The sequence below is a fragment of the Phyllobates terribilis genome, unplaced genomic scaffold (genome assembly GCF_046119375.1).
Source record: "Phyllobates terribilis strain yellow unplaced genomic scaffold, ASM4611937v1 Scaffold_11__3_contigs__length_659146591, whole genome shotgun sequence".
Lineage (NCBI taxonomy): Eukaryota > Metazoa > Chordata > Amphibia > Anura > Dendrobatidae > Phyllobates > Phyllobates terribilis.
The window spans coordinates 209,394,277-209,466,365 of record NW_027362771.1 but is presented as its reverse complement, the minus strand read 5'-3'; the positions used below and the strand labels follow the sequence as shown (position 1 = coordinate 209,466,365).

The 72,089-nt window shown below is 43.3% G+C and overlaps 1 pseudogene; it reads right to left on the bottom strand.

The window, feature by feature from the left end:
- Positions 1–12,449: 12,449 nt before the first annotated feature.
- Positions 12,450–64,800, bottom strand: LOC141167245 (uncharacterized; annotated as a pseudogene).
- Between the last annotated feature and the right edge of the window lie 7,289 nt (positions 64,801–72,089).

Genomic DNA, 72,089 nt, shown 5'->3' with positions numbered 1-72,089 from the left:
CTGCAGAATTTGACCCCTTTTATGATTTGGAATGTAAGAGGTAGCTAATATTTCTTGATATTTTAGGCTATTGATATTGCCTTCCACCTTGCAAATGTTTCGCACACCCCCATACTGAATGTAACCCCAGACCATGATCTTTCCACCACCAAATTTAACTGTTTTCTTGGTGTATTTTGGATCCATACAGGCTCCAGTAGGTCTGCTGCATGATTTGCAGTGGCTGTGGTGTAATTCTACTGAAGATTCATCAGAGACATCCACCTTCTGCCACTTTTCCAGTGTCCATCTGTTTAGCAGGCTGTGGGACTTTGCAAATGCCACACGGTTTTTTATTTGCCTTTTATTTAGTGCTGGCTTCTGGGCACTGATTCGACCATGGAGGCCATTTCGAGACAGAATCCTACAAACTCTTCTAGTTGACACAGGGACTTGAGGTGACCAGGCCTGTTGGCGCTCTGCTGCAGTGGAAGAGTGGCTTGCTTTGGATTTTCTAACCAACAAACGTTTCTCCTGAGCAGTTGTCTTGTGGGGTCTGCTGGACCTGGGCTTGTAAAACACATCTCCAGTTTCTTCAAATCTGTTTTTTAATTCTTTGTACTTGACGCTGAGATACATTAAAGGTGCCAGCCACCTCTGCAGTGGATCTGGTCTTCAGCCTCTTGATAATCAACGCTTTGGTCGCAGGATGGATTTTTGGCATGTTGTCAGAGCTCAAGTTGCAGTTCAAGTGAAGGTCTAGGGTGCTGAATTTCTTTTTATACACACCCACTAATTAACCGATCATTTACTGAGCACTGGTGAGGATGCAAACTAGGATTGGGTGCATTATATGACCAGGCAACAAGACTTTTGTCTTGCCAAAATCTGACCATTCTGTGTTCATTAAATGATCAATATTTCAGCATTGATGCCAATTTATTTTCTTAACCTAAACCAAGTTTGGGAGGGGTTCAGCTTTCAAAAGAGTAATTTATAAAACCAATGGATGAATTTAACATCAGGTTATAAGCTTTTATTTACATAACATGGATAAGCAACATAACTTCTGTCAGGGAGTTTATGCTCACTTTACATTACTTGAGGTATAGTGCGTACTGATTGATCTTTATAGTGACAAAGGTGTTGTTTTATTGTTTGCCACTCTATTATTTGACTCCATTGTGAATGATCCTCCTTTGCACATGAATGTTTTTTGCTATACCACTTTTTGGTAATACTTTTACTAATTCTGGCTTGCACATAAAAGCATTTAGTAAACAATCATCTGCCCAATCTTTGCACATTGTGTTAAGCTACCTACTGGGACTGGTGGCTTTTTTATCTCTTGGTCCCACTGTATCCCTTATTTTTATCTTTCAATTTTAAATTATTCAATTAAATATATATATTTTTTATCTACTTAGTCTCTATTGCATTTTTTTTCTATATGATCCTTTAACTAGTCTATAGTGCATGACCTATTTAATAGTTCTATTTTTGTAAAGTACAATACACCCTAAATAATTTACACTTAATGTACTCTATATATATCCAGACAAAGTGTTCGTATTTGCTCATTACCCCCTATATGAATTAATTGAGAGGTTTGTAAAATGGGGTAACTTATTGGTTGGGTTGTGCTGTTCTGGCACCTCAGGGGCTCATCCAGAGGGTTATGGCATCTGCAATCCATAACAGTAAAATCTGCACTCCTTACCCTCTGAGCTTTGCACTGTGCCTGACAAGTAGTTCTCGTGTTCATGTAGGGTATTGGCATATGCAGAATAAATTGCACAACAAACTGAGAGGTCCATTTTTTCCTATTACCCCTTATAACAATTAAAAACTTGGGGCTAAAACAACATTGCAGTGGTAAAAATGTAATTGTTCTTTCTTCACTGCGCAATGGTAACAAATTCTGTGAGGCACATGTGGTACCAACATGCCCACTACACACCTAGATAAATTCATTGGGGAGTTTAGTTTGTAAAATAAGGTCACTTATGGGGGGTTTCTGCTGTTCTCACCTCAGGGACTCTGCCAATGTGACATGGCACCTTCACATGGGTTCACGGTGCTCACCACACATCTAGATAAATTCCTTAAGGGGTCTAATTTCTAGAATGGGGTCACTTGTTGGGGGCTTCCACTGTTTAGGCACACCAGGAGCTCTCCAAACAAAACATGGCTCCAGCTCTCAATTTTGCATTCAAAAAGTCAAACAGTGCTCCTTTCCTTCTGAGCCCTGCAATTCGCCCAAACAGTAGTTTTCCCCCACATATCGACATACTTAGGAGAAATTGTACAACAAATATTCGTGTCCATTTTCTTCTGCTACCCTTGTGAAAATAAAAAAAATTGCAGCAAAATCAACATATTTGTGAAAAAAGTAAAATGTTCATTTTTTCCTTCCACTTTGCTTTAATTCCTGTGATGCACCTGAAGGGTTAATAAACTTGTTGAATGTGGTGAGTACCTTGAGGGGTGCAGTTTTTAAAATGGTGTCACTTTTGGATATTTTCTGTAAAATAGGCCCCCCAAAGTCACTTCAAATGTGATGTGGTCCCTAAAAAAATGTTTTTGTAAATTTTGTTGGAAAAATTATAAAATGCTGATCAAGGGCATAAGAATTAAATTGCTAAATTTTCCACATTTTTGAAAATTTCACAAATAAACACAATTCATATTGAACAAATTTTACCATTATCATGAAGTACAATATGTAATGAAAAAACAATCTCAGAATCACTGGGATCCGTTGAAGCGTTCCAAAGCTATTACCATATAATGTGACATGGTCAGAATTATGACATTTGGTCTGGTCATGAAGGTGAAAACAGGTCTGGGGGGTGAAGGGGTTAAAGGCAGCAGTGTGAGTGTGCACCTACACATTGCACTTATACTAACAGGAATGGTGGTTCATGGTTTTAGTTTAGCTTTATTTTCTTGTACTTGGTACATTTGGGGGAAGGACCACTCCCCTTTGGGCTGTGCAAGCTGTCTAATAAGCTTTCAACAGGCAGGTGCTAAACAGTCAGGTCCATGTCCGCTCTGTTCCTCGTCTGTTTTGAGGCCTGATGGCACATAGTGAGGTGAATAACTAAAGTTAGCTGCAATCATAATAGGTCACAATATGTTGCATTGGGATGGCTTTTATGATCTTTGATCAAAACAGTGTTAAACAATTGCCCTTTGCTTTTTACATGGAGTACTACTATTTATTTACTTACTGCAGGGTATTTAGTCATTGTTTTATTCTAGATTTGAGTGGACAGGGTAGTTTTAAATAACTAAAATCCCATACCATGGCTATAATTGTGGGAGCCAGTAGCAACATCAGAAACATCATCACTTGCACCAGCCATCTGGGCAGTCAGTAGTACTATCCAACAAAAGCTACAATTAGCCTCCTTTGCCTCCTGTAAGTGCATTAGTGGAGAGGAAGCAGAGGACATTATGGAACATATAGCACATTACTTGTCTCAGTCACAGCAGGATGATGTTACCTCTGACAGTGATATCATCAGCTTAAAGGGAATCTGACAGATCCTCCATATCCCCCAAATTTCCAGCATTTGTAAATTACTGTATAAATTCCTTGCCTAACAGTGTAGTTCTAGTGTTTGACACATTAACAGTTCTATAAGAAAAGTATTTCTAAAGTCTGTTTTAAATATATGCTAATCACGTTTTGACTAGTCGATGGGGCATTTGTTTCCCTAGAGAAGTCGTCCCACTCAGCATGTTGTGGCATGTTAGCATGATTTGCAAGAGCCGGCATCATTGCAAACTCTCCACAAAACTCACGCAAGCACGCAAATTTCTTTCCTGCATGTCATGGCGCCTCTGAAGCCGGGTGTACACTTCTCGGCTTCAGCAGCACACTATGCATGTCCGGTAGCACAGAAGAAACTTGATTTTCTGCTCCTCCATTGACAACAGGCTTCCCTGCTTCCAGACACGCGCAGTGAGCCTCTGAAGCCAAGAAGCATATTCCCAGCTTCAGTGGCGCAATGACATGTGGGGGAAAAGTGGCATATAAAAAATGGTCTTTAGAAATACTTTTTCTAAAAATCTATAAATGTGTCATACTATAAAGGGACTGTTATTCATTCAATTTATACAGGGATATACAGATACTGGTGATTTGAAGGGCAAGGGAGATCTGGCAGGTTCCCTTTAAGTCAGTTTTCTGCACATAAGGTCTGCCTGATCACAAATGACTAGGAGAAATCATTTTTGGACCATTTTTTGTTTGTTTAAAGAAAACATGAAAAATCTGTTTGTGTACTCTTATTAAATGTGCTTTTGGTTGCTACCAGCTTACCATCTGTTTCTAGGGTGAGGCTTCATTAACATTACTAAGACTGCATTTGCATTAAAGAGATTCAAAAAGGTCGGATGAATTCCTAGGAGACCTCAGAGTATTTGTGGCTAATTTGATCACTTCAAATCAAATTTCAAAAGTTTTGATCATCTCTAATTATGATGCTCCTTAATCCTGATGTGCAATCAGGCTTGGACTGGCCTGGCGGGGTGCCGGGAAATTTCCTGGTGGGCCCCGGGCCCCCTGCAGAGAAGACAGAGGAGAATTAAAAAAAAAAAAAAAAAAAAGTGGTCGCGGGCCCTTTAAGGGCACGCGCGCGCACTCTCACCGCCGCGATGCCCAGGACAGTAGCGGGAGGGGCCTGGGAGCAGGAGAGCCGAAAAGCAGAGCAGAAGCCGCACTGCAGCGTCACACTCAGCAGACAGGGCCGCACGTCTGCTAAAAGTGACGTCACAGCGCGCCCTGCACTGCAGTCTCCCACCTTAGGAGCGCGTCTGTACTGTACAGGTAGTGTAATATTTGTGGGTGTTTGTATGAATTTGATGAATTTGTGGGTATATGCTGCCTGCATGTGTGTGTGTGTGTATATATGCCTGTGTGTGTGTATATGCCTGTTTGTGTGTGTACTGTATATGCCTGTGTGTGTGTATATGCCTGTGTGTATATGCTGCCTGCATATGTGTGTGTGTGTATATGCCTGTGTGTATATATATGCCTGTGAATATATATGCCTGTGTGTGTGTATATATATACCTGTGTGTGTGTATATGCCTGCATATGTGTGTGTATATACTGTGGTGGCCAAAAGTTTTGGCACCCCTGCAATTCTGTCAGATAATACTCAGTTTTTTCCTGAAAATGATTGCAATCACAATTTCTTTGGTCTTATTATCTTCATTTAATTTGCTTGCAAGGAAAAAACACAAAAGAGAATGAAGCAAAAATCAAATCATTGATCATTTCACACAAAACTCCAAAAATGGGCAAGACAAAAGTATTGGCACCCTCAGCCTAATACTTGGTTGCACAACCTTTAGCCAAAATAACTGCGAACAACCGCTTCCGGTAACCATCAATGAGTTTCTTACAATGCTCTGCTGGAATTGTAGACCATTCTTCTTTGGCAAACTGCTCCAGGTCCCTGATATTTGAAGGGTGCCTTCTCCAAACTGCCATTTTTGAGATCTCTCCCCAGGTGTTCTATGGGATTCAGGTCTAGACTCATTGCTGGCCACCTTAGAAGTCTCCAGTGCTTTCTCTCAAACCATTTTATAGTGCTTTTGGAAGTGTGTTTTGGGTCATTGTCCTGCTGGAAGACCCATGACCTCTGAGGGAGACCCTGCTTTCTCACACTGGGCCCTACATTATGCTGCAAAATTTGTTGGTAGTCTTCAGACTTCATAATGCCATGCACACGGTCAAGCAGTCCAGTGCCAGAGGCAGCAAAGCAACCCCAAAACATCAGGGAACCTCCGCCATGTTTGACTGTAGGGACCGTGTTCTTTTCTTTGAATGCCTCTTTTTTTTCCCTATACACTCTATGTTGATGCTTTTTCCCAAAAAGCTCTACTTTTGTCTCCTCTGACCAGAGAACATTCTTCATAAACATTTTAGGCTTTCTCAGGTAAGTTTTGACAAACTCCAGCCTGGCTTTTTTAGGTCTTGGGGTAAGAAGTGGGGTCTTCCTGGGTATCCTACCATACAGTCCCTTTTCATTCAGATGCCGACGGATAGTATGGGCTGACACTGTTGTACCCTCGGACTGCAGGGCAGATTGAACTTGTTTGGATGTTAGTCGAGGTTCTTTATCCACCATCCGCACAATCTTGCGTTGAAATCTCTCGTCAATTTTTCTTTTCCGTCCACATCTAGGGAGGTTAGCCACAGTGCCATGGGTTTTAAACGTCTTGATGACACTGCGCACGGAAGACACAGGAGCATTCAGGCCTTTGGAGATGGACCTCGTAGCCTTGAGATTGCTCATGCTTCCTCACAATTTGGTTTCTCATGTCCTCAGACAGTTCTTTGGTCTTCTTTCTTTTCTCCATGCTCAATGTGGTACACACAAGGACACAGGACAGAGGTTGAGTCAACTTTAATCTATGTTAACTGGCTGCAAGTGTGATTTAGTTATTGCCAACACCTGTTAGGTGCCACAGGTAAGTTACAGGTGCTGTTAATTACACGAATTAGAGAAGCATCACATGATTTTTCATACAGTGCCAATACTTTTGTCCACCCCCTTTTTTAGGTTTGGTGTGGAACTATATCCAATTTGGCTTTAGGACAATTCTTTTTGTGTTTTTTCATTGAAGACAAATTAAATGAAGATAATAATACCAAAGAATTTGTGATTGCAATCATTTTCAGAAAGAAACTGAGTATTATCTGACAGAATTGCAGGGGTGCCAATACTTTTGGCCACCACTGTATATACCTGCATATGTGTGTGTGTGTGGTGTGTTTATGCCTGCATGCGTGTGTGTGTGTATATGCCTGCATGCATGCGTGTGTGTGTGTAGTGTGTATATGCCTGCATGTGTTTGTGTGTATGTATTTAAGTGCCTGCATGTCTACATGTGTATATGTGTCTTCACACATGTGTGCATGCTTCCCTGCGTGTCTGCATTTTTGTGTGTGATTGTCTGAGTGTGTCTGTGCATAACTGTGTGTGCATTTCTGTGTGTGCTTGCCTGTATGTGTACGTGTCCCCATTTCTGTGAGTATCTGTATCTGCGTGTGTATATTAGGGCTCTTTCACATGTCCTGATATTTACGGGACTGGAGATATCCGTGTCCACCTGTGTGTCATCCATGTGACACATACCGGTGCTTAGGAATCAGTGTACAGTTAGCGCTGTTCCCAAGAACCGGGTGCTGAGCACTGCCCTCATCATAGATCCCTGCCGGTGCTGCAATCAGCAGCAGCAGGGTCAATAATGAGAGTAGTAGTCTACTCCCGCCGTGTCCAACTGTAAAAATAGGAATAAAATAAAAAAATCCTTATACTCACCTCTCCTAAGTGTCACCCGCTGTAATCCGTGCAAGTGCTCACGCCGAGGGGAATGACTCCTGCAGCGAGCGGGCCCCAGAGCTGCGCTCAGTGATTTGACAGGGCACCGCTTGTTGAGCGCAGGACACGGCAGGAGTAGACTACTACGCTCATCATTGACTCTGCTGCTGCTGATTGCAGCGCCGGCAGGGATCTATGATGAGGGCAGCGCTCAGCACCCGGTGCTTGGGAACAGCGCTAACTGTCATCAGTGTGCGGGACGTTTTGCGGGAGGTGCAGCAGGTAAAAAACAGACATGTCAGCGTGTTTTGCCCACGGACACCACATGGTCTGTCTGTGGAAAGTGGACATACACTGACATGTGCACATTCATTTAAATGGGTCTGCGTGTACCAATGTCTCTGGTATGTGTGGAAACTGTCACCGCACGTACTGATGTGTGAGAGAGCCCTTAGTATGTGTCTGTGTGCACTTGTTTTCATGTGTGTAAGCGCGCTTCTGCATGTCTGTGTGCTCTTCCGAATATTTATTATATTTGGGGAGAGATGGGAGAGAAATTTTAGGAGACATAATGGGGAGATGTGTGAAGAAACAGTATGGTGAACTAGGGGAGGGGTGGGAATGGGTGCGGGAACAGAATGGGGATGTATGAGGAAACAGTATGGAGATTAGGGGAATAGTGTGAGGAGACAGTATGGAGGGAGAAAAGTGTGAGGTGACACAGCACAGAGACTAGATAGTGTGGTGGAAGGTATAGAGATGCGGCAGTATGGGGGGAACAGTCTGAGGGCACAGCAAGGAGGGAACAGTATGCTGAAGAGGGGGAGTGTGATGAAGGGGCACAGTATAGAGACTGGGCAGTATAGGGGGGACACATTATGAGAGGACAGTGTGAAGAGGGGGCCCAGTATGGTAAGGAGAGGACAGTGTGGAGAGCAGGTACCTTAAGAGGGGTAGAGTGTATGTCATGTTTTTTGTGCAGGGAGCATTGTAAGAGTTAGGTTTATTCAGGGGCTCAGTGTAGATATTTTTATTCAGGAGCATCATAATGACTCTGCTATCTTTAAGGGCATCGTGTTGGGATGTGCTGCAGAATACCGGAGAATATGGAAGTCTGCAGAGACGAGCTGTGGATGAGAAAAGTCATCAAGGGGTCTGGACAAGATGGAGAAGAAAAGAAAGCGAACGACTCTAATCAGAGATGACGTCTCAGGTAAGATACCTGGATGTTAATGTTCATTTGTGATCCTGCCTGTGTCTCATCAGTACTGTGGTTCCTGTATGGTCCGCAGTCTGATGATGACTGATAACAACTCCCAGTATCTCTATTGTTAATTACATACTGGGAGTCGTAGATTTATGCGATACAAAGATATATGGGTCTGACCTAACATTACAATTGATGGTGGTTCAGATGATGTATTCATGTACTGATGTGTTTGTGCGCGTCTGGAATAATATGTATTTTTGTAAGATGCGTGTATGTAACTGTACATTGTGGTGTGTAATAACATTCATATGCTTGAGGCACCTTTACTAAATCTATTAGGTATCTTTCACATGTGTTAGGGAATTCCATTTGTCTTTCCACATTTAGGAACAGACAAGTGAAAATTGCTAACCTTGTCATAACTGTCACCATTGGGATGTGCTTGTATGAAGCGGGTTCAGGAGCTGAGCCTGCTCCATACCGGGCAGATGTCGGCTGTGTTACATAGCCGGCGTCTGCATGTAACAGCAGTGATCAGAGCTCGCCTTGATTTCTGCTGTTTTGAGTATTTAAGTGTCCTTGTCAATCACTGACAGCGGCATTTAGATAGCACAATGGCCGGTGTATGCAGTCACCTGTTCCCTTCAGCCCCCTGTGACGCAGTTACAGGTTGCTGCTCGGTTGCCAGTAGTGCTGAGTGAGCATGGTCGGATAAGAGACATTACAGTCACCGCGAACTACAAAGTGAGCGTGCTGCAATAACGTCTGGCACCTTGATTGTGACATCTTCCATGGAGGCCAACCTCAGGCTGAGCTTCATTGAATGACTAACATGGCAGCAACACCTGGCAACTAGTGCTGAGCGAGCGTGGTCGGATAAGGTGTGATCCCAGCATGCTCGGGTGTTATCTGAGTATCTTGTAGTGCTCTGCTAATATGCTCGAGTCCCCGGGGTAGCATGTTTTGCGGCGGTAGACAGAAGCAACACATGCAGGGATTACCTAACAAACAGGCAATTCCTGCATGTGTCGCGTCTGTTTGGATTTGTATACTCAATCTCTGAGTTAAAGGGTGGCTAGGGGCATTAATAAATCATGCAGTCTAGTTTAGAAGTTGTGTTCTCTAGATGAATAAATGAAAAGACATTGAAGCATGTCTAATTGTAATATATCACAAGATAATCTGTCAAATCCCAAGTTCTCAGACCTTAGCACCCTCTGTCATCTATTATATATACTTCAGTCAATGCCAATTGAAGAGAGTATTATAAAATAAGGCTTGTACTGAATGGCATTTTATCCTGTGACATTTGCACAGGTGATATATTCTGACATTAACATGTTTGACTTAGAAAGAAAGAAAAATATAACAGACAATTCCTGATGAAATGACTTGGCATGGATATCATAAATCAACATATACATTAATAGCTAACATTTAATATTTCGCGAAAATAAATCAAAGTAGCATCACAATGTCGTAGTGAAACCACAGGATATAATATATCTTGCAGCCTAATTTATAGGACATTCATTTAACAGCCTAGTCCAGTATATATATTTTTAATGAATATGGTTCTGTGGCTCTTACTCATGCTAAATTAACTAGATTGGCAAAGCAAAGGATACATCAGACAGAATATCCAAGCCCAAGTTAGGTTATTTCTTTGCTTTTACCTTCCAGTCTCTCTCTTAAAAATAATCTGTCAGCAGGATTTTGTACTGTAAAGTAAAGAAGTTGCTGTAATGAAGCTGTAATACTAATTAACTTGATAACTTTGGTGAACAATCTGCTTTGTGGTTCTTCTTTAATCACCATTTGATGTTTTCTGATAATTAGATTCGGTGCACAAGGGCTGGACTATACTGGGTCTTTTCCTCACTATGAACAATTCCTCAACCCCTCTGTCTGCTACCGAACTTTGATTTATGGGTGGTGAAGAATGGCACCAGAGAGATCCCGCAGAATCCCACCGCTGCCACCACTCGTGAAGGATCCACACCACGTCACAATTAAGTCAGACGGATCACGTGATACGGATCTGCCCTTTGCACCAATGTGATGCTCCACACCCCCTCAGGGATGCGTAAAATCAGATTGGTACAGTTCTACACAGGCACCCCCTGTACACACAGGTAGATGAAGGCACCGGGAGTGAGAAGAGGTGGCCCACTCAGTCACTGACGTGGCACCACACTTGCTCACACCCCTGCCAGGCTGAGAGGTCCCTTCACTAGCCACAGAACCTTGAAGCAGAACCTTGTCGGCCTGGTAGAGCTGTCACCAGTTCCTATTAAATATAATTCCCGCTCAGACCGGGTGATTATATCGGGACAGAAACCAGTTTGTTGGACAGAACAACGGATGTGAGAGTTCGTGGATTGAGAAAATAGACCAGTCCAAGGTTAAATTATATATTTAATTGCCTTAAAGGTACACTAGACAATACACTATATACATAAGGGTGATACATACATAATGGTCAGAGATACAAACACAATAGTAGTAGTAGAGAAGATATAAGCAGTTATTGAGAGTCAATTACCAGTCGAATGGAAGGCCTGGCTTGCAGGTAAGGGGCTGCCACATGAAAGGCTGGTGGTCCCCTTTGTTGCAGGACTTCTCCCACACAGTGTGTCATCGCGACCTCCCAGGGAAAAAGACACTGAGCTAGGGCTGCTGGAGCTCTTAACCCCCCTTGGTAACTCCCCTTCTTGCCCCCTGACTGGACCTAAATCTCCACCCCTGGTCTCTCTCACCTAAAAACTCCAAAAACTAAAATGGGCTATACTTCCTTACTGGACGGTCCTAGGGAGCCGGGCCCCTGCAATGTGGGGAGACCAAACACAGTGGCCCAAGAGGTTTCTGATAGGCTGTGCCGTGTATCTCCTCATCCCTATGCGCTAGACTGTGCTAGAAGCTAGAGTGACATTCCTCCTGTTCGTGTGATTCCAAAAATCTATTTGGTGTATCGCTGGGATGTATCGTATTCTCATAACTTCATGTTGAATTATAATTGTCTGACACAAAGGACATGCTGCATGGCTGAGGTCCACAGGGGGTCTTCCTGTGGCAGCTCTACAGCAGAAGGTGGGGGTTTTGTCACTCACTGTCCCTCAGACCCCTCCCTTCTTCTTTTAGCTGCAGAAGCATCTGATTACAGCTGTACATTGTAGACCTCTATGACCCCCCTCCAAACAGGGCACAATGATCGACACGGGATTATATTTCTAATATTCTTCACATGGGTCACTACTTGAATGACTGTGTGCCGGTGTTGCCATTGTCATGAGCGGCACATGTGTAGATTAAGGTCCCAGCTGGTCTTCAATAAAATGGTGCTGTCATTACCATGGGCAAATTGAATTCTTGGCTCAATAACTTCTTTTAGAGACTACTGCACATGCAACGCCCAAGTCAAAGACTGCTCTGCTCCATTTTATTGAAGACAATTCTGGAACTCAATCTGCGCATGCACCAACCTTTGAAATTATGGTGCTGTCATGACATTTCAAACACAGGTAACTGAATGAGGAGGCAGGTAACTGAGGAAGAAGGGACTTGCCATTCAAAGACTGAAGGCAGGTGGAGGGACCAAGAAATCACAGACCGGGAGGAGAAGACCCAGAGTACAGTCCGGCCTCTGTGCACTGAAATCTAATTAGCATGGAACTTCAAATGGTGATTAAAGAAAAACCACAAAATGGATTTCTTCACCAAAAGTATCGATGTAATCAGTATTACAGCTATGTATTTACTTTATATTACAAAATCATGCCGACAGGTTATCTTTAATTTGACCATAGGCTTCTAATACTGTAGCTGCTAGCTAAACACTTGTTTGACTGGCACCTATTTTACACTACTCAATCATAAATATGGTGGAAAGGGGATAACTCACTGTCAGAGGACTTTATCTATTCTGGAAAGAAAAAGAATAAATATGTTAATGCTTGAGTGGCTCCTATACACGTCAAATGATTGACTGACAATGTATATCATCAGCTGTATGGGTATTCCTGTAGTAAGAAAAACATTTGGCTGCCACAGAGATATCTTGGCTGTGGTCCATTGTTTTTTAATATATTTCTCTTACCAGTAATTGAGACACCATGTTGGTTTCTCTAAACAACCTTTATTGAGTTTTGTATTTTAATTGTACAAATATTTAGATACCAACACTTCTGTAACTTGGTCATCAGCCAATATCTGTATGGATTTCTTAGCTGTAGAATATATTTTATTTTGATTCTTTTAAATGTGAATGAGCTTGATTCTACCATTACCATGTTCTGCAATTTCTCTACACCATAAACTTATTTCACAAATAATACTTCAAAGTTATGTATCCTCCAATGTTATTCATCTATTTGAATACTCTCTGCGTTAGGTACTAATGTAATTATTAATTAGATTCTAGGAATATGCAAGAAAATCAGATTCAATTGTATAGCCAATTTGTTTAGTGGCACTTATCTTTATTGTTGACAGACAATAATGACAGCAAACAAGAAACCAGCCGCAGCCACTGATGGAAGGAAAGCAGGGTAATACAATATAAATATTATTGTAAACACTTACAAAAAATTAACTATCGGTCATCAGTTACAGCTCCTAGCATCCTTCGTTCATTCTTTTACTCTTATACTATATACATTTTGACAGAAAATAAAAATTAAAAGTATTGCATGAAGAAAATAAATAGACCATAAGAAAATGATAAACACTGGTGGTCACATAGAAGTAAAATAACTAGTATATTCTGACTTTACCAATCTGCACATTTAAGTTCATAAGGGTTACTAATAGATATACACTAAAGGCCCCTAATGTACAATGTTTAATTATAGTTAATACCATCTAGAGAGCACCATTGGTATTATTTATATCAGGGACCAGAAATTTCTATGACTTTTATTGATTTTTTATGATAAAGTAGAACAACAGGTATGCATATGCAAAGCATATGCAAAACGGGTGTTAGATAAGGGATAATGATATCCTTAAATTTGTGAAAACATTAAAACAGACACGTAAAGTGAATAATGCTTATTATTTTGTGACTCTGGCACATATCAAGAAATGGGATATATTGGGCAGTAAACAGCAGTTCTTCAAGTTGATGTTGTAGGCATGAAAAATAAACAAGATTAAGAATGTGACACTGAAAAGTGTCAAATTGTACTGACTAGTTGACTGGGTCAGAGCATCTCCAAAATAACAATACTTATGATATGCTCCCAGTATTCAGAATTTATTACCTAACAAAAATTGTTCCAGGAAGTGCTACCAGTGAACCAGCATCAAGGCTGCGAGTGCAAAAAGTTAAATATGTATTCTTATGTTCTAAAATTTCTTTAGTTGGTAAAAATGAAACGCATGAAAGCAAGTTTTGAATTTGCTTGCTTTTTTATCTATAGTCATTTTTCCGCAATGAGAGCTGCCAGGAAAGCTTGCCGGCCGGTGGGTGCCGCTCTCTGGCGCCCCCTTACCTCTAAGGTCAGTCAAGGTACTGCACCTAGAGTAAGTAGTGCCAGGAAGCTGCCACCAGTGGGGGAAGACACTGTGGGGTGTGTGTTGTCCCTTACACGTCACCAATCCGTGACGCCACGAAACAGGCACAGCTCTCTGGCGCCCCCTCGCCTCTCAGGTCAGTCAAGGTACTGCACCTAGAGCGAGTGGTCGCCGGAGAGGCCGTCCTGTAGCCCACTGGGTATTTGAGGCCCTCTGCAGTGAGGGCGGTATATATATATTTCCCTGGCCTCGCCAGTAATATATATCCACACCCCCGACCGTCACTGCCAGCCTTCCTCAAATCCCCCCAGATGGTATGCTGCCACCAGTTCTCGTTTGATACAAGTCCGTTAAAAGACTGATATAGGGTCAGGAACCAACCCGGTAGCGTTTATGGCTTCAGGGAGGAGAACAATTACAGAACAAAAGAAACAGAACTATTACATTTTATATTTAATCAAAAAAGGGAGGCAGTGTTTAGGAAAAATATATACAAGGATGTTACAAAGGGGACATTAAAATACATAGGCAGTTACATAAAATAAACAGGAGGAAAGAGAAGATAAATTACTTACACTATACGATCGTGGAGACGATTCGATATAGGTGGAGGAAGGGCTCTCCAGATTATGCTGTTATTGAACAGGACCCGTTGCTTATAATTCTTATTCCCCCTGGCAATGAGTGCTTCTGTCTTCCCCCTAGATTACTTTATACCTAAGGAGAGACCTGGCCACACGCCCCTTCCGGTGACATCATGTGGGCCGGTCTTCAGCCTGTAGATTTTTATTAGAAATGCTGACTTTTGCGATAACTCATCGCTCGTTAATCGCAGAAGTTCGCAAACTACGCCATATTTTCCCTCATGATTTTATCTTTATTTTGACATCATGCATCACTTCGCTGCAGTCTGCTATTCCGGGGTTCTTGCACTACGGCCCCCCGATTGTTGGTTGCGGCCCTGGAAAGTGACCTTCATAAGCCGGGGCTGATTTGGTCACTACACATATGGGTCCCGTTACTGTCGGACCTATAGAACTCATATTATTTCATAACTAATATCGGAGTCAGTTTGTCTACAAACTTTCCTTTGAGGCTCGGGAACTAGTCTTCACAAGTACACGTAAATTAGTGCAAGCCTGCGGTTGTAATTACCCCCTGCTCTATCAGAGACAAGAGGCTTGGTTCCCTAACGAAGTTTTAACACTCTTCCCTGGCCGTGTGTGAATAACTATTTATCAGCCGTGCGTTAATTGGGGCTTGGTGCCGGCAGAAGGAGTGGGTGAGGGAGGGGGTGAACATGTGTGTCACGCAGATGGAAGGACATTTTCCTGATATTAATATTTTCTAATATTCCTGACATCTCCCCCTCTTTGAGGTGGCATAAGGGGTGATTTACAGATTGCCCCTTGAGCCCACCTCCTGGCCCACCCTTCCTGCTGATCCGACAAGCCGCAGATTCACTTGCCCACCAACCTGAGGGTCCCGCTTTCCGATCACCCTGACCGGTTTGGGATACATTTTCTCCACACCTCTGACAGGCTATGGGTACCTTCCTCCCATACTCCTGACAGACAGGGGAACACACTTTCCTGTTACCTCGCCTGGTTATGCGGCCTACCTTTTTACCTGTCATCTTCTTTACCTTGAGAGCTGTGCTCTCTAAGGGGGAGCTATGACCGGCCATGTCACAGTCCGTCGTGACACTGGTCGTTGGCACGGGACCACTTTCCCTATGATCCCCGTGTTTCTCCCCATCCTTCCACATCACCCCTGGAGCTGTGCTAGTCATGGGGCAGCTGACCATGTTACCATCTGGTGTGACACTGGTCACCTGCATGGGACTACCTGCTTCCTTGTGTCCGTGCCTGCTCCCCTTGCCCCTAGCACTTATGCTGGCTCGCTTTAGGGGATCCTCAGCAGCATCACCCCGTGGGGTGAGGTGGCTGAGTTCTCCTTTATCACAACACACACTTTTATTAGATATCACATTGACATTACTGACAGTTGTATTACATGACATATCAGAACTGGGAGGGTTGCCAGGAATGTATCGGGCAACCAACCGTCCCAGATAAGTTCCCAATAGCACATTAGTGGGGAGATTCTCCGACACCCCCACTTCCCTTAACCCCCTCCCCGCACCCCAGTCCAGGAAAACTCGGGCCATCGGTATGCGACGGCGGACACCCCCAAACCTGGTGACAGTCAGGGTCTTCCCAGGAATGAGTTCCTCTGGTAACACAAACTCAGGGCGGATTAGGGTGCGTTCTGCGCCAGTGTCCTTAAGGCCGACAGTGACTGTGTTTCCCACGGTAACAGGTTGTAAGTTCTCCCGGGCCCGGCCAACCGCCCCACCCACAAAAAGAATGGCTGCAGTAGGTCCTGGGGCCTCAGGTGTGGGGTTCATCTTCTGCCTCTCCGGGCAGACAAGGCTGATGTGACCCGTTTGGTCACAAGTATAGCACTTACGGGAGTTAAATGCAGTCCAGGTGCTGGAAGATGGGGCAGACCCTGCTGAGGGCCGGCTGGCTGGAACACTGGGGGTGGTCGTCGGCTTACCCCCTTTCCAGCTGGCGGAGGCTGACTTCCGCACCTCTGGTGTGCAGTTGGCCTCATAGGTATCCGCAATCTGGGCTGCTTTGGCGGCTTCTTTCGGCTCCCGGTCAAGCACAAATTGTCTCACTTCCACTGGGCAAAGACGGAAAAACTGGTCCTTCACCACCAGATCCGTCAGGTCCTCGAAGGTGGTGACTCACAGTCCTCGGATACACTGCTCAAAGTTGGTTCGGAGCCCGTCTACCACATCGCTGTAGGTGTCATGTGGTCCACGTTGGAGGGCTCTGAACTTTTTCCGGTAAACCTCCGGGGTCAACTGATACTTTTTTATCAGGGCCTGCTTAACTGCCTCACAATCTCCATCTTGTTCTCGAGGAAGGGAAGCAAACACCTCCAAGGCTTTTCCTCGGAGTCCTGGGGTTAAATATCTCGCCCACTGGCTTGGGGGCAACTGATATTGCCTGCAGGCCTTTTCAAAGCCTCGCAGAAATGTGTCCAAGTCCCCATCCTTTTCCATCACAGGGAAGTGGTCAGGACGCGGTTTAAACCAGTTGGTGCTGTTGGACTCACGGGCCTGCGTAGAGGGCGACTCCTGCTGAATCCGGGCTAGCTCCAGCTGGAGTTGTCGGTCAGCTTGTCGCTCAGCAGCCTCTCAGTCAGCTTGGGCTTGTCGCTCCTCTCGGTCAGCAGCTTCTCGGTCAGCTTGGGCTTGTCGCTCCGCTTCGACCTGTTGCTCTGCTCGCTCCTGGAATTTCAGGATCAGCTGCAGTCGTCCGTCACTATTGTCTGCTGCAAGCAGCTCCAAGGCCATCTGCAGGTGGGGGTCCACACTACCCTGGTTGTGGGTATGGCTGGCAATCACAGGTGGGACCCCTGCAGCAGCGCCATCCGGGCCTTGGCTGGCCGCCCCATCATCAGGGCTCTGCTGTTGGATGGGCTCTGCAGCACCTTGTAACAGTTCAGCAATCATTTGGGCCTTGGTTTTGCCCGTGGGGTCAATCTGCCTCAGCTCACATCGGGCAGTGAGAGTGTCCTTCGTCTGTTGGTGATACCAGGGCTCTCCACGTGTAGCCATTATTGCCAAATAAAAGATAGGATAGAAAAACAAGACAAGGGGAGGGGATGCAACTGCTACACGTATAGTAATGTCCCAGATAAAAAATATTAAAACACTGAGTCTGATTTCTTAAAACTCTGCACAGAATTCTCGCAAGAAACGTGCAAGTTTTCAGGGACCGGAATAATTGGCACTGATGTTCTGTAATATCCCATCGCTGCCACCAATTTGTCAGGAAAGCTTGCCGGCCGGTGGGTGCCGCTCTCTGGCTCCCCCTTACCTCTCAGGTCAGTCAAGGTACTGCACCTAGAGTAAGTAGTGCCAGGAAGCTGCCACCAGCAGGGGAAGACACTGTGGGGTGTGTGTTGTCCCTTACATGTCACCAATCCGTGACGCCACGATACAGGCACGGCTCTCTGGTGCCCCCTCGCCTCTCAGGTCAGTCAAGGTACTGCACCTAGAGCGAGTGGTCGCCGGAGAGGCCGTCCTGTAGCCCACTGGGTATTTGAGGCCCTCTGCAGTGAGGGCGGTATATATATATTTCCCTGGCCGTGCCAGTAATATATATCCACACCCCCGACCGTCACTGCCAGCCTTCCTCAAATCCCCCCAGATGGTATGCTGCCACCAGTTCTCATTTGATACAAGTCCGTTAAAAGACTGATATCGGGTCAGGAACCAACCCGGTAGCGTTTATGGCTTCGGGGAGGAGAACGATTACAGAACAAAAGAAACAGAACTATTAAATTTTATACTTAATCCAAAAAGGGAGGCAGTGTTTAGGAAAAATATATGCAAGGATGTTACAAAGGGGACATTAAAATACATAGGCAGTTACATAAAATAAACAGGAGGAAAGAGAAGATAAATTACTTACACTATACGATCGCGGAGACGATTCGATATATGTGGAGGAGGGGCTCTCCAGATTATGCTGTTATTGAACAGGACCCGTTGCTTATAATTCTTATTCCCACCTGGCAATGAGTGCTTCTGTCTTCCCCCTAGATAACTTTATACCTAAGGAGAGACCTGGCCACACGCCCCTTCCGGTGACATCATTTGGGCCGGTCTTCAGCCTGTAGATTTTTATTAGAAATGCTGACTTTTGCGATAACTCATCGCTCGTTAATCGCAGAAGTTCGCAAACTACGCCATATTTTCCCTCTTGATTTTATCTTTATTTTGACATCACGCATCACATCGCTGCAGTCTGCTATTCCGAGGTTCTTGCACTGCGGCCCCCCTATGTTGGTTACGGCCCTGGAAAGTGACCTACATAATCCGGGGCTGATTTGGTCACTACACATATGGGTCCCGTTACTGTCGGACCAATAGAACTCATATTATTTCATAACTAATATCGGAGTCAGTTCGTCTACAAACTTTCCTTTGAGACTCGGGAACTAGTCTTCACAAGTACACGTAAATTATTGCAAGCCTGCGGTTGTAATTACCCCCTGCTCTCTCAGAGACAAGAGGCTTGGTTCCCTAACGAAGTTTTAACACTCTTCCCTGGCCGTGTGTGAATAACTATTTATCAGCCGTGCGTTAATTGGGGCTTGGTGCTGGCAGAAGGAGTGGGTGAGGGAGGAGGTGAACATGTGTGTCATGCAGATGGAAGGACACTTTCCTGATATTAATATTTTCTAATATTCCTGACAAGAGCTTTATACTTTCATAGTGTACAGCTGGTTTCCATGCAGCTTAGCCACTACTGCCTGCCAGACAGTGGTTAAGTGGTCGAGTGTGTCAAGTGTGCACAGTAGGGAAATTCCTTGTGAGGAATTTTCTCATGCAGCACTGGTGCAGTAAGTGAGGTCACTGGAGCCTATCAGCTGATCATCAGGTGATTGAACTCCAGTGACCTCACTTCCAGCAGCTCAGTGCCCACTGACAGGAGTGATTACACTCCTATCAGTGTATAGCGTGCTGCCCAGTGATTGCTGATGTGACTGCTCTAGAAGTGTCATGGGACACTGGATAATGTTATCACAGCACACAGGTGAGGAATGTGGTTGATTTTTATTTATTTTTTTTACTAGTGACAATGGCTTCAGCACATTTAGTGTTAGGTGAGTATACAGTGATTTTTATTTTTAAATAAATTATTAAAACCATGTGTAATTTTATTTTGAATAAAAGACTTTATTCTGGCCAAGTCTTTAATTCAAAAACTTTACTACTGGCTTAGTAATGGGGGTGTCTTATAGACGCCCTCCATTACTAACCTGAGCTTCATGTCAGCTGCCAATACAGGGCTGACATGAACCCCAACCATTTTACCCCACTTGCCTCCACACAAGGGCAAGTTTGAAGAGCAGAATCTAAGCTTTGGAGGGGGCCAGGATCCATGATCTCTTCCCTGGCTATTAATATCAGACCACAGCTGTCTGCCTTGCCTTTGCTGGTTAGATTTTATAGGGGGACCGTACGTCAATTTTTTTCTGGGGTCTTCTTCTAATCTAGCCAGTAAAGGCTAAGCAAACATCTGTGGGCTGTTATTAATAACCAGGGAACATTTTTGGCTAATGGCCCCTTCTCCAGCCCCCAGTGGTTGGTTTTCCTTCTGCTGGTTATGAAAATGATGCGGGAGCCCAAGCCATTTTTTTATTTTAAAGGTATGTGCCCACGATCCGGATGTAGCAGCGCTTTGGAAGCAGCATATTTTTGCTGCATCCAAAATGCTGCATTCTATTGAACGCAGGTAAATCCACATGTGTTCATTGAACCATTCAATACATTCTAGTGGTCAAATTTCTGTTGCGGAGACTAGCAAGAGAGTTTTACATTCTGTGGTCCTGAAAGACGCGCCGCATGTCATTGTCCTTGGGTGATCCGCGGCCTCAGCTGCACGTATAGTGGACATGGGATTTCTAGAGATCCCATCCACTATGCTGTAACATCTGGCCGCTGCGGGTTTGACTCTGCATAAATACACAGCGTGAAATCGGCAGCATTTCCTGAATTGAAATTTCTGCAATCAAATACTGAACGTGCGCATATAACCTAAAAAGTATGACAATCTGTAAGATGTCAAAGCAACAGAGCATTATGTGAAGGCTCATGCGACAACGCAAATAGCGCAAAATGATGTTAGCCCACTCTCTGATGTTTATGCAATGTGAGAAATTCTGTCCTGCAAGTTTTTTTTTAGGGCGGACTCCAAATTGAATAAGAAAATGTTAGAATTTCAGGAAATTCAATTCAAACACGATCCTCTGCGGATCAAACGCACATCTCTAATTGCTTTCATGCTTCTTATAGTATGCCACATGAGACTATACCTTCTTCTGGAGATGGTATTGTAAACTTTAGTTGTAAATCATATTCTTCTATAAGACAATGGGTATTTTCCAAGCCAGCCTTTCAAAAAAGTCATACTAGTTCAATCCTTTTCTATCTCTGCTGCCATGAACATGAACATTTACTGTTCTTACAAAGACATGTCGGTCATGTCTTCAGCTTTCTTTCTATTTTTTTGGGATGAAAGGTCTGACCTTGAAATTAAGTCTCTAGGATATACACTCCTAGGAAGATTGTCAAGATTGTCTTGAAGTTTTCTCTGCTTTTTAAACACTTACCAAGATTTGACATACAGTTACGTCATATGTCTGCTGCTTGTCTCACTGCATATGATGGCTGAGTTATGCAGCCATAATTTGCCTCAAACATCAGCTCATGGAATGGGGGTGCACTATTCTAACTGCCCAACAGTGCCAATGTCATGATGGTCCTTCTGTGAATTCCATCTTCTGGCTTGTATTTATCACCACTCTTTTCCTCAATTAAAAAATAAAATAACATTTTAGAAAAATCTTCAAATTGTCTCTTCAGTGAGAAAGAGGACCAGAACTCTAGTGCCACCAACAGGAAGTAGCAATCTTAAAGGTCAATAGTGACCTTTAACCCCTTAAGCCCCGAGGGTGATTTGCACGTTAATGACCAGGCCAATTTTTCCAATTCTGACCACTTGTCACTTTATGAGGTAATTACTCTGGAACGCTTCAACGGATCCCCCTGATTCTGAGACTGTTTTTTCGTGACATATAGTACTTCATGATTGTGGTAAAATTTCTTCGATATTGCTTGCGTTTATTTGTGAAAAAAACGGAAATTTGGCGAAAATTTTGAAAATTTAGCAATTTTCAAAATTTGAATTTTTCTGCCCTTAAATCAGAGAGATATGTCACACAAAAGAGTTAATATATAACATTTCCCACATGTCTACTTTACATCAGCACAATTTTGGAACCCAAATTTTTTTTTGTTAGGGAGCTATAAGGGTTAAAAGTTGACCAGCGATTTCTCATTTTTCCAACAAAATTTACAAAACCATCTTTTTAGGGACCACATCACATTTGAAGTCACTTTGAGAGGTCTTTATGACAGAAAATACCCAAAAGTGACACCATTCTAAAAACTGCACCCCTCAAGGTGCTAAAAACCACATTCAAGAACTTTATTAACCCTTCAGGTGCTTCACAGGAATTTTTTGAATGTGGAAGAAAAAAATAAACATTTAACTTTTTTCACAAAAATGTTACTTTAGACCCAATTTTTTTATTTTCACAGGGGTAACAAGAAAAAATAGACCCCAAAATTTGTTGTGCAATTTCCCCTGGACACGCAGATACCAAATATGTGGGGAAAAAACACTGTTTGGGCGCACGGCAGGGCTCGGAAGGGAAGGAGCGCCATTTGACTTTTTGATTGTAAAATTTTCTTGAATAATTAGCGGACACCATGTTGTGTTTGGAGAGCCCCTGTGTGCCCAAACATTGGAGTTCCCCCACAAGTGACCCCATTTTGGAAACTAGACCCCTCAAGGCACATATCTAGATGCATAGTGATCACTTGGAACCCCCAGGTGCTTCACTAATTGATTTGTAAAAGTGAAAAAGTGAAAAAAAAACACTTTTTCATTTTTATGAATCAATTTGTGAAGCACCTGGGGGTTCCAAGTGCTCACTATGCATCTAGATAGGTGCCTTTGGGGGTCTAGTTTCCAAAATGAGGTCAATTGTGGGGGAGCTCCAATGTTTGGGCACACAGGGACTCTCCAAATGCAACATGGTATCCGCTAACAAATTGTCGGCTGAAATTGTTAGCGGACACCATGTTGCGTTTGGAGAGCCTCTGTGTGCCCAAACATTGGAGCTCCCCCACAAGTGACCCCATTTTGGAAACTAGACCCCCCAAGGCACCTATCTAGATGCATAGTGAGCACTTGGAACCCCCTAGGTGCTTCACAAATTGATTCGTAAAAATGAAAAAGTGTTTTTTTTCTTCATTTTTTCATTTTTTACGAATCAATTTGTGAAGCACCTAGGGGTTCCAAGTGCTCACTATGCATCTAGATAGGTGCATTGGGGTGTCTAGTTTCCAAAATGGGGTCACTTGTGGGGGAGCTCCAATGTTTGGGCACACAGGGACTCTCCAAATGCTACATGGTATCCGCTAACAAATTGAATGGAAAATTGGCTCAAATTGTTAGCGGACACCATGTTGCATTTGGAGAGCCCCTGTGTGCCCAAACTTTGGAGCTCCCCCACAAGTGACCCCATTTTGGAAACTAGACACCCCAAGGCACCTATCTAGATGCATAGTGAGCACTTGGAACCCCCAGGTGCTTCACAAATTGATTCGTAAAAATGAAAAAGTGAAAAAAAAAAACCTTTTTCATTTTTATGAATCAATTTGTGAAGCACCTGGGGGTTCCAAGTGCTCACTATGCATCTCTATAGGTGCCTTGGGGGGTCTAGTTTCCAAAATGGGGTCACTTGTGGGGGAGCTCCAATGTTTGGTCACACAGGGACTCTCCAAATGCAACATGGTATCCTCTAACAAATTGTCGGCTCAAATTGTTAGCGGACATCATGTAGCTCTCCAAACGCAACATGGCGTCCGCTAACAATTTGAGCCGATTTTCCATTCAATTTGTTAGCGGACACCATGTCACGTTTTTAGAGCCCGTGATGTGCCTAAACAGTAGAGCTCCCCCACAAGTGACCCTATTTTGGAAACTATACCCCTCAAGGATTTTATTAAGGTGTATAGTGAACATTTTGAACCCAGAGGTACGACACAGAATTTGTTTACATTAGGTCATCATATTGAATAAGTTGTCATTAGTCTTGAGCGCAAGTGCTCGCTACTTGAGTTTGCATTGGGTACTCAGGTATGCACCATGTACAGCGTGTGCTCAAGTGACATACTTGAGTCCCTGTTTCACGGTTATTAGACACCCAAAAAAAAACATGCGGGGATCGCTCGTGCATGGCAGGCAATCCCCGTAAAGTTTTTTTGGCCGTGAAGCATATGGGGCAGAGACTCGAGCATGTCACTCAAATACCCACGATACTCAATGCATACCAGAGCACCCGATGCAAACTCAAGTAGCGAGCACTTGCGCTCAACACTAGTCGCCATATCGTCATCTTTCTTTCATACTTTTGAAAAAAATCCCAACCCCATAACAACCCTAACCCCAACCCTAACCCCAACCCCAGCCCTAACCCTAGCACTACCCTAACCCTAGCACAACCCTAACCCTAGCACAACCCTAATCCTAGCACAACCCTAACCCCAATCCCAGCCCTAACCCTAGCCCAATCCTAACCCAAGAGTTTATTTTTTACGCCGTTCCTCGTGCGGTAGAAGTGATTAGACGACTTTATTCTTCGGGTCGGTGTGATTACAGCAATACCAGAATCATATGGGGCTTTTATGACTGACAGCTGTCACACACTAAAAGACGCATTTTTTGTAAAATCTAGTTTTTGCATCGCCATATTTTGAGAGCTATAATTTTTCCAGATTTTGGCAGATAGTCATGTGACGGCTCGTTTTTTGCGAGATGAGTTGACGTTGTTATTGGTGCCATTTTCAGGCTCGTGACATTTTTTGATCGCTTTCTATTCCGATTTTTGGGAGGCAGAATAAACAAAAACCAACAATTCAGGAATTGTTTTTTTTGTTTTTTTTTATTCTGTTCCGCGTGTGGTAAAATTGATAAGCCAGCTTTATTCTTCGGGTCAGTATGTTTACAGCGGTATCACATTTATATCGTTTTTCTATGTTTTGCACTTTTACATAATAAAAGCAATTTTATAGAAAAAAATATTTTTTAGCATAGCTTTATTCTGAGAGCTATAACTTTTTTATTTTTCGGCTGATGGAGCTGTATGTTGGCTTGTTTTTTGTGGGACGAGATGACGTTTTCAGTGGTACCATTTTTATTTATATTTGTCTTTTTGATCGCGTGTTATTCCATTTTTTGTTTGGCGGTATGGTGATAAAGGATTGTTTTTTGCTTCGTTTTTTTTTTTTTTTTTTACCGTGTTCACTGAAGGGGTTAACTAGTGGGACAATTTTATAGGTCAGGTTGTTCCGGATGCGTTGATACCAAATATGTGTACTTTTATTGTTTTTTTTGTTTTTTTTTTATAATAATATTTATTGATGGGTACATTATATTTTTATTTTTGGTGGATTATTTTTTTTATTTTTTTATTTATATGTTTGCAATTTTTTTTTTTTTCACTTTCTGAAAGTTTATATACTTTATTACTTTGTCCCACCCTGGGACTTTCACTTTTTTTTCTCTGATCGCCTGCATGGCACAGGAATGCAGCACCATCCCTGTGTCATGCAGGCTATCAGCGCTGGACAGGGAGAAGATTGTTTTCAGATGCACTGCGCATTTCCAAACAATCTTCCTGCTGTCTGGTGACCCGGATGTTGTCATGACGACATCGGGTCGTCATGGCAACACCCGGGAAGCCTTTGCAGACAGCGCTGGAAGCCGGAAGAGGAGGTGAGTATCTGCGATCACCTCCCCTTGCCCCCGCAATGCTGCGATTGACTTCGATCGACTTCGATCGCAGCATCGCGGGGGTTAATGTGCTGGGAGCGGTGCAGGACCGCTCCCTTCACATAGTATCGGGTGTCAGCTGTGACAATCAGCTGACACCCGGCGGCGATCGCGCCCGCACAGCCTTTGTGCGCGCGCGATCACCATGACGTACTAATACGGGTCTGGCTCTTAAGTCCCAGGGCACAGACGCGTATTAGTACGTCAGATGTTGTTAAGGGGTTAAACGAGCCTTATCACATGACTTAGGATATAAGCCAGAATCAGAAACTTAATTTGCAGACACTGTGTTTCGGGGTACTGTCCCTTGTCAGTGCAAAGTGTGAGATATGGTTTGGCTGGGTGAGAGGCATCAAACGGTATCTAAGGGGTAACATTTCTCCTTGTGGAGAGTGACATGTTAAGCATGTCATGGTGAGGAGACTTTTAAAGCCGCAATGCTCTTAAAACACATATGTGATATCTCAGCAAACATAAATTTCTGATCTGTCAAAATGTAAAATTAATTAACTCGATCGGTAAACAATGTAATGACTGAAAAATTGAAATGCCAGAATAGGAGTTTCTCGGTTGCCGCAACGCTGCGTGAGAGTGCAATGAGAGGCAATCAAAACATTGTATCTACCCCATCATTTTATAAAAAAAAACTGCTAAGGATTAGTGTTGAGCGAGTATGTTCTGTTCCGAGTATGCTCGGGCCGAGCTCCGAGTATTTACAGCTGCTCGGTGATATGTTTGAATCTCTCCCGTGTGCATGATTTGCAACTGCTTGACAGCTTTATTACATGTGAGGAAAGTGTAAGAAATAGACATTCCTCCCATGTATTAAAACTGTCAAACAGTCGCAAATCATGCACACGGGAGTGATTCAAACATATCACCGAGCAGCTGTAAATACTCGGAGCTCGGCCCGAGCATACTCGGCGAAAGGGTTAACAGAACATACTCGTTCAACACTACTAAGGATGCAAAATATAAGTCCTAACACAGCTCCATTGACTGGAAATTTAAATTGTTACGGGTCTCAGAAAATGGCGACACAAATAATTTTTTTTTTAATAATTTCTCAACTTTTATTCACCACTGAAATAAATTCAAATAACTATACATGTTTGGTATAACTGTAGTTGAATTGACCGGAAGAATCATATTTCCAGATCAATTTTACCATATAATGATCTCTGTAAATAAAAAAAAAACTCAAATACTCATATTGTTATGTTCTGCTACCAGAGCTAAGGAAAGAGAGGAGATCTGTCCCTACGATAGAACTCAGCTTAATCCCTACGATGTAACAGGGGACCTGATCCTGCGCTCAGACCTGCTAAAGTCCTAAGCTAGTCTGTACGGAGACCTATAGATGTGGGGAAGGAATCCCTACAAGTACTAAGGGCTGGGAGGAATATGGGACACCTCCTAACAGAAATAGTAGCAGACAGACGAACAAACAAAATATATAGAACAAAGAGGTCAGTAGACCAAGCAAACTAACAGAGCAAGACACAGAGCACAGGCTAGCTAGAAAGTAGATATACAATGAAGTCCAGCAAAGCCAGAAGGGCGGAGCAGGATTAAATAGGCCAACAAGGTCATGTGACCAGCAAAGGAAAAAAAACCTAAGAGCAAGGTTCTAACAGTACCCCCCCTTCTAAGAGGATCCTCCGGATCCCCTAGGACCAGGCTTATCAGGAAATCTCCTGTGAAACGCTCTGATAAGTCTGGACGCGGAAACATCATCCGACCTCACCCAAGAGTTATCCTCGGGACCGAAACCTTTCCAGGCCACAAGATACTGCAAACTGCCTCTATACCGTCTAGAGTTAAGGATGCGAGAAATTTCATATTCCCCGTCCTCCACCACCGGAGGAACAGAGGCAGAGGCGTCACAATCCGATACAACAGCTTTTTCAACAGAGAGACATGAAATACCGGATTAATTCTCCAGGAGGTAGGAACCTCCAACCTAACAGCAGATTGGTTGACAACCTGAAGCACCTTAAAGGGCCCTACAAACTTGGGACCCAATTTCTTTGAAGGAATCCTCAACCGCAGATTCCTAGAGGACAACCAAACCATGTCACCAACAGCGAACAAAACCTCCTGTCGTTTCCTATCAAAGTAGTCTTTAGATTTTCTGTTGGCCTCCTGAAGATTACCACGCACATCCGTCCAAACTCTCTCCAAATCACCGGAAAAATTCTCCTCCTCAGGCACGGCAGATCCAAACTTGGAGAACGACCCAAACGACGGATGTCTCCCAGAACAACAAAAAAAAGGCGAACAACCAGCAGAAGAAGATGTATGATTGTTCAGAGCAAATTCAGCAAGTGGCAGAAACTCAGACCACCCCTCTTGATTGTCTGCCACAAAACAACGCAAGAACTGCTCAACATCCTGGTTTTTCCTTTCTGTCTGGCCATTAGACTCAGGATGATATCCGGATGAGAACGACAAATGAACTCCCAACCTATCACAAAAGGCACGCCAAAAACGAGCCACGAACTGAGGACCCCTATCAGAAACAATGTCAGTAGGAACGCCATGAAGTCTGACAAATTCCTTGACAAAGGCCTTAGCGAGAGTTTTAGCGCAGGGCAGTTTGACGAAAGGAACCAAGTGACACATCTTGCTAAAACGGTCCACGACCACCCAGATGACAGTAAAACCCTCAGAGGGGGGAAGGTCAGTTATAAAGTCCATAGCCAAATGTGTCCAAGGAGCACTGGGAACCTCCAAAGGACAAAGCAACCCCGCAGCAGGAGTATGTGAGGACTTAGATCTAGCACATATAGTACATTGATGCAACCACTTAATGACTTCCTTCTGCCATCCAGGCCACCAAAAACTGCGACCCACCAGTCTCTTGGTCTCAGAGATTCCGGGATGACCTGCCAACCGAGATTCGTAACACTCAACAAACAAATCTCTCCTAAAGGTCCCAGGCACAAACAACCTCCCATGAGGAGTGTTAGAAGGGGCATTCTCCTGTGCTTTAAGAATCTCATTTTCCAAAACGGAGTCCAAAGCAGCTATCACAACACCTTCTTGTAAAATGTTCTCCTCTTTCTCAGCACCGACTATGGGAGAAAAACTGCGAGACAAGGCATCCGCCTTAACATTCTTAGTACCAGGGATGTAAGTAACGGAGAAATTAAACCGCGAGAAAAACAGTGCCCACCTAGCCTGATGGGCATTCAGGCGCTTGGCAGCATCAAGATATATCAGATTTTTATGATCCGTAAGAACCTGAACGGGAAATTCCGCACCTTCCAAGAAGTGGCGCCAGTGTTCAAATGCGAGTTTAATAGCCAATAATTCCCGATTACCAATATCGTAATTCATTTCAGTCTCCGAAAATTTTTAAAAAAAAAAGGCACAGGGATGTAATCCATCCCCGTTATCCTGAGACAATACTGTGCCAACCCCCACAGAGGAAGCATCAACCTCAACCAAAAACGGCCTAGTAACATCAGGCTGCATAAGGATGGGAGCAGAGGTGAACCTCTCCTTGAGATACACAAAAGCTTCAATGGCCTCAGAAGACCACTGAACCGCATCAGCACCTTTCCTGGTGAGATCAGTCAGAGGTTTGACAATACTAGAAACATTTTTTATGAATTTTCTGTAGTAATTGGCGAAACCCAAAAACCTCTGTATCGATTTCAAACCAATAGGCCTAGGCCATTCCTGCACAGCCTGAACCTTAACTGGATCCATCTCAAAACCTTTGCTGGAGATAATGTAGCCCAAAAAACTAATTCTCTGTACAGCGAACTCACATTTCTCCAGCTTAGCAAAAAGCGAATTGTCCATTAATAACTGTAATACCTCACGCACGCTCCGCCAATGAGACTCCAGATCCGGCGAATAAATCAAAATGTCATCCAAATACACAACCACATTTTTGCCGATCAAAGGTCTAAGGATGTCATTAATCAGATTCTGAAAAAATGCAGGAGCATTAGTAAGACCAAAAGGCATAACCAGATTCTCAAAATGACCCACAGGAGTGTTAAAAGCAGTCTTCCATTCGTCACCCTCCTTCATGCGCAACAGATTGTATGCCCCCTTAAGGTCAATTTTAGAGAACCACTTGGCCCCCATTAACTGGTTAAACAGATCAGGAATCAATGGCAGTGGTTAAGGATTGCGTACAGTAATTTTGTTAATCTCACGAAAATCCAGACAAGGACGTAAACCGCCGTCCTTTTTTTTTTACAAAAAAAATCCAACTACCACAGGAGACTTAGAGGGCCTAATGTGACCGGTGGCCAAACTTGTCTGTATGTATTCCTCCAAAGCCTTCCTCTCAGGAATAGTAAGGTTAAATAAACGACTTTTAGGAAGAGTCGCTCCAGGGACAAATTCAATAGAACAATCATAGTCTCTATGGGGAGGCAAAACCTGCGAATCCTTCTCAGAAAAAACTCTCCAAAAATCCTGAATAGGAACAGGCAATTCTCCCCTATCCAAAGCTGCAATACGCCCGTTACAACACTTGTCATAACATTTATGGCTTCAGGATTTAATTTCACTGGTAGACCAATCCAGTACAGGATTGTGAAATTTTAACCAGGGCAATCCCAATATTACTGGAGAAGGCAAGTTATTCAACACAACCAAATCCAATTTCTCATGGTGAACACCATTAATAGTGAGAGGAAATTCACAGACCTTGAGAGTAATATTCTTCAAAGGGGAACCATGCACAGAAACCACAGCAATGGGGGATGATAAAGGTTCAGGTTTTAAATTGAGTCTTTCCACGAATCCCCCATCAATTACATTCAAAGTAGACCCGCAATCAACAAACACCCGAAATTCCATTAATTCTTTCTGAGCAATCGTGGAAGCAGCTAAAAATATACCCTTGGAATTTAAACAGGCAATACGGGCGTGATTGACCATTTTTTTTTCTTTCTTCATATGAAGCTCACAGCCTTTAATCAAATGACCAGATTTTCCGCAATAGAAACACAAGCCTTCAGAAAATCGACGGTCTTTTTCTTGAGAGCGAGGTGCCACCGATCCAATCTCCATCGGTTCACCACTGTTAGTACACACATTCTCATAACCAGAAACTGACATAGCAGAGGATTTGCTCTCATTAACCCTTGCACGCAGTCTTCTATCCACCCGTATAGCTAATTGCATAGCCTGTTGCAAATCTTCAGGTGTAGGATAAGCAATTAGCAGGTCTTTAACCCTTTCACTGAGCCCAGCAAGAAATAGACTTTTCAGAGCAGAATCGTTCCACCCTGTTTGAGTAGACCAACGACGGAAATGAGTACAATATTTTTCCACATTACCTGATCCCTGTTTTAAACGTCTCAACTCAGTCTCAGCTGATGCGACACGGTCAGGATCATCATATAATAGTCCCAAAGCAGAAAAAAAACTATCCACTGATCTGAAGCATGTATCACTAGGTTGCAAAGAAAAGGCCCACTCCTGAGGCTCTTTGCGCAAAAGTGACATTATGAACCCTACGCGCAGGGATTCATCCCCAGAGGACTTAGGTCTCAAACGAAAATACAATAAGCAAGCATTTTTAAATGAAAAAAATTCTCGGTGTTCACCAAAAAATAAATCCGGCAAACATACCTTAGGCTCCAAGAAATGTGCTCCAGGACAGTTACTCACGTGCTGACGGAGCTCGGCCACCTCCAGAGAGAGTCCCTGCAGGCGATGAACCAAATCCTGAACCGACACCATGATGGAACAGAAAAATCTTTCCTTAGAGAATTTGCTGGCTGGACTTACTGTTATGTTCTGCTACCAGAGCTAAGGAAAGAGAGGAGATCTGTCCCTACGATAGAACTCAGCTTAATCCCTACGATGTAACAGGGGACCTAATCCTGCGATCAGACCTGCTAAAGTCCTAAGCTAGTCTGTACGGAGACCTATAGATGTGGGGAAGGAATCCCTACAAGTACTAAGGACTGGGAGGAATATGGGACACCTCCTAACAGAAATAGTAGCAGACAGACGAACAAACAAAATATATAGAACAAAGAGGTCAGTAGACCAAGCAAACTAACAGAGCATGACACAGAGCACAGGCTAGCTAGAAAGTAGATATACAATGAAGTCCAGCAAAGCCAGAAGGGCGGAGCAGGATTAAATAGGCCAACAAGGTCATGTGACCAGCAAAGGAAAAAAAACCTAAGAGCAAGGTTCTAACACATATAACAATGGTAGGATTGTGCTGTTTTCACAATTTTGCAGCATTTGGATTTTTTTTCCTATTATCCATTACATCACATGGTGTCATTCAAAAATACATTGTCCGACAAAAAAAAAAACAAGCACTCATATGGCTATGTTGACAAAAAAATTAAATAGTTATGGCTCTTGGAAGAAGGGGAGGAAAAAACAAAAGTGCAAAAACGGAAAATCGTTATGTCAGGAAGGGGTGAAACAGCCTTTCATAGTGCTCAATGGTAAATTTCAAAGTGTTTGGAGATTGCTATTTTAGAATACATATTCACACATAACATTTTTACAACTGAAGTTAGTTCTATTTATCTTAATTGACATGTTTCAGCATGGTCCATGCTCTGCTCCTTTGTCCTATGGCCGCCTCCTTTTGCAGTGCTACATGTTGGGTTTTACAAGTTGTCCAGCGTTTCTCAGTGACATTATCTCCTTAATCCTCTTAAAGAGAACCTGTCACCAGGATTTTGTGCCTCCAAACTGAAGGCATGTATGTAAAGGCGCTTTAATGCTGATTAAATCCTTACCTTTTTTTGGAGAAATCTGTTTTGCTCTTTTAGAGAACTTCATAATTGAAATTGTATGCTAATTAGTTGCAAGAAAAGTAGGATGGGCACTGCACTTACAGCTTGGCCTTCTCTCCCTATTTCCCACTGATTGTCTGCATCTGGACTCTGACTGACAGGGTATAAACTCATGATGACAGGTTATCTTTAAAGCCCAGTTATATACAAATATGTGTATTATAACTGAGACTTATGTGTTCACTTGTTGTTGTCATTGTGGTTTGTCCTGATGAAGAAGTATGTTTACTTCGAAATGCATTGACGTATAAAAAACACTTCTAAACCTTTTTCGGTCTCTTTCTGCTTTCTGGACAATTGGCACGGGCTTATATTCACCCACTTCCAGTCTCACAATTCACTTGTTGTTTGCAATTCTTCTCCGATGACATTGTGCACTCATCTTTGCAAAGCTCCTGTGATTCCTGTATACCCTCAGACCTACTGGCTTACTCTCTGCTTGCTCTCTCCTGGCTCCATTAAGCATTATGTGGAACAGAGGGGGTGGGACGGCACTCCGTGTTGTGGTGGTGCTCATGGAGGAAACAGCAATAGATGAACAGAATCCCGACACTCACATATAATGAAGTTCTTTTCTCCAATGCACTCCAAATTAAAGACATTTCAGTCCATCCCAGGATTTCATCAATAATGGAATAAGATTCTAATGGTACATTTATATAAGATAACACGCAGGAAATGACATCACCATGTTAAATGAGCACATGGAAAAACACATAAAATAACTAAATATCTGAATAGGTTTATATATTGCAGTAAGCATTATGAACTATTATTGGACTCTGTTTACAGTTTACATTCATTTTTGCAAAACTCTTGTGGTTTCTCTGCTATGTGCTGCTTTGGATTTGCCATTTCTCTTTTCGTCTACCCTTCTTTTTCTGTGGCTTCCAGTGTGTCCAAGTCCTCATTGTTCACGTGCCCTGGGTTTGTATTTCCACCCTGACCTGCAGCTTTATGAATCCACCTTACCAGGTGAACCTAACTGAAAATTAACCCCTTTCTGACGTGGAGCATAATAGTATGCCCCATGTCAGATCCCCCTGTTTGACATGTGCCCGGAAAGCTGCGGGCTCAGCCCCGGAGCCCGCAACTTTCTGGGCACATGTCATCTGATCCATACAGCTGACATGTGCCCTCAACAGCCGCGGGTGGAATTGCGATCCACCCATGGCTGTTAACCGATTAAATGCAGCTGTCAATCTCTAACAGTGGCATTTTACTTGCACTTCCAGGAAGTGCGTCATTGGCCGCGCCCATCAGCGACCCCGTCACATGATTGCAAGTCGCCGATAGATTGGCATGACTACCCGGGGTTTGCTGGAGACCCCTGTGGTTGTCATTGCCAGATTGCTATGAACGGTGCTCATTGAAAGTGAGCAACTCTGCTACACACAGGTGATCTGATCAGCGCCTGTGTGTAGAACACGAGAGTAGACTAGTGCTGCTTCTAGTCTCCCATGGAGACTATTGAAGCAAGCAAAAAGTAGAAAAAAATGTTTTTAAAAATATAAAAAAATAAAAAAATATAATAGTTTAAATCACCCCCCTTTCGCCCCATTCAAAATAAAAAAAAACGCACATACACATATTTGGTATTGCCGCATTCAGAATCACCCGATCTATCAATATAAAAAAAAGAATTATCTGATAAACGACGTAATGAGAAAAAAATTCAAACAGCCAGAATTATGTTATTTTGGTTGCCGCAAAATTGCAATAAAATGCAATAACGGGCGATCAAAACATCGGATCTACCAAAAAACGGTATCAAGAAAAACAGCAGCTTGGCGCACAAAAAATAAGCCATCACCCGGCCCCAGATCCCGAAAATATGGAGGTGCTACGGGTCTCGGAAACTGGCGCCATTTTTTTTTTTAGCAAACTTTGGATTTTTTTTCACCAATTAAATAAAAAAGAACCTACCGTATTTTTCTAACTATAAGACGCACCGGACCATAAGACGCACCTAGGTTTTAGAGGAAGAAAATAGAAAAAAAATGTAAGCAAAAAATGTGGTCACAATTCACTGTTAAGGGGGAGCGGGTCTGCTTCTGACACTGGTATGGGGGTAATGTCCCCCAATTCTGATAATATCCTCCATCCTGGTAGATATGCCCCCCCTTCCTATTATACATGACCCCTATCTCCATCTTGATATGCATGGCAACCCTCCATCTTGATATGAATGGCACCCCGCATCCTTATTCTAGCTGTTACGTTCTGCTACCAGAGCTAAGGAAAGAGAGGAAATCTGTCCCTACGATAGAACTCAGCTGAATCCCTACGATGTAACAGGGAACCTGATCCTGCGATCAGACCTGCTAAAGTCCTAAGCTAGTCTGTACAGAGACCTATAGATGTGGGGAAGGAATCCCTACAAGTACTAAGGACTGGGAGGAAAAAGGGACACCTCCTAACAGAAATAGTAGCAGACAGACAAACAAAATATATAGAACACTGAGGTCCGTAGACCAAGCAAACTAACAGAGTTAGATACAGAGCACAGGCTAGCTAGAAAGTAGTTATACAATGAAGTCCAGCAAAGCCAGAAGGGCAGAGCAGGATTAAATAGGCCAACAAGGTCATGTGACCAGCAAAGGAAAAAAAAACCTAAGAGCAAGGTTCTAACAGTACCCCCCCTTCTAAGAGGATCCTCCGGATCCCCTAGGACCAGGCTTATCAGGAAATCTCCTGTGAAACGCTTTGATAAGTCTGGACGCGGAAACATCATCTGACCTCACCCAAGAGTTATCCTCGGGTCCGAAACCTTTCCAGGCCACAAGATACTGCAAACTACCTCTATACCGTCTAGAGTTAAGGATGCGAGAAATTTCATATTCCCCGTCCTCCACCACCGGAGGAACAGAGGCAGAGGCGTCACCATCCGACACAACAGCTTTTTTTAACAGAGAGACATGAAATACCGGATTAATTCTCCAGGAGGTAGGAACCTCCAACCTAACAGCAGATTGGTTGACAACCTGAAGCACCTTAAAGGGCCCTACAAACTTGGGACCCAATTTCTTAGAAGGAATCCTCAACCGCAGATTCCTAGAGGACAACCAAACCATGTCACCAACAGCGAACAAAACCTCCTGTCGTTTCCTATCAAAGTAGTCTTTAGATTTTCTGTTGGCCTCCTGAAGATTACCACGCACATCCGTCCAAACTCTCTCCAAATCACCGGAAAAATTCTCCTCCTCAGGCACGGCAGATCCCAACTTGGAGAACGACCCAAACGACGGATGTCTCCCAGAACAACAAAAAAAAGGCGAACAACCAGCAGAAGAAGATGTATGATTGTTCAGAGCAAATTCAGCAAGTGGCAGAAACTCAGACCACCCCTCTTGATTGTCTGCCACAAAACAACTCAAGAACTGCTCAACATCCTGGTTTTTCCTTTCTGTCTGGCCATTAGATTCAGGATGATATCCGGACGAGAACGACAAATGATCTCCCAACCTGTCACAAAATGCACGCCAAAAACGAGCCACGAACTGAGGACCCCTATCAGAAACAATGTCAGTAGGAACGCCATGAAGTCTGACAATTTCCTTGACAAAGGACTTAGCGAGAGTTTTAGCGCAGGGCAGTTTGACGAAGGGAACCAAGTGACACATCTTGCTAAAACGGTACACGACCACCCAGATGACAGTAAAACCCTCAGAGGGGGGAAGGTCAGTTATAAAGTCCATAGCCAAATGTGTCCAAGGAGCACTGGGAACCTCCAAAGGACAAAGCAACCCCGCAGCAGGAGTATGTGAGGACTTAGATCTAGCACATATAGTACATTGACGCACCCATTTAATGACTTCCTTCTGCCATCCAGGCCACCAAAAACTGCGACCCACCAGTCTCTTGGTCTCAGAGATTCCGGGATGACCTGCCAACCGAGATTCATGACACTCAACAAACAAATCTCTCCTAAAGGTCCCAGGCACAAACAACCTCCCATGAGGAGTGTTAGATGGGGCATTCTCCTGTGCTTTAAGAATCTCATCTTCCAAAACGGAGTCCAAAGCAGCTATCACAACACCTTCTTGTAAAATGTTCTCCTCTTTCTCAGCACCGACTATGGGAGAAAAACTGCGAGACAAGGCATCCGCCTTAACATTCTTAGTACCAGGGATGTAAGTAATGGAGAAATTAAACCGCGAGAAAAACAGTGCCCACCTAGCCTGACGGGCATTCAGGCGCTTGGCAGCATCAAGATAAATCAGATTTTTATGATCCGTAAGAACCTGAACGGGAAATTCCGCACCTTCCAAGAAGTGGCGCCAGTGTTCAAATGCGAGTTTAATAGCCAATAATTCCTGATTACCAATATCGTAATTCAGTTCAGTCTCCGAAAATTTTTTTGAAAAAAAGGCACAGGGATGTAATCCATCCCCGTTATCCTGAGACAATACTGCGCCAACCCCCACAGAGGAAGCATCAACCTCAACCAAAAACGGCTTAGTCACATCAGGCTGCATAAGGATGGGAGCAGAGGTGAACCTCTCCTTGAGATACACAAAAGCTTCAATGGCCTCAGAAGACCACTGAACCGCATCAGCACCTTTCCTGGTGAGATCGGTCAGAGGTTTGACAATACTAGAAATTTTTTTTATGAATTTTCTGTAATAATTGGCGAAACCTAAAAAAACCTTTGTATCGATTTCAAACAAATAGGCCTAGGCCATTCCTGTACAGCTTGAACTTTAACCGGGTCCATCTCAAAACCTTCGCTGGAGATAATGTAACCCAAAAAACTAATTCTCTGTACAGCGAACTCACATTTCTCCAGCTTAGCAAAAAGCGAATTGTCCATTAACAACTGTAATACCTCACGTACGCTCCGCCAATGAGACTCCAGATCCGGCGAATAAATCAAAATGTCATCCAAATACACAACCACATTTTTGCCGATCAAAGGTCTAAGGATGTCATTAATAAGATTCTGAAAAAATGCAGGAGCATTAGTAAGACCAAAAGGCATAACCAGATTCTCAAAATGACCCACAGGAGTGTTAAAAGCAGTCTTCCATTCGTCACCCTCCTTCATGCGCAACAGATTGTATGCCCCCTTAAGGTCAATTTTAGAGAACCACTTGGCCCCCATTAACTGGTTAAACAGATCAGGAATCAATGGCAGTGGTTAAGGATTGCGTACAGTAATTTTGTTAATCTCACGAAAATCCAGACAAGGACGTAAACCGCCGTCCTTTTTTTTTACAAAAAAAAATCCAACCGCCACAGGAGACTTAGAGGGCCTAATGTGACCGGCGGCCAAACTTGTCTGTATGTATTCCTCCAAAGCTTTCCTCTCAGGAATAGTAAGGTTAAATAAACGACTTTTAGGAAGAGTCGCTCCAGGGACAAATTCAATAGAACAATCATAGTCTCTATGGGGAGGCAAAACCTGCGATTCCTTCTCAGAAAAAACTCTCCAAAAATCCTGAATAGGAACAGGCAATTCTCCCCTATCCAAAGCTGCAATACGCCCGTTACAACACTTGTCATAACATTTATGGCTCCAGGATTTAATTTCACTGGTAGACCAATCCAGTACAGGATTGTGAAATTTTAACCAGGGCAATCCCAATATTACTGGAGAAGGCAAGTTATTCAAAACTACCAAATCCAATTTCTCATGGTGAACACCATTAATAGTGAGAGGAAATTCACAGACCTTGAGAGTAATATTCTTCAAAGGGGAACCATCCACAGAAACCACAGCAATGGGGGATGATAAAGGTTCGGGTTTTAAATTGAGTCTTTCCAAGAATCCCCAATCAATAATATTCAGAGTAGACCCACAATCAACTAACACCCGAAATTCCAATAATTTTTCCTGAGCAATCGTGGAAGCAGCTAAAAATACACCCTTGGAATTTAAACAGGCAATACGGGCATGACTGACCATTTTTTTTTCTTTCTTCATACGAAGCTCACAGCCTTTAATCAAATGACCAGATTTTCCGCAATAGAAACACAAGCCTTCAGAGAATCTGCGATCTTTTTCTTGAGAGCGAAGTGCCACCGATCCAATCTCTATCGGTTCACCACTGTTAGTACACACATTCTCATAACCAGAAACTGACATAGCAGAGGATTTGCTCTCATTAACCCTTGCACGCAGTCTCCTATCCACCCGTATAGCTAATTGCATAGCCTGTTGCAAATCTTCAGGTGTAGGATAAGCAATTAGCAGGTCTTTAACCCTTTCATTGAGCCCAGCAAGAAATAGACTTTTCAGAGCAGAATCGTTCCACCCTGTTTGAGTAGACCAACGACGGAAATGAGTACAATATTTTTCCACATTACCTGATCCCTGTTTCAAACGTCTCAACTCAGTCTCAGCTGATGCGACACGGTCAGGATCATCATATAATAGCCCCAAAGCAGAAAAAAAACTATCCACTGATCTGAAGCATGTATTACTAGGTTGCAAAGAAAAGGCCCACTCCTGAGGCTCTTTGCGCAAAAGTAACATTATGAACCCTATGCGCTGGGATTCATCCCCAGAGGACTTGGGTCTCAAACGAAAATACAATAAGCAAGCATTTTTAAATGAAAAAAATTCTCGGTGTTCACCAAAAAATAAATCCAGCAAACATACCTTAGGCTCCAAGAAATGTGCTCCAGGACAGTTACTCACGTGCTGACAGAGCTCGGCCACCTCCAGAGAGAGTCCCTGCAGGCGATGAGCCAAATCCTGAACCGACACCATGATGGAACAGAAAAATCTTTCCTTAGAGAATTTGCAGGCTGGACTTACTGTTATGTTCTGCTACCAGAGCTAAGGAAAGAGAGGAAATCTGTCCCTACGATAGAACTCAGCTGAATCCCTACGATGTAACAGGGAACCTGATCCTGCGATCAGACCTGCTAAAGTCCTAAGCTAGTCTGTATGGAGACCTATAGATGTGGGGAAGGAATCCCTACAAGTACTAAGGACTGGGAGGAAAAAGGGACACCTCCTAACAGAAATAGTAGCAGACAGACAAACAAAATATATAGAACACTGAGGTCCGTAGACCAAGCAAACTAACAGAGTTAGATACAGAGCACAGGCTAGCTAGAAAGTAGTTATACAATGAAGTCCAGCAAAGCCAGAAGGGCGGAGCAGGATTAAATAGGCCAACAAGGTCATGTGACCAGCAAAGGAAAAAAAAACCTAAGAGCAAGGTTCTAACACTAGCATGCATGGCACCCCTCATCGTTATCCTAGTATGCATGGCACCCCTCATCCCTATCCTGGTATGCATGGCACCCCCTCATCCCTATCCTGGTATGCATGGCAACCCTCATCCCTATTCCAGTATGCATGGCACCCCTCATCCCCAATCCTGGTATGCATCGCACCCCTCATCCCCAATCCTGGTATGCATGGCACCCCTCATCCCAATCCTGGTATGCATGGCACCCCTCATCCCAATCCTGGTATGCATGACACCCCTCATCCCTATCCTGGTATGCATGGCACCCCTCATCCCTATCCTGGTATGCATGGACCCCTCATCCTTACCCTGGTATGTATTGCCCCCTCATCCTTATCCAGGTATGTATGGTCCCCTCATCCTTACCCTGGTATGTATGGCCCCCTTATCCCTATCCTAGCATGTATGATCCAACTAATCCCCATCAGGCTGCACATAAAAAAATAAACACTCCTACTCACTTTTCTTCTCTCTCCTCCAGCGCTGCATCCTGTCTGCCTGCACTGATCTCTCCATGTGAGCCGCGCATGGCGTCACTACCATGCATGGGTCACAAGGAGAGATCAGCTGCCGGAAGTCACTGCTCCCCACGCCGGGACTGTGTGCAGTGACTTCATGCTCCTTCATAGCAGGCACACAGCGTAGCCACAGCGTGGCTCCTGCTGCAGCCGGGCGATCACGTGTGCCCACTGTTAAAGGGTATGAATATTCACCCCCTCCCCACGCCCATGGGCATGCAGAGGGGGTGAATTTTCATGCCCTTTAATAGCGGGCATATGCGATTGCCCGGCAGCAGCAGGAGCCTATGGGCATGGGGAGCAGTGAATATTAATTTTCTTTAGCAGTGGGGACAGTGTAGGCTGCAGCAGGCCGCAACCGCTCTGCCGCAACCGCTCCCCCCAGCACAGTATATATATACCCCCCCAGCAACATTCGGACTATAAGGCACACCCCCCATTTTCCTCCAAAATTTTGGAGGAAAAAAGTGCATCTTATAGTCTGAAAAATACGGTATACATGTTTAGTATGTACAAACTTATAATGACCTGGACAATAATAATTGCAGGTCAGTTTTAGCTTTCAGTGAACGTGGTTAAAAAAACAACTGTGGAATTGCACTTTTTTTGCAATTTCATCGCACTTGGAATTTTTTTTCTGTTTTCCAGCACACGATATGGTAAAACCAGTGATGTTGTTCAAAAGAACAACTTGTCCTGCAAAAAATAAGCCCTCACATGGCCATCTTAATAGAAAAATAAAAAAGTTATGGCTCTGGGAAGAAGGGGAACAAAAAACTAAAACAAAAACGGAAACTGCTCCGTTCATGAAGGGGTTATGATCATGGTTTCCAAAGGTGCAGCGGCTACAACAATGTTGCCATGTGATATGAATGATTTGTGTGGATTGGTTTTGCAACTTGCTGTGACCCAAAAGGAGTTTTTCCAGTATTTTCAAAATCTTTCCCCCTTTATGGAAGCATTGCCTGAGACTCCTGTAGTTTCACCACTAGCTTCCCAACACTCCAATAGGCTAATATTTTTCTAGGACTTCAGCTTGTGAGACAGCTCCATATTTTCCTACTCCTGCCTGTTTTCATGGAGATCCTAAGGCCTGCTGGGGCTTTATGAATCAATGCACTGTACACTTTGAGTTATGTCTGTGTAAAAAAAAAATTCAGACTGGTCTAAAGTGGCATACATCTTTTGTTTGTTATCTAGAGATGTCATGGCATGGGCAGCACCATTAGGGGATCAGAAAGATCCTATGAGGCATTCTCTGCCTGCTTTCCTGTCTTCTATAGAGTGTTTGACTAACCGCAGCATGTCCACTCAGCCACTAATTTTATACTGTAGCCTAGACAAGGAGATAACTCTTTGGGACATTATGCCATCCAGTTCTGTACCTTGATGAAAGACGAATTTGGTTGAGACTTACTCCCTTTACGATTTGATTTCTTTTGCCCCCAAGTGGACCTACATTTTACATAATGATCTAGGCAAAATCATTTAGTCTCATGTTCCACATTTCAAAACATCTTCAAAATCTCCTCCCTGACTGGCCAAACTTTAACATGAGTCTTTAACTGAAACATCCTGCAGCCTGACTGAAGGACTCCGAATTTAAGGTCAAACAGGGAAACTTCAGACACTAGATTAAGAAGAAGGTTTTGCCTTGAGTTTACCTCTGTTCCACTAAGAATAAACTGCCCATGTCTATGTCCATTTCCTTCAGTTGCTCTGTGTTCGCAGGACAAATATTTATTCATTCCAGATCTGCAAAGTATTTTATAGTCTTCTCTTTGGCCAAAAAAGTAAAAATGTATTTTGTTTCTTTGCGGACGCCTCTAAAGCTAATCTCTGTAAATGACTCTGCAATTCCTGTTGGTCGTATCCAATTTCAGACAGAGATGGTGACTCTTCAGATTGGAGCACTACATGTTGAAGACATTTCTTTAATTTTGCCACTTTCTTATGCACAACTTCTTTTGGGACTTCTGAGGCTGCGGCTACATGCTTCAGTCATTGATTGATTATCCGACCAGATCGCGCAGTGGATAATATCTTGTTTTCATGATTGCCTCAAAGCTCTAGCTCAACCACCTTCTCTGAAACTCTATTCTGAATCTATTGACTCCAATCTGCCTGCCTCTTGTCAGAACTTTGCAGGTGTCTTCTCTAAGTAAAGAGTCGATGCTTTGATGCTTCTGTTGCCTCTGAAAATGCCCTCACATGTAATTGAACCTGAATGTATTCTTACTACCATCTCTTCTCCTCAGCTGATCACGCCTAAATTAATGGACAGACCAAGAGAATTAATCAGTTAATGGAGCAATGTTTACAAATTTTTCCTAACTCCCATAAATTTAATTGTCCTGATTTGCTTCCTTTGGTAAATACGCCCACAGCAAACCAGTTTCAGAGCCTTCTGGGAAATCTCCATGTGTTACAATGAAAGGACGAGAACCTTGTCTTCCTCTTCCAGTTGCACCTAAAGATCTACTTCCTGCTATGAACATCATCTCTCAGAACTTTAATGATATCTGGATTGAGGTGCAAAATCCAAATAGTGATCTGTTCCCAACATGGATCCCGGAGAAAAGGTTTTGTTTTCCACCAAAAGCATCCATTTAAGGAGTGGTTGCAAAAAGTTAGCTCTTAAATTCATTGGTCCATTTCAAATTATTCAGCAAATTAATCCGGTCACTTTCTATCTAAATCTGCCTCCTATGCTAAAAATCTGTCTTTTATGTCTCTACTACATCCTCTGATCGTTAATAAATTCTCCCCTACAGTCAAGAAAGTTCCTCCTTATGCCTCTGATCCAAATATGGAATATGAGATCAACCAAATTCTAGACTTTAGGAATATTTGAGGGAATTTATTTTATTTGATAGACTAGAGGGAATAATATCCTGAGGAGAAACGCTGGGTCGCCCAAAAAAGACATTGCTGCCTCAATCTTTTATTACTGACTCTTCTGGGAGGGGCCCTAAAAGGTGGCTACTAATGCACTGGGCTGAGCTCTGGCTCCTTTCTCTGTGGCCACAGTGTTGAATGATGTTCATTTTGTGCATTCATCCTTGCAAAGCTAGTGTGGTTCCTTCGCTTTCCCTGTGAGCTGCTTTGGACTAGAGATGAGCGGTGTTCGACTCGAACTGTTCGCCAATCTCAAATTCGAGCTGTTTTGGGCGGTGTTCGAGCCGTTCGGCGAACACGAACGATTTGAAAAAAATTCGGCTGTTTGAGGTTATGTTCGATAACTGTTTGTGCACCAAAATCATAACTGGATTTTTTCTCAGTAATGCTGAAAATTAATGTTAATTCGCAGTTTGAGTGTACAGCAGGGCGGGGGGAGGGGCAGGGGGTGGATCTCTGCAGGAAAAATGAAGATCTCCATTTTTTTTTCTCTTTCCCGTATTTACAGTGGGGAGGTGCAATCTGTCAGCCTATCAGAAGCGCACACACTGAGCGAAGTGCTTTTTTTCACACAAGCAAGGGCATGTGTCATTGGCAGTGTATGTCACATGTCCTTGCCCTATAAGACCCAGCCATTTTCCCCGTCGCCACCATTTTCTCACTGCTGCAGCTGCGTGTTAGACGGCACCGCTGTTGCTGTGTGCGCTATACTTTCAGTGTTAATTTCAAGCCAATTTTCGCACAAATCTACAGATAGCTTGGGAGTAGGGAATAGTTGTGATTGCAGTCCTTTTAAGGACTAGGTTACATCATTTCATACGACTTTTTGCCAGGCAGGTCTGTGCCAGTGCTGTGCAAGTGTTTTTTTTTCTATCAGGCAGGTCTGTGCTCTTAAATAGATAGGTTGGGAGTAAAGACTAATTGTAATTGCAGTCCTTTTCAGGACTAGGTTACATCATTTCCTATCACTTTTTGCCAGGCAGGTCTGTGCCAGTGCTGTGCAAGTTTTTTTCACAGCATTTGGCTAAATCTAGCAAAGCAAATCCTTTTTGGCCTATTGCAGAGTGTGTTAGTCAGTGGAGTAGCCCATCTGTGTTGCAAGCTAAACCACCTGTGTATAGAATACAATTTTTTTTACTGCACCTAGTGAAGTAAAACCTTTTGGGCATAGCATCATTCTATTAGTCCATCTATACTAACCTCCACCAGGTTGCCAATTCAATATAATTTTTTTCTGCATCTAGCTCTGAAAAAATATTTCAGCTTCTAGCAGTGTGTGGGACTTGTTCTATTAGTCCATCTATACTGACCTCCATCAGGTTGCAAATTCAATCGAATTTTTTTCTGCATCTAGCTCTGAAAAATATTTCAGCTTGTAGCAGCAGTGTGTGGGACTTGTTCTATTAGTCCATCTATACTGACCTCCATCAGGTTGCAAATTCAATCAAATTTTTTTCTGCATCTAGCTCTGAAAAAATATTTAGGCTTCTAGCAGTGAGTGGGACTTGTTCTATTAGTCCATCTATACTGACCTCCATCAGGTTGCAAATTCAATCTAATTTTTTTCTGCATCTAGCTCTGAAAAAATATTTCGGCTTCTAGCAGTGTGTGGGACTTGTTCTATTAGTCCATCTATACTGACCTCCATCAGGTTGCAAATTCAATATAATTTTTTTCTGCATCAAGCTCTGAAAAAATATTTAGGCTTCTAGCAGTGAGTGGGACTTGTTCTATTAGTCCATCTATACTGACCTCCATCAGGTTGCAAATTCAATCTAATTTTTTTCTGCATCTAGCTCTGAAAAAATATTTCAGCTTGTAGCAGTGTGTGGGACTTGTTCTATTAGTCCATCTATACTGACCTCCATCAGGTTGCAAATTCAATCTAATTTTTATCTGCATCTAACCCAGCCAATACTTTTGGCCTAATACCACAGTTTGGCCACTCAGCTCTGCTCGGTTCCCATCCATTGTTTTTTTGTGCAAATAACTCCAGAGTTGTGATTTAGTTAACAACCAAAATGAGTGGAAAAAGGCCTGCTGCTGGTGGAAAGGGGAATAGGCATGTTGGGAAGGGGAAAAAAGGTTGTGTCCGTGGGGTAGGTGTTAAAGCAAAAGTAACATCTGCAGAAGAAAGACCATCTTCCAGCCAAACTAAAATGTCTACTTCTTTTAGCGGACATTGTGATAAGATCCCTTTCTTACGGCCACGCCAATCGCTACAAATTCCAGATGAGGCACAAAAACAGCAGGTGCTTCAACAGATATCAAGTCCTCCTTTAAGTGGGCTCTCCTCCACTTCAACTTCAACATCACAAATACTCCTGTCCTCAGAGGTGTCTCCCCAATCGCACTTGCTTCCTCGCAGCTCCCAAGTCTCCAGCTGCCCGTCTGAGTATGGGGTAGAACAGATGGTTGAGTCTGCAGAGCTGTTTACTCATACTATAGCCTGGGAATCAGAGGTCGGCTCTAGAGCTTCTGTGAATCCAGATGAGGAAATGATCTGCACTGATGCCCAGAATCTTTATGAGTCGGATCCAGGACCAGACGCAGAAGGTTCTGACCATAATGTAGACCCTCGTTCCCAAACTGTAACTCCTGTTGGTGGAGACAATGAGGAAGATGATGATGAGACTCAAATACCTGATTGAAGCGACAACTTTAGTTTTTTGTCAGGGCAGGAACAGGTTGGCTCTGAGGACGACGGGTGTGATAACACACAAGGTGATGATGATGAGGTTGTAGATCCCACTTACTGTGAACCCACAGTCAGCCAAGAGATGAGGTCAGCAGAGGAGGTGGAGGAGGATGCTAGTGACGACGAGGTCAGGTTGCGCCTTCCTGGACAGAGACGTAGTACTGGAAGCACGTCAACAACTGCATCCTCAAACACAACTCTGCCTCTGACTACAAGTCATGGTGGCTCATCAGGTCGCATGGGTGCTAAGCCTTGCATTGCCTGGGCATTTTTTCAGATCGATAAAGTTGACCCAACTCGTGTTATCTGTAACATTTGTCAGCAAAAGCTAAGTAGAGGCCAAAAAATACATAGTTTGAGTACTTCATGCATGAACCGGCACATGGATATGAAGCATAAGTTGCAGTGGGAAGCTCACTGTGCTACAATGTGGCCTAGCCGGCCGGGCCAACCACCGTCTGCCACATCTTGTGCATCCATGGCCTCTTCATCCTCTGTGACTGGGGGGACAGCAGTCACACCTGTTTTTGGACTTAGATCTGCCACCTCTTTACCCCCAACAGCCAGCGTAATTGGCAGGTCATAATTTTCTTTGGAGGTGGTAACACCAGCTGGTGTTGGATCAAGGCAACCTAACTTGTCCGCCTGCATCTTCCTCACAGACCAGCAGTTTGCCGGTGACACCCTTCTCAACCCAGTCTAAGCACAAAAGCCAGCCCTCGGTCCCTCAGATGTGGACAAGTAAAAGACCATTTCCTCCTAGCCATGAGAAAGCTAAGAGGTTGAATTTCACCATCTGCAAGCTCTTGGCTACAGAAATGCTTCCTTTCTGCCTGGTGAACACAGAGGATTTTCGAGAACTTATGTCCGTCGAAGTGCCCCAGTACCAGATGTCCAGTCGGCACTACTTCTCAAATAAAGGTGTGCCTGTGCTCCACCAGCATGTCGCACACAACATCACCGCTTCTTTGAGAAACTCTGTGTGTGACAGGGTGCATTTCACCACAGACACTTGGACGAGTGCGCTTGGACAGGGGCGTTACATGTCGCTGACTGGGCACTGGGTAACTATGGTGACAGCAGGACAAGGGGCTGCTGTCCAAGTCTTGCCGTCCCCACGAGTTGTGCGTCAATCCTCTTTATCTCAAAGTTCCTTCACTGCTTCTGCCTCCTCAACCTCCTCTCGGTCCTCCACCTGCACCCAAAGCCTGTCTGGTCATGCCACAAGCTTTCTAACTGCGCAGAAGGGATCCTGCACACCTCCTTACTATGCTGGCAGCAGGGCTCAACGTCATCAGGCAGTTTTTAATTTGAAATGTCTAGGAAATGTGAGTCACACAGCTGAGAAGTTGTGGTCAGCTCTGGAGAACCAGTTTCAAGAATGGTTGTCTCCACTGGACCTGAAACCTGGGAAGCCCGTATGTGACAATGCTGTAAACCTGGGTGCGGCCCTTCACCGGGGCAATGTCACACACGTGCCTTGTATGGCTCACGTGTTGAACCTGGTTGTCCAGCAATTTTTAGCCCACTATCCCGGACTAGATGGCCTTCTGCAGAGGGCACGGTCGCTGTGTGCTCACTTCCGCCGTTCGCATCCCGCAGCTCAGCGACTTACATCTCTACAGAAGTCGTTGGGCCTGCCACTTCACCGGCTAAAATGCGATGTGCCTACCCGGTGGAATTCAACTCTGCCCATGTTGCAGCGACTGTGGTAGCACCGACAAGCCCTGGTGCAATACGTTCTGACGTATAGCTTGGGCCAACGAGATCCAGAGGTGGGGCAAATCCCGCTGGAGGAGTGGTCTCAGATCAGAGACCTATGCACCCTTCTGCGCAGTTTTGAAATGGCGACGAAGATGTTTAGTGCTGACGATGCCATTATCAGCATGGCTATTCCGGTGATTTACATGCTGGAGCACATGTTAAACAGAATTCGGAGTCAGGTGGTGGCACAAGAGGAGGTGGAGGAAGTAGAGGAGGGGGAGTTGTATGCGGAAGGGCTAACATCTGCAAGGTCCAGACGGTCGGCAGCACCAAGGCGGCAGGCATGTGAGGGTGGGGGAGATGGTTTTACCAGGGTGAATGGTAGCAGCCAAACTAGTGAGGAAGGTGCAGGAGCCCAGGAAGAAGTGGAGGACGAACTGATGGAAAACTCATCAAATGAGGGAGACCTTGATCACATTTCTGTTGTGCGAGGTTGGGGGGAGAGGACAGAGGAAGGAAGCATGATTGTTACCTCGCCACCAACACAACAGGGACTTGGTGCAACTGGATGCGCAAGACACATGAGTGCCTTCTTGCTGCACTACCTGCAACATGACCCTCGAATTGTGAGAATTAGAAATAATCCTGACTACTGGGTTGCCACACTGTTAGATCCCCGGTACAAAAGTAAATTTGCAGAAATTATTCCTGCCATAGAAAGGGATGCACGCATGCAGGAGTATCAGCAGAGACTGTTGCAGAATCTTACATGTGCTTTTCCACAAAACACCAGTGGTGCACGTAGTGAATCTCACAGTTCCAACTTGCCAACCGTGGGACCATCGAGTGTTCAGCACTCAAACAGTAACAGAAACACAGTATCTGCTGGTAACATCAATTTTGCGGAATCATTTCACCACTTTTTTAGCCCATCCTTTGCAAGGCCACATGAGACAAGAAGTCTGACACATAGTCAACGCATAGAGACAATGGTACAGGAGTATCTCCAAGTAAACATTGAAGCCATGACTGTGTCACTAGATCCTTGCTCTTTTTGGGCTTCCTATCTGGATAAATGGCCGGAGCTCGCCACTTACGCCTTGGAGATCTTGTCATGCCCCGCAGCCAGCGTTCTGTCTGAACGTGTGTTCAGCGCTGCTGGTGGTGTGCTGGCAGATAAGCACACGCGGCTCTCCACTGATAATATAGACAGACTCACGTTCATAAAGATGAACAAATCATGGATCCGAAACGACTTTTCTACCCCTGTGTCATCCTGGGGAGAGTAAAAGCTTGATGATTTGTTAAAATCACCTCACCAATCATTTTAAGCTTTAAAATTACTAATCATGTTTATCTGTATCTTGGCTGGAAAATAATTTGGGCTTTGTAGCAGTGTGCAGTACTGATTCTATTAGGCCATCTATACTAAGCTCCACCAGATTTAAAATTACTAATCATGTTTATCTGTATCTTGGCTGGAAAATAATTTGGGCTTTGTAGCAGTGTGCAGTACTGATGCTATTAGGCCATCTATACTAAGCTCCACCAGATTTAAAATTAATAATAATTTTTAGCTGCATCTAGCCCGGAAAATAATTTTGGGGCTCCGAGATGCGCAAGACACATGAGTGCCTTCTTGCTGCACTACCTGCCACATGACCCTCAGATTGTCAGAATTCGAAGTAAACCTGACTACTGGGTTGCCACACTCTTAGATCCCCCACACTCTTCGATCAACCTTTTCATTTTAATAAAGAACAAAAAAATGGTCATTTTTGAAATTATAAGCATTAGCAGGTTATTAGAAACTGAAATCAAACAGTTTTCAACTCAAAACTTTATTCTAGGTGATGTTACATTTGCACATAGGACCCCTTGTTCGAAAGGAGCTTCTGAACTGTCTCGTCCATTGAATTTGTCAGGTTTTGGATGGTTTCTGCTTCAATTGTTTTGCATGAGGACAGAATACCCTCCCAGAGCTGTTGATTAGATGTGAACTGCCTCCCGCCATCATAGACACTCCTTTTGATGATGCTCCAGAGGTTCTCAATGGGGTTGAGGTCAGGGGAGCATGGGGGTCACACAATAAGTTTGTCCCCTTTTATGCCCATATCAGCCAGAGATGCAGATGTGCTATGTGCAGCATGAGACGGTGCGTTATCATGCATGAAAATGATCTTGCTGTGGAATACACGGTTCTTCTTCTTGAACCATGGCAGGAAGTGCTGTTTGAGAAACTCCACATACATTATGTAGTTCATCTTTACCCCTTCAGGGATCCTAAAGGGGCCGACAGTCTCTCTCCCCATGATTCCAGCCCAAAACATTACTCCACCTCCTCCTTTTTGGCACCGTAGCCGTGTTTGCGTGGGGTGTCCATCAACCAGCCATCCTTCATTCCATCCATCTGGACCATCGAGCGTTGCACGGCTCTCATCGGTGAACAAAACAGTTTTGAAGTCAGTCTTCATGTATTGTTTGGCCCACTGGAGCCGTTTCTGCTTGTGTGCAGGGGATAGAGGAGGTTGACTTGATGGCTTACGCATAGCTGCAAACCTCTGAAGGACTCTGCATCTTGTTGTTCGGGGGACATTGGAGGCACCAGCAGCTTCAAAAACTTGTCTGCTGCTATGACAAGGCTTTTTTGCCGCTGCTCTTTTAACCTGACGTAATTGCCTGTAGTAAAGAGTCCTCAATTTTACCTTATCAGCACGCACACGTGTGTACTGTGAATCAGCTACATACTTCTTGATTGTGCGATGATCAGGATGAAGTGTCTTGGCAATGTTGATTGTAGTCATGCCTTGACCTAAATACTGCACAATTTGTTGCTTCTCAGCAGCCGACACATCCTTTTTCTTTCCCATTTTGGCAGAAAATGTAGGCTGCTTAATAATGTGGGACAGCCTTCTTAAGTAGTCTTGCCTTTTATTGGACACACCTGCCAAACTAATTAGCACAGCTGTCTGCAATTGCTTACAGTGATATAAAGAGCCCTGACACACATCACCATCAATGAGTTTAACTGACAAACAAACAAATTCTTCCCTTATCACTCCTAAACACTTTTTGCATAATAATTTGGAACACAGTGTACATGTGCTTTTCCACAAAACACCAGTGGTTCACGTAGTGAATCTTACAGTTCTAACTTGCCAACCGTGGTCTGTATGGAGTTGTTCAATAAAGGCCCCAAAATTAAGATAACATAGACGGGAGAGGTCTCTATGAATAGGAATTCCTAAGTATTTGATACCCTGTGAGGGCCAGGCAAATGGAAAGTTGGACTGGATGGAATCCTGTATGGATTTGGGGAGGGAGACATCGAGGGCCTCAGACTTCGCTGCATTGATTTTAAAATTTTACCATGTAACAAAGTGATCTATTTCAGCCATAACAGCAGGGATGGATATATGTTATTGAGTGATATATACTAGGACATCATCAGCAAATAGAGAGCACTTGTACTCGGTGCCTCCCACCTCAATCCACCTAATATTGGGGTTATGGCGAATTGATGAGAGCAGGTGCTCCATCACTAGGATGTATAAGAGAGGGGACAGAGGACATCCCTGCCTTGTCCCATTGGTGATTATGAAAGGTGATGAAAATGTTCTGACGCGCCCCCTGGGCCTTGGGACACCCGGAGCCGGACCCTTTTTGGTGGATGCTGGTGGTTGTAGTCTCCATGGCGGCGACCCGGTTCCATGGCTCAGGGCGGTCAAACCAGTGGCGGAACAATTTATGTGGTTTTGATGTTTAAATATCCGACTACACCACCCGTGGATTGCGGTCAGAGTGAACCGCCGCTGCAGGGCAGACCGCTGAGGCTGGTGTTGTGGGTGCAGCAGAGCATAGTATAACTCCACATGGGAGGAGTTTAGCCTCAGGGCAGTGTGTGCGGAGGATGGGGGTGATAGTGCAGGGCAGCAGCAGTAATGACATGGAGTCAGTGATGCAGTCCAGGGCCTTTACTCACAGTCCTTATTATCCAGACCACTTCTGCAGGTAACGGCTGCCCATGTTGTACTGTGCTCACCAGGTGAGGGGCTCAGACAACTCCCAGATAACTTTGGAGCGCTTCACAGGACCCCCTTTGTGTGTCCTTTGTTAGGCCTTTCTTACCAACGCTTTTGTCCGGCTGCCTCGGGCCTCCTCTTGGTAAACTTGGCGCCAGTTTCCCTGACCCTATGTGGTGCCTTCCTAGCGGGTGTAGCGAGGGGCTGTGCCACATAAAATGTCACAGCCTCCTGTTTCTAGCTGAGGTTCGTTTCCCTCCTCCACTAGTTTCGGGGACCGGTCTCCCCCTTTGGCCTGGCCCCTCCACGCAGGTGGATTCGAGTGTGCGGTGGAGACTCGCCCGTCTGCACCCCTGGGATCCCTTCGTTCCTCGTTCCTGGAGCCTTCTCCGCTCCTCTTCCTTCCTTCTCCCTCTTCCAGGCCTGGGCCTCTGTTACTTAGCCCGCCTCCGGAGCAGAGCTCATGCAGAGCCCCTGCTCCCTGTCACTTCTGCTCAGACTTCTCTGCACTGAACTAAGATGGTGCCCACCTTTTATACTCCCTTCTCAATGCACCCAGGAACTGCTTCCTCCCTGCTCCTGCACTACAGGGTTCCCCTTCCTCGGTGTTCCCTCCCCCCACTCCAGCCAGGGACAGGGACTGTCTGCCCATCTCAGGGGCAAATTGGTCGCCCTGCCCCACGGCAAGGTGCAGGTGTCGGGGTCCTGATCCACACTCCATCCTTACCTGAGAGTGAGATATCACACCTATGGGTGAGGTGCAATACCTCTGTAGCAACCGAGCCCTCGGGGTGCTACAGTTCCATTTATCTTCAGCCTAGGTGACGTATTGCGATACAGGGCCGTGATTTTGGCTATAAAAGGGTCCCCTAGACCCCTACCCCAAGCTTTTTAAGAGAATAATATATGGCGTGCCAGGAGACTCTATGGAATGCTTTCTCAGCATCCAACGAGAGTATCTAATTACAAATTTTTAACTGCATCTAGCCCAGGAAATACTTTGTGCCTAGTAGCAGTGTCTGCTAGTCAGCGGATTATCCCAGCTGTTAAGCAAGCTACACCACCTGTAGTTTGGACACTTAATTTTTTCAAAGGAAATGCTTCGGGACCCCGGGATACTCAGTGAAGAGCATCAGGAGGCACCCCAAGGCATAGGGGCTGGGACTGGCGGTAGGACGCCTGGCGGGGGACCGCCGAGCTCGATCCTTATAAAAGCTTTTTAACTGCAGCAGCTTTAGTGGACGCTACTGGAGCTGGCATTACGTGGCTGCTGGCATGAGACTTGTCCTCCAATAGATCCTTGTAAAAGGATTTAAAGTGTATTCATTCAAATTAGAGAGACAATTTAAATTAAAAAGATTAGACCTGCCTCCACCACAGGGGGGCTCGCTCGACCCACCAGCAGACAGGCACCAGTATTGGGAGAGGGGGGCTGGCCGTCAGGGTCCACCGCAGCTCTGGCACAAACCCGGCGACACGGAGGTGGCACGGGCTGGAACGGACTGGCCGTGTCGGCTTCGCACTTTTTCGGTTTTAGAAGGGCATGACATGCCTATATCTGTGTCTCCCCCTCCTTTTACTCCTCCACCTCTTTTCTTTTCGCATGACTATATGTACTTGTCACTTTTCCATGTGTTAGTTGTGTCTTCTGAGCAGTTTGTCAGCTTTTGGACACCTTTGAAGGTGTTTTCTATGTGTTTCTATGTGTTTTTATTTGCCTGCCATTGGTTTTAACGGTGTTCGAAGGTGTTCGACGAACAGTTCGACGAACAGTTCGGCGAACATACGGGTGTTCGACGAACCGAACCGAACTCGAAGACTACGGGGGTGGCTCAACACTTCTTTGGACTTGCCATTTTCCTCTTCATCTGCCCTCTTGTTTCTGTGGCTTCCAGTATATCACTGCTCAACGTCCACCCTGACCTGTGTCTTTGTGAATCCACCTCACCAGGGGGGCCTAACATAGGTTCTATAGTGTTTATACCTGATGTTCTCTACAATTATTTCTGTAACTACAGTCATGGCCAAAAGTGTTGGCACCCTTGAAATTGTTCCAAAAAATGAAGTATTTCTTCCAGAATATTATTGCAATTACACGTCTTTTGTTATACAGATGTTTACTTCCTTTGTGTCTATTAGAGCAACATAAAAAAACCTGAGAAAAAAGGCAAATTGGACATAATTTCACACAAAACCCCAAAAAAGGGCCGGACAAAATTGTTCGCACCCTCAACCCAATATTTGGTTGTACTCCCTTTGGAATAAAAAAACTTCAATCAATCGCTTCCTATAACCATTAACAAGCTTTTTACACCTCTCAACTGGAATTTTGGACCACTCGTCATTTGCAAATTGCTCCTGGTCTCTCATATTTGAAGGGTGCCTTCTCCCAACAGCAATTTTAAGGCAGACTATTATTGATGCACCAATGAAAGAAATATAATATTAAAAGATAATATACTTTCCTTTTTCCCATTACTGTATATGGATCTAATTTCAACAGGTAACAATATTTTGTATTTTTCTTGAATGTATTTCTAATAAAATTCATGAGTTGGCTAGATACCATATTATATTAATATAGTTTTACTTGACATTTGTCTCCTGGAGTGTAAAATTCAAATTGAATATCTGTCTTTTATATACGCAAAATATGGTAGCACATAAAAAGACCCTTCTGAAGGACTTTTCTATTTAAGTTGTTTCAAGTGGCTTTTGACATAATAAAATGATTTACCATATGGTTCAAATACTTGTGATCCCATCTGAAAGTGAAGATTATGCATGTGATGTGAGATGTACAGTAGCTGCAGCCAAGCACACAGCTGGCTCTAATAATGCCAACAAATGGCTTCATCTATCTCAATGTCACGTAGGAACTGGCAAGAGAAGATTCATCCCTCTGTGCAATTAAAATCTACATCATGTGTGAGAAGGGTGATAGTTATGCTGACATCAGAGCTTTGCCAGATCTATTTCCTTTCTACAGTACAAGAAGAAACATGTTTCCCCTTTCACCCTTACAGACTGGTAAACTGCTTGGTGGGTCTGTTTCTATGTAAGATCAAAGGAATAAATCTATTCTATTCCTGGTCAGAGTTCATGATATTGTGCACGACGTACAGATTTAACTGACAAATGAACTACCAAATTACATACACAGGTACAGTGGCTTGCAAAAGTGTTCACCCCCTTAGCATTTTTCTTGTTTTGCTAGCTCACAATCTGGAATTTCAGTTTTTTTGAGGGTTTGCATCAGTTCATGTAAATAGCATGCCTACAACTGTGAACTTTTGATTTTCTTTTTTTGTGATGCTAACAGCAAAGAGGACAAAATAACTGAAAACTTCAGTATGCATAACTATTCACCCCCTAAAGTACTTTGTAGAGCCTCCTTTTGGCGCAATTACTGCTGCAAGTCGCTTTGGAAAAGTCTCTATGAGATTTCTACATCTTGCCACTGGATTTTTGTCCATTCCTCAAGGCAAAACTGCTCCATCTCCTTCAAGTTAGATGGTTTCCCCTGGTGAACAGTAATCTTCCAGTCTGACCACAGATTCTCAATTGGATGAAGGTCTGGGTTTTGACTAGGCCACTTCAAAACATTTACATGTTTCCCCTTAAACCAATCAAGTGTTGCTTTAGCAGTATGAGAATTAGTGAAAAAGAGAGAAAAAACAGCTCACCTTTCGATGCAATATGATCTGCAGTGAAGCTCGTGATCCATGCTACTGTAAGGCGTCAGTCAATTTGAAAGAAAGAAGAAGCTGATCGAGCTTCAAGTCCATGATTCAAAGACATATTAGAAAATATAAAGTCTTTATTTCCAAAGTTTAAAAACAAGAATGACAAAGAAAAAATCCATGTGCAAGCGGAAAAAAACAGCCTCATAACATTAGAAGTAATGTTTGAGAATTAAAGAACATGTTCAAACCAAGGACTAAGAACGCATCACGTTCGAAATGCGTCTGGTTACCCTCATATTCCCCCTGCCCATGTCCCCCCTTTACCTCTAATGTTATGAGGCTGTTTTTTCCGCTTGCACGTGGATTTTTTTTTGTCATTTTTGTTTTTAAACTTTGGAAATAAAGACTATACATTTTTTTAATTTGTCCTTGAATCATGGACTTGAAGTTGGATCAACTTCTTTCTTTCTTTCACTTTAGCAGTATGCTTTGGGTCATTGTCTTATTGGAAGATGAACCTCCATCCCAGTCTCAAATCACTGACAGACTGAAACAGGTTTTGCTCAAGAATATTTCTGTATTTGGCACCATCCATCTTCCCCTCAACTCGGACCATTTTCCTTGTCTCTGCTGCTTAAAAACATGATGTTCTTGAGGTGTTCAGCTGTGTTGGTTTGGGATAGCGTTTACCCTGGTAGCCAAAATGCTTAATTTTTGTTTCATTTGACCACAGCACCTTCCTCCATACATTTGAAGAGTCTCCTACGTGTCTTTTGACAAACTCAAAACGAGCCTTACAATTTTTTAGTAAAGGCTTTTCTCTGCCCATTCTTCCATAAAGGCCCCCTTATGGAGTGTACGGCTTACTGTGGTGGTATGTACAGATACTTAAGTCTCTGCTTGGAAACTCTGCAGCTGCTTCAGGGTTACCTTTTGACTCAGTGCTGCCTGTCACGCATGGTGTGGGAAAGACTAAGTGTAACACGAAGGGATGAGGGGAGGGTAGCCAAAACACTAGAGAAAAAGGGGGAGTGGAGACCCCTAGGCAGATCTAATATCACCCTACCTGTCCTACCATCCCTATATAGGTTCTGCACCTATCGCCAAACAGGAAACCTAATCCATGTATATCCCTAGAGCTAGGCCCTAGATAGGGAGGGGTGAGCACTGGTCAGTCCCCACTATAAACTAAAGACAAGGGAGACAAACAAAAGGGGGAAAACTTAGCTTGAGCAGACAGCAGAGAGATAACACCAAACGTCCTCCAAGGGCACCAGAGAGGAAGATAGCTGACTGCTATTGCTCCCAGCCTTCATAAGGGAAAATGAAAATATATTTGGCGACTCTCTGAAGTAGACTGAGAGTTTATAAACACCCAGACCAGGGTGTGTCAATCAGAGCAGGTGGGAGTTGCCGCTGGGTCCAAAAGTAAGAAGGATTAAGTGGGCATCTGCAATGCCAAACGCAGTGACCTTCTGCTGTCAGAACCAGAGTGACTGTCTGTTACATCTGACACACCCGTGACACTACCTCTCTGATTAATGTCCTCCCTGCATGGGCTGAGAGTTTTGGTGGGCGGCCCTCTCTTGGCAGATTTGTTGTGGTACCATGTTCTTTCCTTTTGATGGTAATGGATTTGATGGTGTTCCGGGGGATCATCAGAGATTGGGATATTTTGCTATATAAGTGAAGCATAATAATAAAAATGCATGTTATGTAGTGTAAGTGAACTAATATACTCACCTACTGCCGCTTTCTCTGGTGTCCAGCACCGTTCTTCTCGGCTTCTCTGTGATGTCACTGCAATTTTGACTAGCTGGCTCGTTCTATGTGCTATGCATGAGCAGGAAGTCTATTTTATATTGAAAACCTATGGAGCCTCATTTTGACGCTTAAAAGGTTTTCATTGTAAAAGTGACTTACGGGTCACACAGAGAGTGGCATGACCCAGCCAGTCTGCAGAGCGGTGACATCACTGAGAAAAGGAGCAGAACGGTGCTGGACAACGGAGAGAGCAGTGGTAGGTGAGTATATTAATACACTCATGCTACATAACATGCATTATTATTATTATGCTTTGTTATATAGGACAATCATATTCCACAGCACTTTAACACACACATTTAATGAATAAAAAGTTAGTGGTAGTGCTTTTTTAAGGAAAGAAGCTCTTTGTTATGAAAAAGACAAGTTCCTACATCCAAAATGACCACAAAAATAAAAAATTACATTGTAACCAATGTAGATGGATTTCTTATTCACTTGTGTAGAATGTTTCAGCCCAACTGAGTGGTGACTTTTTCCAGACATTTTTAGATAAAAAAAATAGGTGTCTTTGGTAAACAATGAAACAAACATTGCCTAGAGACTCCATTTCATGCTTTACACGGTAAGTACGCACAAGAATGTTCCAATGCTTAGCTTATTTAACAAAGTGCCATTCTTTTGCTAAGCATGTTTTCCTTGCAATGCTACTTAGATCTAGCTGGAACTTGGGAGTATGAACTGAAATGTATATTGATGTGCATGCAAAATGTAAATGTTCACATAAGGCCATTAGACAGAAAAAAACAAAGACAAAAGCAAACTACACTAATACCTAAAAGTAAATGGATAAATCGCACAGTACATAAAAGTAATGATAAATAATAAAAGGTATTTATTAAACATAAATTTTGATCAAAATAATGTAAAAGCCATCCCGCCACATCACGGCAACCCTTATTGGACAGTCCTAACTCTAATATTAAAATCTTACCATTTGTCAAGTGACATACTTATGGATAAGGGCAGAGAGACTGAACTCTTAGTAGAAGCATGGACCTGAGAGGCAGAATGAACCTTTCAGCTCAGACAAAGGGTGGACACACCCTTATATGCACTAAAGCACATTAGACTACAAAGAAAAAACCTGGGAGTCTGAACTGAAACGTATATTGATGTGCATGCAAAATGTAAATGCATGTTCACATAAGGCCATTAGACAGAAAAAAAAAAAAGACAAAAGCAAAATACACTAATACCTAAAAGTAAATGGATAAATCGCACAGTGCATAGAAATAATGATAAATAATAAAGGGTATTTAGTTAACATAAATTTTGATCAAAATAATGTAAAAGCCATCCCGTCACATCATGGCAACCCTTATCGGTCAGTCGTAACTCTAATATTAAAACCTTACCATTTGTCAAGTGACATACATATGGATAAGGGCAGAGAGACTGAACCCTTAGTAGAAGCATGGACCTGAGAGGCAGAATGAAGATCTAGCTAGCTATGCAGAAGGAGAGTACTTGATCCAAAAAGTATCAGAGATTTTCTTAATTTTTTCCAGAAGCACATCTTGATGATTTTGAGCAAGGAGTTCAATAAAAAATGTTTTAGATGCTGGAGTGTTTGTCTGTTAAAGTGTACTCTAGGGAGATAAAACATTTTTGTACCGTCCCTGCCTTCACAAACGTGGCCTGCCCCCTCCCGGCTTCTAGTAACAGCCAGCCCCCTGATAATATCGCCTTCACTGCAGGGCTGCTAGCAGGGAGCAGGCCACGCCCCACCATGCCCACTCGGACTGCAGACAAGGAGACATTATCAGGGGGCTGTTGTGACAGTAGCTTCTTTTTACTGCACTGCTCACCCCTCCATCTGGGGCAATAGCAATGTGCAGCTCCATGGTGTTACTATCACACAGTCTCCTGATAATAGTGGTTTCTCTGTAAAGAACAGGGGCATGGCCATGCCCCCTCTTTTTGGACTGGCTGTTACTCACAGTGGGGAGCTGCACACTGGTCCCAGACAAGAGGGTGGAGCAGTGAGGAGCAGCTGTTGTCACACAGAATTGCAAGTGTTATAAAGATAATAGAACTGTACTCGGCATCTCATCTTTATAGTTTATGAGGGCAGGGACAGCACAACATTTTTTATCTCCCCTGAGTACCCCTTTAATCCTTCAATATTAGCCCAAAATCCAGCTTGATATTTACTCTGCGCCCTCTGAATAAAAGTTGCCCTGGATGAGCTTATAAGCAATATACTTCTACTATGTAGTTAGCTGTCACATGTTTTTTATACATTTATACATGCCAATTTCCTGGCAGTTTCAATGCTTTCTGTGCTACATGTTTAACAAAATTGCCAAAATTGCTGTAAAAACATTGAAGTTTTGCAAGATAAAATGTAAATTGCAAGTCACAAAACAAAGACAAAATTGTCAAATAACAGAGCCCTGTGCATGTGGCTCGTATTGCAGTACACAGAGCCTTACCTACTGTGCCATTGAGCCTCCCTTCACTGCCATACAGGTACAATCAGGCTTTGTGTGCTTTTATTATGAACCCTATGTTATTTAAATGCACTTTTTCTTTTTACATATTTAGTTACAGCAGGGTTTATGCTCATTTTGTTTCTTGTAGATTTTGTCTCTTTTATTGCCAATGTGAACGTTTATATGTTGCATGTATACCAACTCTAACTCCAGTAAAATTTTTTGGCTTTTTGGATTTTTGCGCAAGTGAGGGCATGACCTCTCCTCCTTGAGCAGGACATTATATTCAAAAAGCTTCCCAACACTGTGGTGTCCAGAGTTCGGGACCCAGTCCTTTGTCTGTCCTTATTCACACAGGTCACTTCTGACACATGGTATGGTTTTAATATTAAACAGTGTAAGACAATCCAGGATAGGGTCACCTTGCCATGGTAGAATGACTTTTATGCTATTTTTGATCAAAACCAATGTTATTAAGAACTCTATGTTATTTAAATGCATTTTTGCTTTTTACTTACAAGTGAATTTAGTGAGAAGGACTTGTATTTAATTACAGCAGGGTTTATGCTCGTTTTGTTTCTTCATGAAAACATGCGGGCTCATCGCCGGACCCGCATCAAAGAGGAGGGGGGGGTCGTAAAGGGGTTAAATTTACCCTCTTTTTCTAGAGCTTAAATAAGACTTATCCCTAGTAAGAAAACAGTTTACTGCAAGATGAACCTCTGCTTTTTCTGTTTGAGACCTGACATACAAAGCATCTCTTAGTATCACAGCTTTGTTGGTCATTAACTTGAGTGGGATGGAGTACAAAGCAATAATTCAATGTTTGTTCTAGGTTTCTGCAAAATAGTTCTATAAAGTATTACAGGCTTAGTGTAGTTTGCTCTTTGTCTTACCGATTCATATGTAGGTTTAGTTTGAGTTTACCTTTCAGGTTTATATATTAAAGATTCATCCATATCAGAACTTCTTGAACTTTTTCTTCTAAAGCTTCATCAATATTTTCATGTCTGGCCCTTATCACAAATTGAAATTCATTTAAAAAATTATATATTTTTATCAATTTATCATTTGTGTTATGAACGTGGTATGACCTTAAATAAAAATAACAGAAGTATATTCTGTTGCTAAAATAGGGATGGCACTAGTCAGAAAGAGCTACTGTAGGTATACCAGGAGGGAGGGATCAGTATATGGTTATTTCTGCCTAATCTACCTAATCAGAAGTCATACTCAACTGTTAGGGTCATGCCTTCCTACCTCAGTGATGTACACTTCACATTTTGTGAAGATCTGATTTATGTAGTGACAATCATATGTACCTTGAGTTTAGGCAAACTTTTAGGAATATAAATATTGTAACCATAATTTCTCCAGAAAATCCAATACAACATTTCTCTAAATTTATTATATTACTCTTCTTCTTTGAAAGGTTTTTCTCAAGTTCTTTCTCAATGTCAGTGTTCTTGCAAATTTGTTTCCAAAAACAGATGGTTATCTAATTTTGCAGTTTACTATTAATTGCTTTTCAATAGAGCTTGAAAGCACTACTTTAAATCTGTCTGGAATGCTGGATCTGGACTGCTTCAGGGCCCCTTTGCTACTACACTACTACAAAGGCAATGATGCATTTGCCTTCAGCATAAAAGACCACACTGTTCAGACCAGTGGCGCAAAAATATTGCTGATTCAATTTTCAATCAATAAAGAGTACACTTTCCTTCTGGTAAGCCGAAAGTAAGGAGTTTAAGGAGCACTGCACTCACGAACCTTCAGACAACGTCTTTACATTTTTGTTACCTCTAGTGACTACTATTGATGTCACAATTTACACCTGTGTATCTATTAAACATACTTTAATAGTACATAACAGCGCTTCCGTAAAAATATATTTATCATCATTGTTGCGGTTTATTTTTTCTAAATATTCAGCTATGGTTCTGCTTACAAATATTCACCTTCAAAATAATTTTTACAAAATTTAAAGAGCAACTGTCGATTTTATTTATTTTTTTTTATATTATTTAAAGTATAATCGAAAATAAAAAACTTTCTCATATTTCTTATCAAAAAAATCTGCTTCTTTCTCCTCCTGGACTGATTGATCATCCTTAAAATGCTCAGTTCATAGGGTGAAATTTGTCTTCAGTGAATACAGATTTTTCCATTAGCCCACTATCAGTATTTGGTCAGTATTCGGTCAGTATTTTTTTCTCAGGAGTGGGAGCCAAAACCAGGAGTGGGTGATAAATGCAGAATTGGTGCACTTGTTTCTATTATACCTTTTCTCTGATTGTTCCCAGCCTGGTATTGACATCCACTCCTGAGAAAAAATACTGACCGGATACTGACCAAATACTGAAAGTGGGGCTGTGGCCTTACTGAGAAACTAGATGACAGTTGCTGCTAAATAAAGATCTATGGAGAACTGTTACTGTTTTTTTCAGAGAGATTGAACCATAATGTCCTTTCCTGCCTCTAGATCCTCATTCCTCCCCTCCCCTCGCCATAGAATTTTGAAAACACCAACTATCCTCTCCTTTCTTTGTAATGTGAAAGTCTTTTTTTCATTGAACACAGACATTTTACTAATGAAATGAGAGTAAAAGATGAATCCAGGAGCAGAAAGGGACATAATTCTCTTATAAATTACAGCTATTCTTTAAATACCTTTATTTTTATATATTTGTTATTATAACCACTTCTTATAAAGTTGGTTGATTAGTAAATGTTAAAACAAAATGAAATTGCACAGAGTGAATACTAGAATAATTAAATGTAAATTAAACTACAACTTCAGAGATATACAGTGGGTACGGGAAGTATTCTGACCCCTTTAAATTTTTCACTCTTTGTTTCATTGTAGCCATTTGGTAAATTCTAAAAAGTTCATTTTTTTCTCATTAAAGATCATTCTGCACCGCATCTTGACTGAAAAAAAAACAGAAATGTAGAAATTTTTGCAAATTTATTAAAAAAGAAAAACTGAAATATCACATGGTCATAAGAATTCAGACCCTTTGCTCAGACACTCATATTTAAGTCACATGCTGTCCATTTCCTTGTGATCCTCCTTGAGATGGTTCTACTCCTTCATTGGAGTCCAGGTGTGTTTAATTAAACTGATAGGACTTGATTTGGAAAGGCACACACCTGTCTTTATAAGATCTCACAGCTCACAGTGCATGCCAGACCAAATAAGAATCATGAGCTCAAAGGAACTCCCCAAGGAGCTCAAAGACAGAATTGTGGCAAGGCACAGATCTGGCCAAGGTTACAAAATAATTTTTGCATTACTCAAGGTTCCTAAGAGCACAGTGGCCTCCATAATCCTTAAATGGAAGAAGTTTGGGACCACCAGAAGTATTCCAAGACCTGGCCATCCAGCCAAACTGAGCAATCATGGGAGAAGAGCCTTGGTGAGAGAGGTAAAGAAGAACCCCAAGATCACTGTGGCTGAGCTCCAGAGATGCAGTAGGGAGATGGGAGAAAGTTCCACAAAGTCAACTATCACTGCAGCCCTCCACCAGTCGGGCCTTTATGGCAGAGTGGCCCAACGGAAGCCTCTCCTCAGTGCAAGACATATGAAAGCCCGCATAGAGTTTGCTCAAAAACACATGAAGGACTCCCAGACTATGAGAAATTAGATTCTCTGGTCTGATGAGACGAAGATAGAACTTTTTGGTGATAATTCTAAACGGTATGTGTGGAGAAAATCAGGCACTGCTCCTCACCTGCCCAATACAATCCCAACAGTGAAACATGGTGGTGGCAGCATCATGCTATGGGGGTGTTTTTCAGCTGCAGGGACAGGACGACTGGTTGCAATTGAAGGAAACATGAATGCAGCCAAGTACAGAGATATCCTGGATGAAAACCTCTTCCAGTGTGCTCTGGACCTCAGACTTGGCCGAAGGTTCACCTTCCCACAAGACAATGACCCTAAAGCACACAGCTAAAATAACAAAGGAGTGGCTTCAGAACAACTCTGTGACCATTCTTGAGTGGCCCAGCCAGAGCCCTGACCTAAACCCAATTGAGCATCTCTGGAGAGACCTGAAAATGGCTGTCCACCAATGTTCACCATCCAACCTGACGGAACTGGAGGATCTGCAAGGAAGAATTGCAGAGGATCCCCAAACCAGGTGTGAAAAAGTTGTGGCATCATTCCTAAGAATACTCATAGCTCAGAAGGGTGCTTCTACTCAATACTGAGCAAAGGGTCTGAATACTTATAACCATTTGATATTTCAGTTTTTGTTTTTTAATAAATTTGCAAAAATTTCTACATGTCTTTTTATTTTCAGTCAAGATGGAGTGCAGAGTGTACTTTAATGAGAAAAAAAAATTTACTTTTTAGAATTTACCAAATGGCTGCAATGAAACAAAGAGTGAAAAATGTAAAGGGGTCTGAATACTTTCCGTACCCACTGTATTTGACTATGCTATGGCTCTGTGGAAGAACCCTGTAAATGTCCAATGTAAGATCTGAGCTGTAGAAATGAGCGAATCTTCCATAAATTCAAATCACCGAATTTGCACTACTTCGGAAACTCCATTCATATCAAATTTACTTGAGATGAATTGATTTGCTGGTAAAAGTAATTTTATATGCTGTTAAGTCTCTTAAGACCCCAAAGCATAATAAATGGAGGGGTTAAAAATATTATACTAGCCTCACCCATCACCTGTCTTGGCCCAATCTTCCACTAGTTCCAGTTTTTTCACCCTTCTTCATTCTTCAGCACGGTCAGTTTTTGGCAAAATTAAAAATGGGACCCCAAATGCTAACAAATTGCGCCATCACAGGAAAACATTTAGGGTGCATTTACACAAGCCTATTTCAGGCCTATAAGTGAGACATCTATATTAAAGTCATCTGGTGCTTGTGGACCGACCTCTTTAAACAGGTTGACAAAGAATAATGGGGTAGAATGGTCGCTAACAGATCATTCTGTCATCATACATGTTATCAGGAGCACATTTCCTGTTTACACTGGGTGATGAGCTGCCGAAAACAATTGTCCTGATTCATTTAGACTGATATTGTGCATGCCAGTCTTAATTAATGGGACAACTAGAGCAAGATGTGCCTAAATTTATAAAAAAGCACACACTACTTAAGGAGTTAGAAATCTTAGAAATGCCATGCACCTTTGGCAGAAATGGGCTTCAGTCTAAGACTGGAGTACATTTCTGAAGTAAGTATTGCCACTAAAGTAGCATTACTTCAATGAATTTGATGGGCGGGCATAGCCATGCCCCTCGGATGGTCTGCCTATATCAGTGTAGCTGGCCAGGACTAGTGTGAAAATACCAAAAGTGGCAATATTTGTGTGCAACTTCCAAACTGCGCAAACATTTGGTGAATTATTTTGGTTTCGGCATAAACAATCCATTTACCTGATGTACAAGTATGACTTTGCTCATTCGGTGATTGACATCATGTTTAGACTTACGAGCTCTCATATTTATAAATGAGGTTGTTACACACACACTGAATGTGACACATACACACACACGTATATAACACACACATACTGTATGTTACAAACACATATGCATATATACATATGCATACACACAGCACATACAGAAAAGTACATGCACACAGCACAAATACATACACATGTATATACACACAGCACATAAACACACATCTATGCACATATATACACAAAGTACATATACTGTATATGTACAGTACAGACCAAAAGTTTGGACACACCTTCTCATTTAAAGATTTTTCTGTATTTTCATAACTATGAAAATTGTACATTCACACTGAAGCCATCAAAACCATGAATTAACACATGTGGAATTAGATACTTAACAAAAAAGTGGGAAACAACTGAAAATATGTCTTATATTCTAGGTTCTTCAAAGTAGCCACCTTTTGCTTTGATGACTGCTTTGCACACTCTTGGTATTCTCTTGATGAGCTTCAAGAGGTAGTCACCGGAAATAGTCTTCCAACAATCTTGAAGGAGTTCCCAGAGATGCTTAGCACTTGTTGGCCCTTTTTCCTGCACTCTGCGGTCCAGCTCACCCCAAACCATCTTGATTGGGTTCAGGTCTGGTGACTGTGGAGGCCAGGTCATCTGGCGTAGCACCCCATCGCTCTCCCTCTTGGTCAAATAGCCCTTACACAGCCTAGAGGTGTGTTTGGGGTCATTGTCCTGTTGAAAAATAAATGATGATCCAACTAAACGCAAATCGGATGGAATAGCATACCGCTGCAAGATGCTGTGTAGCCATGCTGGTTCAGTATGCCTTCAATTTTGAATTAATCCCAAACAGTGTCACCAGCAAAGCACCCCCACACCATCACACCTCCTCCTCCATGCTTCACGGTGGAAACCAGGCATGTAGAGTCCATCCATTCACCTTTTCTTCGTCGCACAAAGACACGGTGGTTGGAACCAAAGATCTCAAATTTGGACTCAACAGACCAAAGCACAGATTTCCACTGGTCTAATGTTCATTCCTTGCCCAAACAAGTCTTTTCTGCTTGTTGCCTGTCCTTAGCAGTGGTTTCCTAGCAGCTATTTTACCATGAAGGCCTGCTGCACAAAGTCTCCTCTTAACAGTTGTTGAAGAGATGTGTCTGCTGCTAGAACTCTGTGTGGCATTGACCTGGTCTCTAATCTGAGCTGCTGTTAACCGGCGATTTCTGAGGCTGGTGACTCGGATAAACTTATCCTCAGAAGCAGAGGTGACTCTTGGTCTTCCTTTCCTGGGGGGGGGGGTCCTCATGTGAGCCAGTTTCTTTGTAGCTCTTGATGGTTTTTGCAACTGCACTTGGGGACACATTCAAAGTTTGCCCAATTTTTCGCACTGACTGAACTTCATTTATTAAAGTAATGATGGCCACTCGTTTTTCTTTACTTAGCTGCTTTTTTCTTGCCATAATACAAATTCTAACAATCTATTCAGTAGGACTATCAGCTGTGTATCCACATGACTTCTGCACAACACAACTGATGGTCCCAACCCCATTTATAACGCAAGAAATCCCACTTATTAAACCTGACAGGGCACACCTGTGAAGTGAAAACCATTTCCGGTGACTACCTCTTGAAGCTCATCAAGAGAATGCTTTGCACACTTTTGGCAGTCATCAAAGCAAAAGGTGGCTACTTTCAAGAACCTAGAATATAAGACATATTTTCAGTTGTTTCACACTTTTTTGTTAACTATATAATTCCACATGTGTTAATTCATAGTTTTGATGCCTTCAGTGTGAATGTACGATTTTCAAAGTCATGAAAATACAGAAAAATCTTTAAATGAGAAGGTGTGTCCAAACTTTTGGTCTGTACTGTATATACACCCAATACATATGTATATACACACACAAGCACACATGTTACAGAGGACCCCAGTTCCTCTTCACTCCCGCAAGGTCACATGGCCATGATATCACCAAAGGTCCTGCTGCAGTTTTAATTTTGGAAAGTACACTGATAATTTAAAACTTGTATTATCAGTGTAATTTCTATTTGAGATGCTGGGGGCCCTTATAGGGATAGGCGCCCTGAGCAATTGTTCACTTTTCTCACCCTTAATGCCAACCATGCTCTTCAGTGCCTCTGTCACTCAATAGTCTTTCTGCAATGTCATGACATATGTCACTATGCAACATCACCGGAGGCCTAGTCTGGGCCAAAGAAGATGTAGAGTGAAGACAAGAGAAGACCAGAGTCACATGAAAAACCAAGCCCCTAGAGGACTGGACTATGAGCTGCAGCACCAGGATAGGAGAGTGGTGAGATGGGTATATTTATTTTTTATTTTTTAATCACTTCCAGGCCATTTGTGTGATTCCAGTGAATTCCAATTTTTTTCTGAAATTCAACCTTTATTTGCCTCAAATCAATTAGCTCATCTCTACTGACCTTGACAAATGTCATGTTGAAGCTACTTTTTAATAAATACACACACAAATATATTTATCTGTCTGTCAAGACGGAGGAAATGTAAGTTTCCTATAAATTCTAAGCATGCAACACACTTTATTTCCTTATTTGCATACAAATGTGTTTATTTCTAATATTGTACAATGACATTCAATATAAACCTGCCTGTTGTGAATACAGTATGTATTCACATAGTTTGGACCTTCCTACCAAATAAAATAGTATAATAAATAAATGAAAGAAAATCTAAATCAATGACACTGAAGGTACATGACACTACCATTCATCTAAGAACCTATATGACATAATAGCTGTATTCCTATGATTGAGATACTCTTTCCAGCTTAAACCTCAGAGGTTTATTTCTCTTTATCAAGACATATTAATCAAGAAGAAAGCTACTCTAGACATTTCGGTGAATAATCTGTGGAGAATAATGTTGGAAGGCATCTTATCTCATGTGAGAGAAAAAAAGAACTTCTTATGATTAAGCCCTGAGGTCTGTGAGGTTGAAATATAATGGTAGTACTACACTGTAACATACTGAATGCCCTTTAATCCATTTTTCTAACATCCATTCTGTCATGCAGATCTTAATGGAAAAGTGTTTAGAGAACAATATCTACACTTGCCTAATTCTTTCCAAAGCATATGAAAAAATGTGTGTGTGCCAATGATTTGTTATTAAATGGAAACACTCCAAGACCCTAAATGATCCATGCAAATTTTTAATTATATTTTAACAGCTGTTTCCATGTAATTTAAAGAATTTAAAAAGGTGATTTTACCCTCAATGTAATTAAAGAGTTAAGCATAATTTAGTGTTGTCAAAACATGACTAAATACCAATCTTTTCAAGTTAGCTATTAGGTAAACAAAATAATGAATGAAAAAAATAATTTCATCTGATAATGCTGTTCACATAGATACTTAAAGAAAAACAGGTGCACTGCTTACATGTTTTAAAGTGCCACCGCTTATCATTCCATCAAAATAAAAGCATATGCGTACTGCATATTAACCTGTCTGCACGGTAACAGAAGATGTTAAAAAAAAGAGGGTTTTGTGCATACATATTTGGGATTTAATTTTATTGACCTTTCTCATTTTAAATACACCAGAAACGGGCACATTTGATACCTAATTTGTGTAAGCTTGAATGTCTGCCAAATCACACTGTTCCTGTCCAATGTATGGTTCTTAAAGCTTGGATCCTGGATTCAAAATTGGGATAAGTGGAGAACTTAAGTGGTCAGGCAAGTAAAGCATATAGGAACAATCTACCTGTCCGAGAGTTCTAGTTACATTTTTGTAAATACATTTGCTGAGGCCTCTTGACTTTACCCCAACAGTTATAGTCACAAGTACTGATATATGCAGGGAGGAGGGGGAATGGAATATCAGCTCACCAGTATTGTTGAGCCACCCCCGTAGTGTTCGAGTTCGGTTCGTCGAACACCCGTGTGTTCGCCGAACTGTTCGTCGAACTGTTCGTCGAACACCTTCGAACACCGTTAAAAACAATGGCAGGCAAACAAAAACACATAGAAACACATAGAAAACACCTTCAAAGGTGTCCAAAAGCTGACAAACTGCTCAGAAGACATAACTAACACATGGAAAAGTGACAAGTACATATAGTCATGCGAAAATAAAAGAGGTGGAGGAGTAAAAGGAGGGGGAGACACAGATATAGGCATGTCATGCCCTTCTAAAATTCAAAAAGTGAGAAGCCGACACGGCCAGTCCGCTCCTGCCCGTGCCACCTCCGTGTCGCCGGGATTGTGCCAGAGCCGCGGTGAACCCTGACGGCCAGCCCCCCTCTCCCAATACTGGTGCCTGTCCGCTGGTGGGTCGAGCGAGCCCCCCTGTGGTGGAGGCAGCTCTAAGCTTTTTAATTTAAATTGTCTCTCTAATTTCAATGAATACACTTTAAATCCATTTACAAGGATCTATTGGAGGGCAAGTCTCATGCCAGCAGCCGCGTAATTCCAGCTCCAGTAGCGTCCACTAAAGCTGCTGCAGTTAAAAAGCTTTTATAAGGATCAAGCTCGGCTGTCCACCGCAAGGCATCCTAATGCCAGTCCCAGCCCCTATGCCTTGGGGTGCCTCCTGATGCTCTTCACTAAGTATCCCATGGTCCCGAATCATTTCCTTTGAAAAAATTAAGTGTCTAAGCTACAGGTGGTGTAGCTTGCTTAACAGCCGGGATAATCTGCTGACTAGCAGACACTGCTACTAGGCACAAAGTATTTCCTGGGCTAGATGCAGTTAAAAATTTGTAATTAGATACTCTCGTTGGATGCTGAGAAAGCATTCCATAGAGTCTCTTGGCACGCCATATATGATTCTCTTAAAAAGCTTGGGGTAGGGGTCTAGTGGACCCTTTTATAGCCAAAATCACGGCCCTGTATCGCAATACGTCACCTAGGCTGAAGATAAATTGAACTGTAGCACCCTGAGGGCTCGGTTGCTACAGACGTATTGCACCTCACCCAGAGGTGTGATATCTCACTCTCAGGTAAGGATGGAGTGTGGATCAGGACCCGACACCTGCATGCATTACACCACATTGCCGTGGGGCAGGGCGACCAATATGCCCCTGAGATGGGCATGACAGTCCCTGGCCCTGGCTGGAGTGGGGGGAGGGAACACTGAGGAAGGGGAACCCTGTAGTGCAGGAGCAGGGAGGAAGCAGTTCCTGGGTGCATTGAGAAGGGAGTATAAAAGGTGGGCACCATCTTAGTTCAGTGCAGAGAAGTCTGAGCAGAAGTGGCAGGGAGCAGGGGCTCTGCATGAGCTCTGCTCCGGAGGCGGGCCTAGTAACAGAGGCCCAGGCCTGGAAGAGGGAGAACGAAGGAAGAGGAGCGGAGAAGGCTCCAGGAACGAGGAATGAAGGGATCCCAGGGGTGCGGACGGGCGAGTCGCCACCGCACGCCCGAATCCACCTGCGTGGAGGGGTCAGGCCAAAGGGGGAGACAGGTCCCCGAACAAGTGGAGGCAGGAAACGACCCTCAGCTAGAAACCGGAGGCTCTGACATTTTATGTGGCGCAGCCCCTCGCTACACCCGCTAGGAAGGCACCACATAGGGTCAGGGAAACTGGCGCCAAGTTTACCAAGAGGAGGCCCGAGGCAGTCGGACAGAAGTGTTGGTAAGAAAGGCCAGACAAAGGACACACAAAGGGGGTCCTGTGAAGTGCTCCAAAGTTATCTGGGAGTTGTCTGAGCCCCTCACCTGGTGAGCACAGTACGATGTGGGCAGCCGTTACCTGCAGACGTGGTCTGGATAATAAGAACTGTGAGTAAAGGCCCTGGACTGCATCACTGACTCCGTGTCGTTACTGCTGCTGCCCTGCACCATCACCCCCATCCTCCGCATACACTGCCCTGAGGCTATACTCCTCCCGTGGGGAGTTATGCTACGCTCTGCTGCACCCACAACACCAGCCTCAGCGGTCTGCCCTGGAGCGGCGGTTCACTCTGACCGCAATCCACGGGTGGCGTAGTCGGACATTTAAACATCAAAACCACATAAATAGTTCCGCCACTGGTTTGACCGCCCTGAGCCACGGAACCGGGTTGCCGCCACGGAGACTACAACCACCAGCATCCACCAAAAAGGGTCCGGCTCCGGGTGTCCCAAGGCCCAGGAGGCGCGTCAGAACATTTTCATCACCTTTCACAATCACCAATGGGACAAGGCAGGGATGTTCTCTGTCCCCTCTCTTATACATCCTAGTGACGGAGCACCTGCTCTCATCAATTCGCCATAACCCCAATATTAGGTGGATTGAGGTAGGAGGCACCGAGTACAAGTGCTCTCTATTTGCTGATGATGTCCTAGTATATATCACTCAATCACATATATCCATCCCTGCTGTTATGGCTGAAATAGATCACTTTGTTACATGGTCAAATTTTAAAATCAATGCAGCGAAGTCTGAGGCCCTCGATGTCTCCCTCCCCAAATCCATATAGGATTCCATCCAGTCCAACTTTCCCTTTGCCTGTCCCTCACAGGTTATCAAATACTTAGGAATTCCTATTCATAGAGACCTCTCCCATCTATGTTATCTTAATTTTGGGCCCTTTATTGAGCAACTCCATACAGACCACGGTTGGCAAGTTAGAACTGTAAGATTCACTACGTGAACCGCTGGTGTTTTGTGGAAAAGCACATGTACACTGCGTTCCAAATTATTATGCAAAAAGTGTTTATGAGTGATAAGGGAAGAATTTGTTTGTTTGTCAGTTAAACTCATTGATGGTGATGTGTGTCAGGGCTCTTTATATCACTGTAAGCAATTGCAGACACCTGTGCTAATTAGTTTGGCAGGTGTGTCCAATGAAAGGCAAGACTACTTAAGAAGGCTCTCTCACATTATTAAGCAGCCTACATTTTCTGCCAAAATGGGAAAGAAAAAGGATGTGTCGGCTGCTGAGAAGCAACAAATTGTGGAGTGTTTAGGTCAAGGCATGACTACAATCAACATTGTGCGATGATCAGGATGAAGTGTCTTGGCAATCAAGAAGTATGTAGCTGATTCACAGTACACACGTGTGCGTGCTGATAAGGGCAAATTGAGGACTCTTTCCTACAGGCAATTACGTCAGGTTGAAAGAGCAGCGGCCAAAAAGCCTTGTCATAGCAGCAGACAAGTTTTTGAAGCTGCTTGTGCCTCCAACGTCCCCCGAACAACAAGATGCAGGGTCCTTCAGAGGTTTGCAGCTGTGCATACGCCATCCTGTCGACCTCCTCTAACCACTTGACACAAGCAGAAACGGCTCCAGTGGGCCAAACATTACATGAAGACTGATTTCAAAACAGTTTTGTTCAC